This window comes from Mercurialis annua, linkage group LG4 (genome assembly GCF_937616625.2).
Source record: "Mercurialis annua linkage group LG4, ddMerAnnu1.2, whole genome shotgun sequence".
Taxonomy (NCBI): Eukaryota; Viridiplantae; Streptophyta; class Magnoliopsida; order Malpighiales; family Euphorbiaceae; genus Mercurialis; species Mercurialis annua.
In genome coordinates this window covers 41,210,618-41,280,710 of record NC_065573.1, presented here as the reverse complement: position 1 = coordinate 41,280,710, position 70,093 = coordinate 41,210,618, and the positions used below count along the sequence as shown (strand labels likewise).

The window sequence follows — 70,093 nt, the reverse complement described above, 5'->3', positions numbered from 1 at the left end:
AGGTGATATCTTATGATTATTGGTTTCAAAATTTTGTGTATGAAATTTCCAGGGTCACTGAACTCCTTTGTGTTACTATTTCAACTTAATAATTTATCGACACATTTTCCTCCGACTATGAATGCTTTTCAGATGTTTGAAATTTCACAAATTTCAGATTTATAGGTATACTCATCTGTACCACATCAATTGGCGTCAGCCAAAGTCATGTTGCTCTTAGCAGGCTTCATAAATGTAAGATGGCTCAGAATCAAAAATGCCCTTATTAGCACAAATTAAGTAGTTGGATTCATTAATTAGAAGAAACTAATAGCTCAATCTAAAAATTCAAATATATAGGTAACAAAAACATATTGCTCTATGTAAATAACTAGGGTGGGCAAAAAAACCGGCCAAACCGTAAAACCGAACCGAAACCATAAAACCGAACCGAAAAATATGGTTAACCGGTCCAAGAGTTTAGGTTTACGTTTTGATTTTTGATATTTATGGTTAATGGTTTAGGTTTTGGAATTTTAAAAACCGCGGTTAACCGGTTAACCGGCTTATAAATAATATATATTTTAATAAATTATATACATACATACATACATACATACATACATACATATGTTTTCAATTATTCAAATAAAATATACTTTTTAATCTACACATATAAAAATTCTAAACAAAAAAAATATTTAAAAAATATTTTATTTATCAATATATTTTATTTTAGGAGAATATATATATATATATTGAAAGATTTTTATTTTTTTAATAAAATATTTATATACCTAATTGAAATAGGAATAAATAAAATTTATATTTTAATAATTAAATAATTTGAAAATTAAATTTTAATTATTAGAATATAATCTATAAATTTTATATTTTTTTATATCTAATTTTTTTAATGGTTACATGGTTAAAAACCGCAAAACCGAAAAATCGAACCATTTTAAATGGTTAACCGATTTAATGGTTAACCATTTAAAATGTTAGATTTAGATTTTTAATTTTAAAAATCGAACTACTATGGACCAGTTTACATATTACCCTCGTGGACCGATTAACCGGTCCATGCCCACCCCTGCAAGTAACATGTCAAATCACAATTTGAAAATAGAAAACATCTAAAATGACACGGAAGTAGGATGTCCAAATAAACGTCTATTAATCCGAGGATACTGAAATTAAGTCCATTTTTTTCTTCATTTATTATGAAACGCTAGGGAGAAAAAAAACTGGAATGGACTAAACTTTGAGGACGGTGGCGAGAATCACTAGTATTAGAATAGATCATGTGAGTAAGACAGTATGCAATTAATACAATAAGTTTGGAAGACCTGTTCTCATTTTTTTTAATGAAAAACTAATTCTTACTAACATTTATGAGTTAGGCCCTATTCTCTCAGTATAGAAGAAATCAAGTGGATGAGAAAAATGTGAATTACTTTAGTGCAAGATAGAGTTTTTTATTCTTATTTTTGTTTCACCTTAAAAGAAACATTGGTGTGTCTAAATTGATTAGTATTGATGGAGTCTGCCTTCTGAACCGGTGAGTGAACCTGCAAAACAGGGTAGAAGCTAACCGGACGGTGGTTGTCCGATTAACTCTCCGATGCTAAAGTCAGTCTAGAGCTTTGAGCAGCGTTTTGAGTATATGAATGTAATTGTGATTCTAGGCATACCTCGTGCTCCTTTTATAGTAGTCGAATATACCTAGTAGAGTTGTATTAGGCAAGTGAATCCTACTTTATAGGGATTCGGCAATATCGTAGGGATTCTCCTGATTTGTCGTGATCTACCTTAATCTGATAAGAGTCCTATTTAGGAACGTCTTCCTAAATAGTCTTATCTTCCTAAAGTAGAGCTTATCCTTCCATATTTAGTGTTTGTGTCCGAATAGGACAATATTTCCATATTTAGTCGTTTACCCGAATCCCGGACTTGATGCGCTCTCGGCGGATCACGTGGGATTCGGTCCTTATGTCACCGAATCTAAAGAGATTCGGCATTTCCTTCATATCTTCGGATCTTCAGGGGGAGTCCGGTATCACCTGAGAGTGGATCTCCTGTAACTCGGCTCCATTATACTTACAATAGGATTCGGTATCCATCATTAGCCCCCCCGCAAGTGAGCTGAAGTAGTTTGGCATTTATGCCTTAGTGGATTTTAGCTCTTTTGGAGCTGAGTTTTCTTATACGGGCGAGTCGTTTTGTATTTCGGGCGAGTCGTTTCATATGTTTGTGGGTGACGTTTCTTCTTTAGTAAGATTCTGTGTTGCCACGTGTCGGCATTTAATGATTCAACGGTTAATGATTCAAAAACTTTTTGTATTTAATCTCTTTGCATTTCTTCTTTTCCCTCTTACTTACTTTTCGAATTTACTCTTATTTCTTGCAGCTATTTCCTTTTCGTTCTTTGTTTGATTATTTGATTCTTCGTGACTTGTTTCCTCCAGATTTTTCAGGTATGTTTTCTTTCGTCGTTTGGATGTTAATATGGCTTTCTTCTTTGTATATATTCTCCATGATTTATATTCTGGAAATTCCTTTTCTGTACTTGGTGTTCTTCGATGTGTTCTTCAACGTGTTCTTCAATATATTTTTTGTTTGATCCTTATTCTGTGTTTATGTTTGTGATTTCCTGTTCTAGGATGCCTCTTAGTCGAGTGGAAGATGCATGCGCTGCTATGGCTTTTACCCGATCAAAGCTTCGTAGGGATGAAGTCTTAGATATCTATTTTAAGTATAGCTTTCCTTTCGATTATAGGGTAATATTACCCGGTGCCGATATGGCTGCGTCCGATTCTCCAGGGTCTTCTTGTAGGGCGGTTCTCTTCGAAGAGCAATTTGCTGTTGGTCTTAGGTTTCCTTTAGATTCATTTTTAGTAGAAGTGTGTAGGGATTTAAAGGTTGCTCTGGGGCAACTTTACCCTGGTACGATTAAAGTAGTGCTCGCCTTTTCGGAGGCATGTAGGCTCCGGGGCTGTGCCCCTTCTCTCAAAGTGTTATATCATTTTGTAGACTTTAGGAAGTGTGATGGTTGCTTCGTTTTCGCCCTTGGCAGAGAAGGGCGATCTCGTATTTATCTTCCTTGCCTAACCAGTCGCTGGCGAAGGCGTTTCTTTATTGTTTACCATAAATTTGCTTTTCTTCATTTTTCGGATGGTTTTTCTTCTCATCAAGTTCGGAGCTGTCCGTCTCCTTTAAGTTTATCCGAGTCAAAACTTGCTTTTGATATATCTTCCTGTAGTATCGTATCGCGTCCCATTCTAGATGTCTTGGTCAATAGTCGTCTTCGGCGTCGATGGTTTCCTTTGGAGGATCCTCCTCGAGGCTTGGCGGATCTTTGCTACTCTTTTGTTCAAGGTATATTAATTTGCTTAAGTTCTTTTTAATGTTTCTTTTGTAGGATGTCTTCTTCTTCTGACGATTTCCTTTCCGGATTTCAAGTAGATTTGGACGTTCCGATGGGTGGTCCTGACGTTCCTATCGCCAACATTATTCCTGGCGACATTGACGTGGATGGGGCTCCTGTTGATATTCCAATAGCTCCCGCCGAGATAGCGTTGCCTGAGGTTATTGTTGTAGATGATGATGATGACTCGGCTGATCCAGTAGGTGACGAGGCGGTTCCGTCGCCACTTTCCCCCCTAGCATCATTTACCGTTTCTGGGGGAGTTGGGGGTGTGACTTCAGAGGGGTTGGTTGTTGTTGATTCGGAAGAGATTCCTCTGGGTCGAGACCCGGATTCTCCTTCTAGGAAGAGACGTCGAGTTGGCGATGGTTCTCCATCGAGGGAGAGTTTTCCTGGAGACTCTTCTTCTGCTCCAGATTTGGTGCAGTGGGTCGAAGGTCAGGATCCTGCCAGTTTGCTGAATCCTAGAGTGCTAGCGGAATATATCCGGACTTTGGCGATTCCTGATGATGTTACGTGGTTTTGTGGTAGGCCGGGTCAGGAGCTTTCCGATCTGGCTTGTTTTCATGGTTTCTCTGTAAGTGCTTTCTTTCTTGAATATAATATGTTTTTATAATATGTTTTTTGTATTCAGTTGTTTCCTTATTTGTTTGTTTCTGGTGTTTGTAGGCTCTTCAATCTGTTCTGGTATTGAACGACCGCCGACAGTGTGCCGAGGAGGAAGTTGAGCGTCTGTCTTCTCTTTTGGCGACTTCCGAGTCTGAAAGGGCCAAATTGAAGGCTTCTTTGGAAGAGCATGATTCCCTTCTGGCGCAGTTTAAGGCGCAGGATGCGATTAATGATCGCCAAGTTAAAGTGATCGAGAAGAAGACCGATGACTTGACTCAAGAGATTGAGGAGCTTATTCGAATCAATTCCCTTGTTGGTGGGGAGAGGGACAGTCTAAGATCGGAGGTTGAAAGTCTTCATATCCGTCTGTGTTGGCAAAATACTGCAAGCGTACAGTGTCAACTCGTAATACAGACTGTGAAGTCCGGATATCGTACCCACAAGGAAAGCTATTAAAGACAACCAATTAGGAGACTCGATTCGGATAGTTAGCAAGATAATTTGAATGATGTAATTAAACTAAATAGACTAAATAAACTAAAAACAATAATAATACTAAAATAGACTAAAACTTGAATTTAATAAGCTGAAATTGAACTAAGAAGAAACTATATGAGAAGGAAATCAGGGATTATTAACTATACTTATGTTATTCAATAAATTGGTTATGGATTTAGTTGTTTTAACTGCAGTTCAGGCTATTCTAGACCACCTATATCGCTCTCTCAAGTCGCTACAGGCAAAAACGCACACACAACAACTAATAGGTAAATCACTCACTCTCGTGTTATAATCAACCTAATTAATTAATCAAATGGCGGTTATTAAGCAAACCCTAAGAACACGTAATCATCAATTCACTCTCGCGTAATTAATTCCTACGTTGTTAATTGCTATAGTCTATCTCAATTTAGCTCTCTCGAGTCAAAACCAAAACACAAGGCAATAGTCTAGTTGATCAGATTAAACTAAGCATTAAGAACACAATTAACATGCAATTTGAACAATAATCCATAAACCCAATTCAATTAAATAAGCATAGTTCAGTTAATAATCCCCAATTAAGGGTTTAGCTACTCATTATCGCAGATAATTCAACAATAGAATCAATAGAATTCATAATGGAAAAGATAACAATGATATAGATCTCTCTAAAATAATCGTACCTTAGTCGCAATAGGTTCCACAATAATAATGAAGAATAATCCAGAAAATTCAATAAGGAAACGATGAACGAAACTCAAAATAAGCTAATCTAATGTTTAGGTCTAATACAATGATAAGCCAACCCTAATTATGATGTAAAAAGTGCTATATATACGTCCTCCGCCTCATCTACTGACTTCAGGTCGAGTTTTAATGAAAACCCAGAAGCGCCCTTGAATTTGGTGGAGATCGGTGACATGTCGGGGCATTTTTGTCCAATTTTCGTGAATTTCTGACGTCTCGTGCGCCCGCATACTTTTCTCGTGCGCCCGCATACATTTCTTGTGCGCCCGCATACAAAGTTTATGCGCCCGCATACACTGCTTCTGCTGCACACCATCAACTTCAAAATGTCATAACTCGATGTAGAAACGTCGGAATGAGTCGATTCTTGATTCTATGGAAAGCTTAGGATGTCTACTTTATTTCTTATGAAGAACACAAAGTAAATTGAAGTCTCTAAGTATTCCAAAATCTTCAATCAATGAACAGGGGTCAATTTCACAAGTAGAAACTTGTGCTGTCGGCGCCTATTTTCATCGGATCTTCGCACAACTTTCCTCTAAACTTCAATTATAATCCCAATGGCTTCCAAATGGCTTGATTATTATGAAGAACTTCCACATTATGCCTGAAATACTCAAACACAAAAATGAGTACAAAGAAGCTCAAAACCAACGTCAAATGCACAATATATGACATATAAAACACATAGAATATAGGAGTATTTCTACTCCTATCAGTCTGCTAGATACGAAAGCTTTTTACTCTGATTTGATAAGCGAGTATCGTCTTGCGATTGGAAGGAAGCTTCTAGAGCAGAATCCTGATATTGATCTTTCTGGGGTTAACGGGTTGGATCCCCAAGCCATCGCTCGTGATCTTCTCGTCAAGATGTCTAAAGACCGCGTCTAGTAGTTTATCTTTTGATTGTATTTGCTGATGTACTAATTTTGCTTTTTGTAATTCGCAATTTATGAATATATTTTCTTCGTGTTTCTTCGGAATGCGCTTTCGCCTTATATTAATTTTTATGTACTTGTCTTGCCTCGAGGGTTATTCTAAACCCTGTTCTTGGCGTTGCTTTTTATAGAGTTAATCTAAACTCTTTTATTTTTGTTTTTGTTTCGAGTTAATCTAAACTCTTTTTGGCGATTTGCCTTTTCTGAGTTAATTTAAACTCATTTTTTAGCCTTTTGTGGCGATTCGCCTAGTCCGGCGATTTTGCCTTGAGTTAATTTAAACTCATTTTCTTGGCTCTTAGCCTTTCTTGAATTTGATCTTTATTTTTTCTTCTTTCATCTTTGATTTAATCATTCATGGCTGTTCTTGATTTTCATTTCTTTATTGGTTCGTCTGGCTAATCAAATAGCAGCAAAATTGAACTTTTATTGATAATAAGATGGCATACAAAAAATTAAAGATAGATTTGACGCCATCTGGTAAGACGTAAAGTCGTCACCGATGATGGGTCGTTTTTCGTTCCTATTCTTCCTTCTTTTCGGTTTTGTTTTCTTGGAGATCCACCACTGACTCGTCATAGCACTTCTTGGCTATTCCTTGGTCTCCTCTCAGCGTCACTACTCCCTTTTCAGTTGGTACCTTCATTGCCAGCGCTCTGATGCTGGTTACTGCTGCCGAATCATGGAGGAAAGGTCTTCCTAGGATGGCATTATATGTCAATTCCATGTCCACTATGTTAAATAGTGACATGATTTTCTTGTTTATTCCTCTTTCTGGGCCGATTATTACTTCCAAGGTGACTGCTCCCAGCGGAGTGATGGAGGGTCCACCGAGTCCCGATAGCGGAATTGGGACTCGGCGTAGCCTTGACGCTGTTCCTCCCAACATTTTGTATGCTGCGTTTGTCATGAGGTTTACTGCGCTTCCTTCGTCGATAAGGATCCGCTCCATGTTCCAATTTTCAATGATAGTGGTCACTACCAAAGCATCGTTGTGGGGTGCTTTGACGTGTTCATAGTCTTCTACATCGAAGATCACTGGCGGCATGTGAGTTTCTCGTATGTTCATTACTTCCTTCCTCTGCTTCCTCCTGATCGTGGAGCTGCTATGTCCTCCACCGTTAATCATGTGTATGGTTCCCAGAATTTTGGATGGGCGCTCGTCTTCCTTTTCTTTCGGCTTGTCTTCTCTGTTTCTTTTTTCTCCCTTGTCACTGCTCTTCTCTTTTCGGGCCACAAATTTCCTCAGCTCGCCTGTGTCGATCATTCTTTCGATCTCGACCTTCAAGTCTCTGCAGCTATCCGTTTCATGTCCGTAATCATCGTGAAATTTGCAGTACTTTCTGGTATCTCTTATTTCTGCTTTCATTCTTGGTGGCCATACCACGTTTTTGACGTTTTCCTTGATCCACATGAGGACATTAGTTCGGCTGGTGTTTAGCAAAGTGAAGTTATTCTCGTCATCTCTGGGATCATATCTCGATTCATATCTTGTCTGGGGGGCGAATCGTCTACTCTCTTCGGGTCTTCCTCTCCTGTCATCAGGTTTGGACTTGGTTTTTTCTCTGGATCTCTCTTTTGATTCTTTTCCTTTTGCTTCCTTTCCGCGAATCGCCCTTCGCCCTTCGTCTAACTCGAAGTATTTTTGAGCTATACCCATTAAGTTCGAGAAAGTGTTGGGTTTGTTGACTAGCAGCTTGTCCACCAGCTTTCCGAATCGCGTCCCGTCTCGCAATGCTTCTGTCGCCATGTCGACGTTCAGGTTGTCTATCTTCATATCTTGCTTGTTGAATCGTTCGATGTAGCTTCGCAGGGTTTCTCCTTCTTCTTGGATACATGCTCTTAGGATACTGGTAGTGGTTTTAGCTGGGATGTTTGTGAGATATCTGTTGAGGAACTCTGTTGAAAGCGAAGCGAAGCTTTTGATCGAGCCTGGTTTTAATTTGTTATACCATCTCTGGGCTGTGCCCGTGAGTGTGGTAGGGAAAACCCTGCAGAGGATGGCGTCTGATACGCTGAGTAGCCCCATGGTCGCTGTGAACCTAGAGGTATGGTCTCGGGGGTCTCCTTCCCCATTAAAAATTGGCAAGGTCGGCAGCTTCATGCTGTGCGGGATGGTTTCCTCCATGATCTCGGGCGAGAGGGGTGATCCTTTCAACCTGAGGTCGTCTATATCCAATTCTTCAGATTTTAGTTTTTTGAGCGCTTTGGCGATCTTCTCTTCTAAATCTTCTTCCACCACATATGTGGCTTTGCTTTTTTGGGGTGTCTCTGACGATTCGCCCTCTCCTTCTTGGTGTTTTTTCTTAGTTTGCTCTTTCCCTGCATCTCTTTCTTGTCGCTTACTCCTTGGCGGGGCGTCTTCTTTTTCCTTCTCCCTTCTTTCGTCTCTTTTCGTATTCAGACCGCTTCGGGCGTCCTCCTGGTTGTGCTCATTTCTGGGTGTCTCCGGCGATTCCTCGTTAGATTTTTCTCTGTTCGGACTTTCCTCGTCGCTGGTTTTATTTTCTCGCTGGTTTCTTGCTTCGTTCCTTTCTTCGTTCCCTCTGGTTCGGGGTCCTTGCTTTTGTTGTTTTCTGCCCTTGTCTCTCGTCGGCCTGGGTTTGCATTTTCTGTTCTTTCTCTTCTTCTGGGAGCTGTAGGGCTGAAGTTTTCCCTTAGCATTTTCATAGTTTCTTCGTGCCTGTCGTTTGTTCTTTTGGCTTCGCTAGCCAATCTGTCAAGATTTGCCTGTACAGATTCTAGTATCTTTTTCAGCATTTCGCTGTGTGGATCTTGTGCTGCTGCATTTGGTGCTTGTTCTTCAGTGCTTAGGTTGAAAGCAATTGGGTTGCTTCCCCTTATCGGATTAGTTTGGTACTGAGGTGTTGAGAAGGAGGGTCCTCCGGTGTTGCTTTTTTCCCCGGAGTTGTGAAGCCCGTCTTCCGTCACGTTGATTATCTCCGGAGTGTTTTTTGGGTCCATTGGCTGTTTGTCTTTCAGGTTTACTCTTTCAGAAGTCATCTTCTTCAATGAGATTTGTATTCGAGTTCAGAAAAGCTCCTTCTTTTGAAGTTTAGTTAAGCTTTTCCCACAGACGGCGCCAATTGATGGAGTCTGCCTTCTGAACCGGTGAGTGAACCTACAAAACAGGGTAGAAGCTAACCGGACAGTGGTTGTCCGATTAACTCTCCGATGCTAAAGTCAGTTTAGAGCTTTGAGCAGCGTTTTGAGTATATGAATGTAATTGTGATTCTAGGCATACCTCGTGCTCCTTTTATAGTAGTCGAATATACCTAGTAGAGTTGTATTAGGCAAGTGAATCCTACTTTATAGGGATTCGGCAATATCGTAGGGATTCTCCTGATTTGTCGTGATCTACCTTAATCTGATAAGAGTCCTATTTAGGAACGTCTTCCTAAATAGTCTTATCTTCCTAAAGTAGAGCTTATCCTTCCATATTTAGTGTTTGTGTCCGAATAGGACAATATTTCCATATTTAGTCGTTTACCCGAATCCCGGACTTGATGCGCTCTCGGCGGATCACGTGGGATTCGGTCCTTATGTCACCGAATCTAAAGAGATTCGGCATTTCCTTCATATCTTCGGATCTTCAGGGGGAGTCCGGTATCACCTGAGAGTGGATCTTCTGTAACTCGGCTCCATTATACTTACAATAGGATTCGGTATCCATCAAGTATAAACGAATAATGAAATAGTAAAAGATTTTATATATATAGAGAGTAGTGTGTCGAGATGGATTGGTGGATCGTATTTGTACTATCATGTCACTTTACTATATTTATATGATAGACTACACGAACACAATTTTTGTAGTAATCGTATCAACACGAACACAACATGAAAATTGAACAGATTATATGCGTGTCAAATCAATAACCCGTTTGATTTTGTGTGTCATTTATCTACGTTATAACAACACGACCCATTTAATCCATTTATTATAAACTAGTTTCGCATTACGTGCTATGCACGTGGCTCGTAACGTAACTCGTCAATGAACATATTAGTAAATTTATTATAATTATATCAATTTTTTTATTTATAATTAATATTAAATTAGTTAAAAAAAAATTATAAAAGTAAATATAATATATTCGGTTATTAAATTTTTTCCATATTGAATTTATTCTTTTTTTGATTTTATAATAACCATAATTAACTTAATTTTATTAATAATATCTTTAAAAATAATAAGATAGAAATTTAAATAATAATATATTAATCAAATGCAGTATTTTAATTTTATAGCTGAATCAAACTAAAAGATAGGTATTTCTACTAATTTGGAGACAATTTAGTTATTTTTTAAATATTAAAAACTAAATTGGAGATAATTTAGCTACCTATTCTAATTAGAACTTTAATTACAATAATGATTAATTAAATAACTAATTAGTTAATGACTATAAAACCTTTATTTAGTACTAAACTGAGAAGGATTATTCAGCAAATTTGCTTGTCCCCCCGTCCGTACTTTTATATATAGTATAGATAGATAGATATGCTGAATATGGTCCATATCGACCCGTTTTATATATTTATTGTAATAGGTTGAGTATGCGTCATATAACATGTTTAATTCATTTATTTAAGTGAGTCGATTATAATTAATAATCTATACTATATTATAATCTTGAACTTCAAATTAGCATTAAACATATTTTGACAAGTGGATTAGCTACAATTTGCCAAGTGGCAATTTTTTATTTAAATATTTTAATTATTCCATTAATTAATATTAATATATAGAAGTTATAAAATATGAAAAATTAAAACTTATAGAATTTTAAAAGTTTAATGGTTATAAAGTGAAAAGTTTTATTAATATATAGAAGTTACAAAATATGAAAAGTTAAAACTTATAGAATTTTAAAAGTTTAATGGTTATAAATTGAAAAGTTTTGATCTATAATTAATTTAATAATTAATATAATATAAAGAATTTTGTAAAATTTAATCATAAAAAACTATAATCTTGAGCTTCAATTTAAAAATTAAGTATATCTTAAAAAGTGGATTGGCTATAAATTGCCAAGTGATAATTTTTTATTTAAAGTTTATTTATTATTTCATTAATTAGAAGTTATAAAATATTAAAAGTTAAAACTTATAGAATTCTAAAAGTCTAATAGTTATGAATTGAAAAATTTAAATGTCTAATTAATTTTTATAATTAATATTATATAAAGAATTTTGTAAAAATTAATTAACCACTATATTAAAAGACACACATATATCAAGAGTTTTCACATTGAATAGATGATAAGTAACCACTATATATATGTGTGTCTCTTACTCTTTGCTCACGTAATAGACCACGCCATAGATGAATTTTTCTTTCGGAAAGATGCGATTTGTTGACTACTATCATGATATGTGTTTCCGGTAATCCTCTATTGTTCAAATTTTTCATAAGTTTTTTTATTATATTAAGATCGTTAATATCTATACAAAATGGATATAACTTTTTTTTTATAGAATTTGATATATTATGGTGGTAAAAAGTTATGTCATTAATTCTCATATTTTTAATACCTTTTTTTTTGTATTTGTCATTTTTATAGAAATTGAATATATAGAGAGATCATGTGAATTGAGGCCAATATTCGTGTGTTAGATCTTAAAAAAAAAAGATAAAAATATGTCCATTTATAAATGTATGAATATAAATTGATCTTTAATTTTTTTATTAAGCATGATTAAATAATATATATGTGCATCATAATTTATAAAAGGTATAGGAATAATTAAATATTATATGAATGTAATTTTTGATGTCTTTATAAATAAAAAATTAATATGCTACCATTATTTCTAAAATAGTATAAAAATAAATTTTATATTAATTTATTAAATATTATTAGGATTATATATGACAATAATTTATCTTAAATATAAATATATTAAGAGTATACACTATGTTTCTGTTTGTAGTTGTACTACAATGATAGCTTATAGTATAGATTACTAGGAGTGTTCGATGTAATAGTTAAAATGTCAAAACCAACTAATATTATAAGAAAATACAAACACATCCAAATTAAAGAAATAAAGTCTGAATATTTAATTTTATCAAAATACAATTTTTTTAAAAAATATTAAAGATTAAACATAAAAATTAAATATAAAAATTATAATGTGTTATACATACCATTATTAATTTATAAAGAGCTTTTAAATTTTTTAGTAATAAGTTTTAAAAAACGTAACGACAAAGTTTATAGTTTTAATGTAATAATAATAATTATTAGTTATTTTATATGTATAATTTTTGTAGAATTTAATCAATAATTAATAGTAATATTATATCATATTAATAAATTAAATATTTAATTAGTATTAATAAGTTTAATAATTTAATTTGTTTTAAGTTATACAAATAATTTTTTTAAAACCAATCAATAAATTTTATTGTATAATTTTATTAAATTAATAAATAAATTAAGAATACATAAAAATAACTTTATTACAAAAAAAACTACAAAACATAATACTATAAAGATTAGAAATTTAATTATGAGATATGAAATAATTTTATATTATTATATGATAAAAATATGAAAAATATTAATTAATTATTAATTTATATTATAAATCTGAAAAGTTTTATTTAAACTTATAGTAATAAGTTATAAAATTTAAAGAGTTTTAATATATAATTGATATTTATATGTTACAAAACAAAATGTATTTTTTAAATTGAATTTAAATTTAAACCAATTAAAATTTAATTTATATAATTAAAAATAATCTATGGCTAGAAATTTGAAGAATTATATTATAAATAATATTTATAATTTAATAAATACGATTTTTAATGGTTAGTCACTAAAATTAACTAAATTATATATTAAAAACTATAAGAATTTAATTAATTTAAAATGTTAAATTATTTAATTTAATACAAATTTAAAATTCAGAGAAATTTATAAATAAAAAATAAATATTTTAAAAATTATAAAACTATTCGATCGCACCCGCGCAACGCGCGAGCATCGACCTAGTTACTTATAATGTGTTACGTCGAGTTGATACAATACATTCTAAGTCGTATTATACGTGAGTGATTGAATGAGTTCGAGTGTCAATTCGAACACGCTTCAAACCGTGTCATAAGCATATTGATCAATTTACGACACAAAAACATTTAACTTTAATTTTAATCCGTTATTTTTTCATGTTAGGCGAATCTTGTGGCGGGTCTATAACCATTTTTGACACCCTAATAAGAGTCATATAAAAGGGGAAAATGTGGGTTATTGACATAAATGGTACCAAACCTTTGGACTTTGTATCAAAATGGTACCAAATCTTTAATTTGTATCTTTTTGGTACCCAACTTTCTATCATTTGTTTCAGATTGGTTTTTCTTTACAAATTCACGTCATTTTTAATGACGTGGCGATCAGAAAAATAATTTTTTATTTATTTTTACCACATCAGATGCCATATCACATGACACATGCCATAATTTGGTGGATCGCCCTTCTCTTTCGCCTCTCCCAATCATTAAAAATGGCCGCAATTTGTTAAAAAAACTAATTTGAAACAAATAATGAAAAGTTGGGTATCAAAAAGATACAAATTAAAGGTTTGGTACCATTTTGATACAAGGTCCAAAGGTTTGGTACCATTTATGTCAATAACCCGGAAAATGTAGTGTAGGATGAAAAGTTTTAACAAGCTGGGGAAAATAGTTTCTTGGGCAGGAGGTTCAACCACCACCTACCTTTATTTTCTCCTTGGCCAACAAACGATGTTAAATGAAACAATCAATTCATTTACTATCTCCTATCTGCTATACTCTCTGCCTTCCTCTCTCCCTTTTCCATAAATTTTTAGAAGAAGCAATCCCACACGCATTCATCAATTACTCTCTTCTTTTTCATCAATTCGTAACATTTTTCAAGAAATTAAAGAGAAGAGAGTAATCTAATGCTGATCAGAATAATGGCATTCTGTTTGACATTGTCTTCATAATCATTTCCTTTCCACATATTTATACCTTCTCTCTCTAATAATCCAAACTGGTGTAATGGGTGTCATGGGAAAATCAAGAATGGCGTTAACATTAACAGGCAGAGCCGTGCATGAGGCCCTAAGCTTCATAGTATTTTCGTTTCTTGATGTTCTTGATTTCCTTCTTTGTTTTACGTACAAAGTGATAGATTTTTTCGTGGAAGCAGAGTGGAAACCTTGCTACTGTAACTCAGCAAAAGAAGCCCTTACTAGCAGCGGCAAGATCTTGGTGACGGAGAAAGGCGGATCCAAGATTGTTCGCGTCAGCTCTAGCAAGTTAGAACTAGAGGAGATCTCAGACACTCTCTATACGCGCCCTTCATTACTGTCCGAGGTTTCAAAGTTAACTGTTAATGAGCTAAAAAGGATCAAGGTAGAGAAAACAGTAGTTCAATCGTGTGGTGATGAAAAGGTCAAGAAACGAACGGTGAGATCTACATTCAGTGAGAGCTCAACCATTGTTGAAATGCTTCAGGAAAAGATGGGTGGCCAGCAGATTCTTCCGATTCCTAGATGGTCTGATTGTGATTGTACACTCTGTACTTGCTGGACCACTTCAACCAAAGAAACTCTCTTTGTTAAAGCTCAGGGTCCAAAAGGTAATTAATTAATTTCCGGATAGCTTGTTTATTAATTGCATTTTCTTGATAATGGATTAAATTTTGTCAGGTAAAGCAAAAGAAGATGTAATCTTCATCCATGGATTCATTTCATCATCAGCGTTTTGGACAGAGACTTTGTTTCCCAACTTTTCGAATTCTGCAAAATCAAGCTTCCGATTTTTGGCGGTTGATTTGTTGGGATTTGGAAGAAGTCCTAAGCCGACAGACTCTCTTTACACACTTAAAGAACACTTGGACATGATCGAAACCTCTGTTCTGGAAGCTTACAAGGTTAAATCTTTCCACATTGTAGCTCATTCTTTAGGCTGCATTTTGGCCTTGGCGCTAGCCGTTAAACATCCTGGATCAGTCAAGTCCCTCACTCTCCTTGCGCCTGTAAGTTTACTATTACCCTTAAATTCAACAAAAGTTGATTTCACCCACCAAACTTGCCACAAAATTATAAAATTCATAACTTGTCAATTTTAGCTTAAATTTATTCTTAAGGCCTAATTACTTAAAAACCCCTCACCTTTAAACTTTTTTTCAATTCCACCCCGACGTTGAAAATTTGTCAATTTTACCCACTTTTGAATTTTCTGTTTTCAATTGTACCCCAATATTTTAATTTTTGTTAATTTTTTTACTTAAATGATGAAATCATTCAATTAATTAAGTCTAAACATAAAATTAAATTCTTTTTTATTCAAAAAAGTACAAATAAGTTCTTTATTTTTAAAAACTAACTAAAAACCATAATCAAATTAACACTAATTTAAATTCTTAATTAATTTAACTAAATTTAAATAAATTCTAAAAATATACAATCAATATATGCGAGATATGGAGAATGTTTTAAACAAATTTCCAAATGCAAAAGATGTTAATTTAATTTTTCAGGGTACAATTGAAACTCAAAAATACAAAATAGGGTAAACTTGACAAATTTTCAACGTCAGGGTATGATTGAAAAGGGGCTAAAAGGTCGGGGTTTTTTAAGACATTAGGCCTATTCTTAATACTCAAAGGTGTAAATTTACTCAAAATTGACAAGTGGCAAAATCTTATGTAGAAAAACATAAATTTAATTTTTTTCTAATCTTTAATACCAAGTTGGAGAGGTGAAACGACAATTTGTTGGTGTCAAAATTCGAGGATTCATTACCCTAAAACTAATTAATTATTGATATTGATGTTTGGGCAAATGGCAGCCATATTATCCAGTGCCTAAGGGAGTACAAGCAACACAGTATGTCATGAGAAGGGTAGCTCCAAGGCGCGTGTGGCCACTTATTTCATTTGGCGCGTCCATTGCTTGCTGGTATGAGCACATTACCAGAACCGTTTGCCTGGTTATATGCAAGAATCATAGGTTGTGGGAATTTCTTGCCAAACTTATCACAAGAAATAGGTAAACTCGTCTGTTTAATTTTCTAATCTCATATATACTTTATTTCAGTTTATATATTTATAATAAATAAATGAAAAATTGAAATCCACCAATTACATATTACGAATATTAGCACATAAGATTTTAAAATAAAATGATCTAAAAATATTTAGATTAAATAGCATTATTCTTCAAATCATATCCTTTTTAACCTTTTTAGTGATTATTTCAAAACTACCTCAACCATAAATTTGTGCGGTTCCAATTTAGATGTTTTTTCCTCTTAAAAAATAAAGAGGGGACAAGTATTGCGTGTTTTCAGAATAAGGTTTTTTTTCTTCATATTGGACCTACTTACTGAGATTTTATCAGCAATTGATCAGAGAAATAAATTATGATTAATGTTAACCGAAATATAAAAATTATAAACTGTTCCTCCAAGTGAATTAGATTTGAAAGTTTAACTTGAAAATTTATTATTTGGAGCCTACAATAATGGTTTATAAAATAGTAGGGTATTAAGAATTCATCAAACAAGTGTGATGCCAAATTTTTATTTTATTTTTGAACAAAGTATGAGGCCGAATTTGAATGGTTCATCATAACACAATTGTCATACCTGTGATGGCATATGGTTTGTAGTACAGAAAAGGAAATAAAATGGACCCCTTTTCAATAAATAACGAATTATTTATAGATATAGTGCATCCACCTGGCTAAAATATACTCCTGTGCCATTAAGTAGGCCACCAAAACATTGAACTCGTTAAATTTCAATGGTTTGGTTCGAAAAATATTGATCCTCTTACTCCTGCATACACTTATCATAACAACAATTGATAACCCTTGGTTTAAGGGGAAAAGAGTTTAGTTAATTGAATAAAGTGCCAACTTCTCTATCTTTTTTGTTATGTATGTAATAAGGAATATCTAGTAAAATGACTTTCACTGAACAAATAAATAAAAATTTGCATGTTCTATAATGAGATTATTATAGAATGATAATAAATGGGTACCTCATTTGGTAAAGTTTAACACTAGCCATGTTACCTCATTTGGTAAAGTTTTCACGGATGAAAAAATAATTGCATGTTCTATAATGAGATTATTATAGAATGATAATAAATTGGTACCGTCACTTCGAAAGCAACTTGAAAGAAGTTGGTAGATGAAACGTTGACGGAGACAGATTTTAATGCTGAATGAAACTACTCCCGTTTCCTTTATTTTCATGTACTGTATTACTAATGCTTGGGCCCTCTGTTGCTCTCAATTTTTCAAAGACATAGTACTATATCTACCTATAATAATAGGCTGTTTGATTTTAAAAATTAAATAGCCGAATGACATATAATTAGACAAAAATATTCGCACTTTGAATTAAATTACGGCTCCAGCACTGCCTAGCTTCATCTTCTTGACATTAATGCTATTTTTTTTCTAAAATTAATCATGTATTTCAGAATCAGGACGTTCTTACTTGAAGGTTTCTTTTGCCACACGCATAACGCAGCATGGCATACACTGCATAATGTTATCTGCGGTACAGCCAGCAAGCTCGACGGCTACCTGGAAGCAGTTCGTGACCACCTGAAATGCGATGTTAATATTTTTCACGGCGAAAATGACGAGCTAATTCCACTTGAGTGCAGTTACAGTGTCCAAGAAAAAGTTCCTCGTGCTCGCGTTAAGGTGATAGAGAAAAAAGATCATATCACCATTGTTGTTGGTAGGCAGAAGGCTTTTGCTAGAGAATTGGAAGAAATTTGGAGCAAATCAAGTGACTAATTAGGACACTTTTTTAAGTATACGAACCCTAGTTTTAATTAATAATTAATTAAGTCATCGTATATACATATTTATATCCTACAAAATTGGATATAATTGAAAAGAAAAAAAATTAAAGTGACGGGTTTTGTGTACAACTTGGTCACTTTATGAAGTCTCGTGAGCTAGGCAATGCTAAAGAATGATGTTAATTAAATACCCGCCATTATTAGGGTATTATGAAATGTTTGTGGATATGATAAGAAATGAAAACAAAAAGAGACAAAATCCTAGCTTGCTATTACGTAAAATCTCTTGCTCGTGATTATTTTAATCCATTTCGAAATTGTGGAAAAAAAAATTGTATTATTGTATGTCTTCTTGAAGCCAATTCAATAAATTAAAGTCACGTTAATGCACTGCAATTTTAATTGTCGATTTCACAAAAGTAACATGACACCAAGTTTTAGTGCGACCATAGTATATGTGTACAAAAACTATTTGATTTTGAACTTCTTCCTCCACTAATTTCATAATCAAAAATTTATTTTATAATAAATAGTATATATAATGAAAGTCTGTTTATACTTCACTAATTGAACTATATAGTATAGTATATAAGACTAGGGGTGAGCAAAAACCGAACCAAATTGAAAAATCGGACCAAACCGAACCGAAAAAATTATTGGAGTGGTTAAAACGGTTAAATTGGAGTGATTTGGGGTATGATTTTGAAAAATACCGGTTTGTGGAGTTGATTTGGTTTCAGTCCTCGGTTGACCGAACCGAACCGAAAACCGATACTCAAAACGACGTCGTTTTGAGTATAGGTAAAACTCTCTAAAAACCCCCCAGCATTTCTAACCCTAACATCTACCCCCTTGATATAAAATCCTAAATTTCTTAACCTAACTCTCATTTCTCTCCCTCAGCCGCCTCTCTCATCCATCGCTCTTTTCTCTTTCTAAAACCTAAACCTAATTTCTCATCTCCACTCTCTTCAGTCTTCTGCTTCTCGATGGCGATTAAACCTAAACCTAATCTCTCAATCTACTAATTCTCATCCTCTCTATCAATTGAACCTCTTATAATCCATCAATCTGTACATTTATCCTCCTGATTATCGATTAAAACTCTCATCATCAATCAATATGGTTGTACTATCCTCTCTCGATTAAACCTCTCATCTTCCCTTGGGTTTTCATCTTTGTTCTTGGCTCACTGGTTGTCATCTGTGAACCTCTGGTTCCCAGAGGTTTTTGGTTCTTAAGACCTTTGAATCATGGTTGTATGTCTGTGTTTTGGTGCTCAGAGTTTTAATCGATGAAGGTTTAAGGTAAAACCATCAATTTTTTTCTATTTTCTGTTATTGATTTGAAAAAAAAGGTTCAGTGTTGTAACATGTTTCTTTCATTTCATGTTTGTTGACAGGGGGATCTGGATATTTGTCTGCTTAAGCCTTGATTCTAAGGCAAGGCTTTGGTGGAATCTCTTAACTTTGATTGTGGTTTGAGGTAGTTGGTTGCTTGACCTTTGATATTCAGCGATCTGTTACTTTTGTGGTCTTTAATGTGATTGTTGTTCTGTTTTGCATGGACAAATTGCTGGATTCTCTTAGGGTTAAAGCTTTGGTGGAAGCTTGTTTACTTTGATAGAGAGGTATTCTGTTTCATACTTGGACCTTTGGTGTTGTGATTTAGTTGCAGTTTGTTGGATGTTTGTGTATTTCTTAAGAAATTATTTGCTAAATTGTGCTTTCTTTTCTGTGTTGCATGAACATATGGTTGGATTCTATTAGGAAAAAAGCTTTGGTGGAAGCTTGGTTATTTGAGAGGTAATCTCTGTTCATGCGTGCCTTGTACCTTTAATGTTTCTGTAATTTAGTTGCAGTGGACTTATTTTTGATGTTTGGTTCTGTTTATCTTGCATGATTTTCTATAAAAAGAAAGCCATTGGTGGAAGCTTTGTCTGGCTTGATTATAAGGTAATATGTTTTTTTCCAAGTTGAATTCATCTTCCTCTTAAGTTTGTGTCTGTATTTTGAATAAAGTATTGTATTGATCCCTGTGTGTTTTTCTTTGTGTAGATGGACCCTGAAATGATTGATGTAGATGTACCAGCAGTAGAAGTAGCAGTTGATGGCCAATTCCCAGTTGGTTCAAATGCTGCTGCTTCACCTGGAAATGTGGAAGCAATTGTTGACCCTAATACTGATCCTATACCTACTGTGGAGGCAAATCCTAAAAAAAGGAAAGAGAGTCAACAAAGATCAGTTGTTTGGGAGCACTTTGACACAATCAAAGATGGAAAAGGTATCATTATGCAAGCGAAGTGTCGTTATTGTGCTCGCATATACAACTGTCATGCTAAAAAAATGGTACTTCTACTCTGAGATGTCATTTAATTAGATGCACTAAGCACCCACATAGTGTAGAAACTAGGCAAGCATTACTCTCTTTTCAACCTGTTGTTAATATGGAAGCTGCACCTGGTGCTAATCTGTTTTCTGTTGCTAATTGGAAATTTGATCAAGAAGTTGTTAGGCAAGTTGTTGCATACATGATTATAGTTGATGAGTTGCCTTTTAAATTTGTTGAGAAACAAGGGTTTAGAAGATTGATGAGTCTTGCTTGTCCTATGTTTAAAATTCCTTCTAGGTGGACTGTGAATAGAGATTGTTATGCCATGTTTGTTGAGGAAAAGTTGAAACTGAAACAATTTTTTAAAACTCACAGTCAAAGAGTTAGTCTAACAAGTGACTCATGGACATCTAATCAAAGATTGAACTATATGTGCATTACTGCTCATTTTATAGATAATGATTGGAAGTTGCATAAGAAAATTATCTCTTTTGTTACATGCTCGAGGCATAAGGGTGAATATTTGTCTAAGGCTATGGAGTCTTGTTTGCTAGATTGGGGGCTAAAAAATATATTTTCTGTTACCTTAGACAATGCTGAGAACAATAGTACTGCCATGGGGTTTTTTATGAGAAAAATGTTGACTTGGGGTAGTACAACTGTTAGGTGTAAGTATGCTCACATGAGATGCATTGCACACATTTTGAATCTTGTTGTGTCTGATGGTTTGAAAGAGTCTGGTGAATCTTTTCAGAAGGTAAGGGGAGCTGTTAGATATATAAAAAACTCACCTCTCAGACTTAGCAAATTTAATGAATGCAAAAAATCACTTGATTTTCATTGTAAGCGTTCCTTGTGTCTAGATGTTCCCACTAGATGGAATTCAACATATTTGATGTTAGAGACTGCTTGTATGTACCAGCATGTTTTTGAGGAATATGAAGATGTGGAAGCTTCTTTTAAAATTGATTTGGGTGATGAGGTGCCTAGTAAACTTGATTGGGATAAAGTTAGGCAATTATGTGTGTTGTTGCAATGTTTTTACAAAATGACATTGGCCATTTCTGGTTCTCTTTATGTGACCTCTAACAACCACTTGAATCAAATTTCTGATTTGTCAACCATTTTGCAAGATTGGATTAAGTCTGATGATTACTGTCTAAGTTCAATGGCCATTAAAATGAAAGACAAATTTGATAAGTACTGGGGTGATCCTAATGTTATGAACAAGTTGATTTTCTTTGGAAATTTTTAGACCCTCGTGATAGAGTTGTTTTCATGGAATATACTTTGAGTAATATGTATGGTAGTCATGTGGGCAAGTTTTTGTTTACTTGTGTCATGGAGGATCTGGTTGAACTCTTTAATGACTATGAAGTCCTCTACAAGAAAGAATTAGCTAATACTGGTGGGAATAGCCCATCACCAGAACTTGTTGGCCAATCCTCCCAAGCTAATTCTGTGTTGAAAGAAAGATATCTGCAGCAAATGTTAGAGACTGGTGGTGTAAGTGGAAGTAAAAAAACTGAATTAGACATTTATCTAAGTGAGGCAGTTGTTGCAAATGATCCTCACTTTGATATTTTGCGATGGTGGAAGTTGAATTCTGAGAGGTTTCCAGTCCTCTCTAGAATGGCCCGTGATATTCTTGCTGTACCAGTCTCTACAGTTGCTTCAGAATCAGCATTCAGCACTGGAGGAAGAGTGCTTGATGACTTCAGGAGTTGCTTGACTCCTAAAATAGTGGAGGCATTGGTCTGTACTCAGGACTGGCTTAGAGATCCATCAAAGCCAGTCTCTATTGAGGAGACACTTGAAGAGTTGGAGAAACATGAAGAAGGTAAATTTTTTAAGTAATTTTCATTCTTTCTTTCAATTCTTTCTATTGTAGTATTACTAACTGTTTGTATTTTTTTTTGCAGGTCTTCAGGATCCAGCTAATGCTCTTAATGAACAATAGTTTGTCTTGAAGTCCTTCTATTTATTTAGTGTTTGCTTGCTTTTACTATGCATTTAGTATTCACTAATTCAGTCCTATGGTTGGAAGCTTTTGCTGCTTCTGTAAAGTCCTATGCAGTATTTTGCTAAGCCTATGATTATGTGTTGCCATGCTAGACTGTTGCTGCTTGATATTGATAATGATAGATTGACATGAGATTAGGTTGAGTGTTTGATTTCTCTGTATTTTGTAAGGGCTATGATGATGCTTCCACTCTATATGACTTTGAATGCTTTAGGTTGTAACTGTTGAGGCACTTGTTTTTAATTGTTGCCACCTTTTATGACCTTTAGTGTTCTGTTTGATTTACTTCTAGATCTGAGCCCTTTTAAGCAATTAACATTGATGTGATCAAGCTTCACCTTCTGGTTTTTGATTCATTAATTGTTATGTTTCTGAATCATTCTTGTGTTAATCTATCATTAGTCATTATTATGTTTATTAAGGCTATGATGAAGCTTCCACCATTGAAGTCTTAAATACACTTGACCATTAACTGTGCGACATAAAATGTTGCCTTTTAAAAGAGTCTGAGTGTTTTTGACTTACAAATTTGAAGTCTGAGCCTTCTATTATCTTTTTCTTTAGTATATCATGAATTTTGTTATTACTCTTTACTTGTTTTGTTTTGTTATCTTTGTGTTTGCAGGAAATCTGGTATTTTGCAAACTGATTGATGTGGTGGAGGCATATTTTGGTGGAGGCATTTCCTGAAAGTGCAGTTACTGGCTCACTGGCAGTAAGTTACTGCAGTATGCATTGCATTTTAAATGCATACAGAGCCCCTTTTGTGCAGTTTTAAAGTCATGGAACTTTTATTTTGCTATTTGAAATTTTGATTCACTGCAGTAATTTTTTGAATGCCTTAATCAGTTTTTTTGTATAGCCTATTTGATTGTAGAGTTTAGTAATTGTGATTTGTAATTACTAATTTGGTTTGTAAATTTGCAAGTTAGGCTATTTTTTGGCAAATTATATGTAATATTATAAGTTAGGCTATTTTTTGGCAAATTATATGTAATATTATAAGTTAGGCTATTTTTTTGGCAAATTATAAAGACATGTAATATTTTATTAATTTTTATTTGATTATTGAAAAAATGTTTAATTTTATGTATATTAAATATTCGGTCACCGACCGAACCAAACCGCAATAAACCGAAATTTCGGTTCACCGAACCGAAATAACCGTAAACCACAATGATGAAATTTGGTTTAGGAATTTTAGAGGTGGTTTGATTTGGATTTGAATCTGTGGACACCGAACCGAACCGAACCGAGCTCACCCCTATATAAGACTGAACCTATTTTAAAATTTGTGTACTTTTTTTAATTTCATCTCTAGATGTTTTTTTTTTATATTTTCGAAAGTAATTTTATAAAGTCTTTCTGTTTTTTTTATTAAATTTCTGCACTTTTAAAAATAATTTTACTTGTTCATTCAAAATTCTGTGCTTTTACAATAAAAAAACTTTAAAAAATTATTCTCACAAATATAGGAATCAAATAAAAAAAATAAAAACACCTAAAAATAAAATAAAGAAAAAATAGAAGATATAAAGTTTTTAGGATAGGTTTTGCCTGTATGTGGATATGATGGTATTTTAATCGGGAAAGCCCCATTGGTAATGCCCTAGTTATCACGAAAACGGAAACGGAAAACGGAAACAACACGAAACAGACACTGAAAAACGATAAATTTTTAAAAAGAAAGAAACAAAACATGGGGGAAACGTGTAATAAATAAAAAATATAGGGATATATTTATAATATTAGAAATAATAAAATATTATATGTATTGAATTTTATTTATACATTTATATGCCAATTAATAAAATAAATCAAATATAGTTAAATCCAATAAAAATAAAAAAAATAAGTTTTGTTGTAGATAAAATAAACAATATAAATTGTGGATAATTGATTCAAAAAAGTCATTAATTGAGAACGTTTTAGATTTTTTTTATAACTTTATAAATTTTTTTATTTATAGAAACGGCCCGAAACGTTTTCTTATGAGTTTCCGAGAGTTTCTGAGAATTTTCGGTGTCCGAAACGTTTCCGAAACAGGACATGTAATTTGGTCGAAGTTTCCGTGCTTCTCAACTAATGCCTAACGGGATCCGAACTTCATTTCCGGTAGATATTTATATGAAAAGAAATAATCTGTATTTTCTTTAGTTTCCGTTTGATTATAATATTAAAGTTTATAGAATAGTTGAATTAGAGTGTAGGGACTAGGGAGCATCACACATGATTCTACATTTTAACAAATATCCTCAAGTTGAAATTTAAATTTAAATTAAGTTATAAAAAATACTAAAATTTAATATACATTTTAAATTAAAAATATAATTTATTATCTATTAAAGTTTATTTCCCTAACATATACTTTTGTTTTGTTATTAGTATTATTTAAAACATTGAATACAAAACTCTTTTTTACACAATAAATTCCACATGTAAGTTTGGACTTAAGTGGCAATATGTCCCTCAACTTGTAAACAATAGATAATTAACACATAAATTTACTTTATGAGCAAATCAGTACACGAATTTAGTGATTATAGACAATTTGCCCAATTGACAATTAGCCCCTTCAATTTGTAAGTTAACTGTTTCTTAAATTGGCAATTTGTCCCCTTAATTTGTAAGTTAATTAGTCAAAATGGGCTAATTGTCCATAATCACCAAATTCGTGCATTAATTTACCAATAAAATTAATTTATATGTTAATTGTCTATTATTTACAAGTTAAAGGAAAATTGTTGCTTAAATTTCTAAATTTGGCTATAGTGACTTCGAGCATATGACGTTTTTTTAGTCAAGCAACCAAAAAGCTTAATACTGATGTTGATTTATGGCCTAATTATTAAAATAATACCAACTTTTTTATATACTTTTCAATTTCAGTACCAACTTTTGAATTTAACTAAATTAATACTAAATTTAAATTAAATTTTCTAAAATAGCATTCCGGTGAAAATTTAAATAGAAAATAGATAATGTAGTACCATTTAAAAAAAAAAGTGGGTGAATTAATAAACAATTGATGACTCATTAACTGAACCCTATTATCCCTTTTCAACCTTTTCAAAAAAAAATATTATCCCTTTTCAACAGTTTGTTCTATCGTATCATTTCTTTTCATAATTAATATTTACTCTCAAAATATTATAATAAATCTTTTGGTTTATTTACATTGTTAATTTTTAATTTCAGTCGGTATTCTAAGAAGTAGGCCGGGTCGGTATGTTTAATCGATTTGTTTGCAAACCGAATCCAGTTTAGTTTGATTATTCTTTAAAAACAAAAATATGGTTCAACCAATTTGAATCATAAAAGAAATGGTCTGAACCAATAAAAAAATTTAACCGTATTGATAATTCATTTGTTTACTTTAAACTAAAAAAAACTCACATATATGGTATATAATTTTTTTTTGACTTAAATAGCAATTTGCCCCTTCAACTTGTAAGCAATGGGCAATTAACATATAAATAAATTTTGTTGGCAAATCAGTACACGAACTTGGTGATTATGGGCAATTAGCCCATTTCGAAAAATTTACTTACAAATTAGGAGGCAAATTGCTAATTTAAAGGACAATTAACTTACAAACTGAGGGAGCAAATTGTCAAAATAGGGCAAATTGCCCATAATCACCAAGTTCGTGTATTGATTTGCAAACAAAGTTAATTTATGTGTTAATTGCTCATTGCTTGCAAGTTGAGGGGGCATATTGACACTTAAGTCATTTTTTTTTTAGGATGAGAAGCTGAAGTGACCACTATTTTCAGTTAATTTTTTTGGTCTTTAATATATATATATATTTGGGCGGCTCATTCAGTGGCCAAAAATTCCTATTGGATGATTGTTTTGTAAGATCGTTATTTGATTTTGGTAGTGATGAGTTGTTATGGTATAACTCACTCATGGTGATGAGTTATCTTTATGTTGTAAACATTTTTATTTCATTTATTGAAGTTTAACCTATAAAAGAAAGATTCAGACTTCTGCGCGCGCTCTAAAAATTTGATATATTATATAAAATTATAAATATATTATCTTATGCAAATAACCGTAAAACCGCAAGAACACTTCTTTGATCACCGATTTAGTTTTTAAATTATTTATTTGAACAACTCACTCACCCAAATTATTTAAGGGAAGAAGCGGTGCTAAATTTTTATGAGATGTTATTTTTGAAAATATAACCAAAGTTTAGCTAGATAGGTAGCACGGACACGGACACAGACAAACGGGACACTTGGACATAGACACGTCGAAACGGTGTTATTTTAAGGTTTCCTATGTAAAAAATGAAGTTTCGTATCTGAAACGTCAGATGCCTGAAACGTTTCTGGAACGGGACACGTTGATTGAATGAAGTCTCCGTGCTAACTAGAAGTTTAGTGCTAATTTTGTGAAAGATGAAAGCTGATGCTAAAATTGAAAGATACTGAAAAGTTTAGAAACTTTGTGGTAACTAATCCTTAATTTATTTATTTTCGTAATTGTTAGTGATATGCACTAGATCAATCATGTTTGACCATGTTTTGACTTTATCATTTTGTTATTTATTGATTGGCAATTTTTATCATTTTATATTAATGATTAAAATACTTGAATGGTTAATTCTTTCTAAGGTCATCAAGTATGTGACTTGATAGTAGAACCCTTAGGTTTAATAAAAGAATTATATACCATCTATCCCTAGTCTTAATACAACATTGAGACTAGTATGATGTTGACTGATGATTATGTTTTACTAATCATGTATATGAGATATTAAGTCAAATCATAGGTGCTATTTGAGAAATAAGGCACTGGATGACCCACTGTGAGAATACTACATAGATCACTGTCATAAGTAATTCTCATTACAGTTCTATTAGTATAATCTTTTGACCTTGAAATCATCATGGATTTCTACATAGCTATTTCATATTTTGATACAGTCTTACATTATCTTTAACAGGATAATGGAATAGATTGTCATTGGATATGAAAGTAACTATGTGAGAAATGTGAGTGACTGAGAAGGAATTTGTCCCTCATTTATTTGAGTAAGATATCTATGGGCCCCTTGAAGAAGATAGACTGAAGGAAATGCATGGCCATGCTAATTGATAAGCAGTTATCATTTTCAGTCTACTTAGAGTCAAGAAACTAATGATTGAATATTATAAGGATGACAGGACTATGCCTTATTTTCAATCTGGATATCGAGTGACAAAGGGATTAAAATATTATTGTAAATGATTAAATCGGATTGTCGATATTCATTTAACTTGGGTAGTCATAATGTCTTGCTAGAGGCCACTTATGACTTGTGGGCTGAAATAGGGATTTCGGGCCTACTGCCAACGTTATATGAACCTACAGGGTCGCACACTAAAAATAGACCCAAAACAGTTATGGGTTGTACAAGCCCAATATGATTAAGTGATTAATTATATATATATATATATATATAATTCGTAATATATATATATATATATATATATATTAATAAATATATATTAATTCGAAATTAAGGATAAGCGTTTTTCTTAATTTATTATTTTTAAAGATAATAAATAATTAATATATATGAATGATTATCAAAAAGGAGTTTTTGATAAACATAAACTTGTAAGAATTGCAATGAGATTGAAATTTGAATTTGTCTCAAACCCTAGTGTTACTGTATCACTATAAATACACATTAAGCAATTGGTTTGAGAATCACGAAATTCATTATTCACTAAATCACTAAAATTCGAAATTGCTTGTGAAGCAATAGTGCTAGCACACAAGCACTAGTTTTGGCTAAGGTCTGTTCGTGTGGATACTCGTAGAGGACACGTTCTTTTGGAGGCGTCTCTGATCCGAGGCCAGGTATCACCAAAGTGAACCACCTCCTTCCTTCCTACATTGTTGTTGAAATCGACATACAAGTAAGTAATTATTCTGTTAATTCGAATTACATGGATCTTGGTTTGGGTTTTTAGATAAATTTTTGAAATTCCGCTGCGTTATGAACCTTTAAAACCTAACAGTAATGTGAAATTTTAACTTTAGCAAGTTTGGAAGCTTTTATGTTCTTTGATGCATGGAATTTATGGAAGGCAAGGAATAAAAGAATTTTTCAGAATGAGGCGACGGATATTTACTCTTTGATCTTTTTGAGTGTTTGCAAAGCTGTAGAGTTCTACAAAATTCAACACCTTGTTTTTTGCCCTTTTGCCTACCACTGATTTGTGGTTGTGCTAATATACCTATCATTTATCCACACAAAAAAAAAGATAATATTTACAATATGATATTTATACAATTCCAGCCATTTTTTAGTGTGCAATTGATTATTTGTTTTATATTTACGTAATTTGAAGATTTATGATTGATTTTAACATTTTATATATGTTGTTCATTAAAATTAAATTACATGCGGCTGTGACACCCGATAGCATTGCTAATATTTTGTCGATGAGTTTGGATAATTTATCTTAGGATCAAATATATGTATTGGTTAATTACATTTACCCCTACTCCTCTACAAAAATAAGGAATTGAAGTGCTGTTGGCTAACTTTGAAAAGAAAAACTAATCATGTATGGTTATTGTCTACAAGTATTGTATTAATGAGTTTGGTGGGGAGAAACAACCTAACAATTGCTAGCTGTAATGAGAAGAATTCAGCAATATGATAGCATATTGTTCAATAATTTATCATGTTTGAAACTATATGTTATATTGAAAATGTTTATAAAAGTGATTATTTGTTGAGTTTGTAAAATTTATGGCCTTTTTATATATATTATTTGATTTTTCAAATTATGTAAAACCATTAAATTTAGACTACTATATGTACAGTGTTATCGGTATCGGATAATCATCAATTTTATTCAATCCTCTTCTATTTCTATTTAAATTTCTTTACAATTGATTTTATATTATAAAAAATATATAACTAACATATTAATACTATTTTTGAATTTTGTTAGATAAAAATGTATATAATTTATTTATTTATTTTGCTTCAAGAGTTTACTAGTTCAAAATTAATTTTAGAAACTTAATTATTATTTTTATGATAGTTAAAGAACTAAATTGATTCTTTTATCAAAAATCAACCTTCTAGTTAAAGAACTAAAATGATTCTTTTATCAAAAATCAACCTTCTTCTTTGCTTAGAAAAAAATTATATCTCTTCTTTCGTTAATGGAGGGACAAAACTTCCTAGTTAGGCTGCCCTCCTATGAATATTTTCCGACCTAGACTTATTTTTGCGATGACTTGGATGAATGTTAATGGTGGAATGAAGGTTTTGTTATTGTTCACACTTAAAGTATCAAATAGAAAATGATAATAAAATATAAGGATTCATAAGTGAAATATTCTCACATCGCACGTAAATATCAAATTGAGAAACAATTCAATTTGGTCATCAAAATGTTCAACGGTGTCTGCTTGAGTCCTTAAAATTTATAATTTAACAAAATCTATATATATTTATAAATTTAGTTATATGTACTATAAAAATAGTAGAATTACAGTAACAGTATACGAATAATTTATCAAAATATATCAAAATAAAATTAATAATATACTAAAAGAATATTAAAATAAAGATACAATATTTTATGAGTATTTATATAAATTCATAAAATATTATAAAACAAAAACACAACAAAATTTAATTAAAGGAATATTAAGATTTTTTTTTTTAATAATTGGGGAAGGGGGATCGATTGTGGGAGGAATCGATCCCACGACCCAACAGATTATTGCCCAATGATTATAACATTTGAGTTATAACTCCTTGGTATCAATATACTATTAGTATACTCTCAATTAAGATATAATCGAGAGTATACTAATAGTATATAATATTATATAAATTTAAAAATATAACTAATTTGTAACCTATTATATAAATTAAAATTATTTTAAAATTGGTCTAATTTTACAACAATAATTTAAAAAATACTAAAATTAAACAAAGAGCATATTGAAAATATACACAATATGTCAAATTTTATTGACGGTGTATCAAACTATGCTTAAGTTATATCAATAGTAAGCATACCATATTTTTAATAATATTTTTGTACTTTTTAATATTCTTTTATATTTGTAAATTGATGTTTTGTTTTGAAAGAAGTTGATGTTATATTATGTAATAAAAAAAACCTTGTTTTTATGATAATTTTTTTAAAAATCAGTATTTATATATATATAAGAAAATTATTTATTAAGGTTCTTGTAGTTGTAGGTTTGCAGCAGACTCGATCGAACAAAAGCTTTTATATTTGGGTTTTAAGCTTGCATGATAGCTACTTTTTTGAGAAAATTAGGATAAATACTCCATTTTTACAAATAATTTGATTTCCTACCTCAATAAAGAAAAGATAAAGAAAATAGAGAAAATTAGGAAAAATACTCTCTTTTTATAAATATTTACAGATTATACCTCAGTTATTAAAAGATTCTGAAATTACTCTCTATTTTATGGACATATATGTCTTTACCTACATGGGCGGTTTTTTTTATTTTAATGACCCAGCCCATTTATGTTTATACTCCCAGTTTTCAAATATTTATGTTTTTACTCCGTGAGCAGTTATCACTCTTCCCTCTCTTTTCTTTCATTCTCTTTCATTCTCTTTCAGTCCTCGCTTTATTGCCGTTTCTTCGTCTTCCATTTTCTTCTTTTCTTCATCGATTTTGATTATTCGTTTCTGGTTCTCATTGATATATCTGTGTTTTCTGAATCTTATCAGTGCGTTTGGTGAGTAATGTTTACATTTTTCAATTAATTTGTCTGTAATCGTTTTTTAGGTTTTTTATGCATTTTTTTTTGATATTTTATTTAAACTTTTCAATTGTTTGTTCATATTTGTTGATTTTCTCTTTGTATTGTGTTGATTATAACTGATTTGTGTTTTATTTTCAGTTAATTTGACATCATGAGTGATTCCGATTTGAATAAAACAGTAACTCAAATCATTAGACAAATGAAAAGGCCTGTCACTGTTGATAATGAAGTGGATAATGTCGCTAATTCTCCTGTAACTGTTGATAATGAAGTGGAGAATGTCGTTAATTCTCCTGTCACTGTTGATAATGAAGTGGAGAATGTCGCTAATTCTCCAGTTCGAAAAAGTTTAAGAATCAAAATGTTACATGCAGTTGAAGTTCCTGTTTGTAAGACTGAGAAAAAATCAAGAATGAAGAGGAGAGCAGTTAAAAAATCTGTATGTGGTAAAAGGAAAGCAGAACCTGTTGTGGTTAAAAGAGACATTAAGATGAGAAGGCTTGGAAGTGATAATCTGAATAAAAATGATTCTATTCAGGTATAAAATTGTATATAAGTTGTGATACTTTTATGATAATGTTGTTTATAGTAGTTGATAATATGATGATATTATAATATTTTGTTTTGTTAGTCGATTGTAGTAATATAATTTTTTATGATAATTGTATGATAATGTAAAAATAATACGTTTTTTTGATTTTTGATTGATAATCAGATTTGTTATGTTAATATAATTTTGTATGATAATGATATGATAATACATGTTATACTCTAATTACAGTTTTTTATTTTGTTATATAAGTTGATGATACTGTTATGATAATATGTGTTTTCTGGTATAGTTTTCTGATTTATAAAAATGATAATCTAATTATAATTGTATGATAATGTAAATATAATATGATAATTGTATGATAATGTAAAAATAATACGTTTTTTTGATTTTTGATTGATAATCAGATTTGTTATGTTAATATAATTTTGTATGATAATGATATGATAATACATGTTCTACTCTAATTACAGTTTTTTATTTTGTTATATAAGTTGATGATACTGTTATGATAATATGTGTTTTCTGGTATAGTTTTCTGATTTATAAAAATGATAATCTAATTATAATTGTATGATAATGTAAATATACTATGATAAATGTATGATAATGTGATCATTATATAACTGTATTGTTATGATTATACTATGATAATGTAACTGACCTGTGTATATATTATTTGTTTATTGTAGAACTTTGATCTTTTAATTGCTCCGAATCTCCGGTTTGTTGGGAAAGTTGGCAAGGCTTGTTCTTTTGATGTGATAAAAAATATTAAATCGAAGCTTAGTTCTGATCAGCTGTCTACATTTAAGAGCAGTAGGTTTGGTTTGTATTTGGATATTGGAAAAGATGTATTGAGTCTTAGGCTTATACATTCCATACTGCTAAGGGAAGTCCATCATCCAAATATTGATGAGCTGTGGTTTTACTATGGTGGGCAAAACTTGCGTTTCAGTTTGTATGAGTTTGGATTGGTGAGCGGTCTTGTGTGCGGTGGGGACGAGTCCAGGTTTTCTGACTATTTCACTGGTGGAACTTTTTTTGATAAATTTTTTAATGATGATAATAAGATTAGTCGTTCTGTTATTGAATCGAAATTTAAAGATGCGGTGTGGGAGAATGATGATGATGCTGTAAAGTTCGCGAAGCTGTATTTTGTTCAGTGTTTTCTGTTGGGTAGCCTTGATAATACATTGATCGACAGCCGATTTATTCATCTACTGGACTGCCCTGATTTTGATGATTTTCCATGGGGAAAATATTCTTTTGATTTATTTGTTCAGTCTACCAAGAACAAGCTTTGGACCTTGTTGCAGGCATCAAAACAAGCTACATTTTATCGATTGTATGGCTTTCCCTATGCCATTCAATTTTGGTTCTATGAAACTCTGACTACTGTGCCTGCTTTTTTGTGTTCGTTGAATAATGCTGCTGCGTATCCTCGGTTTATGCGTTGGAGTCCGAAGGATATGAGAAAGATTCAAAACTTTGATTTCAAAGTTTTTGATGATCCAAATGAAAAGGTATAAATATCTTGTTTTATTATAATTTTGATTAATTTTGTGTACTGTTAGTTAGTGATTTTTTATTGTATATTGTAGGTTATATCAAGTTCAAACATTAAAGCCACTGCTTATGAATTAAGTGAAAATATTGTGTCTGGACTGAATGATCAAGATTATGTCTTTAAAGAAGAGGAAGCTGCTGCTGCTGTTAATACTGAGGGTGATGGTACTTTTGAAGTGGCGAAGTCTGCTTGCTTGAAGTTTGTTAATGAATTGAAAGATTTGGTCTTTGATAGTGGTATTGAGTATTCTGATATGGAGTTAGGTGTCAGAAAACAGATTTATGATTGCATAGAGAGCTTTGAAACTAATCAATTAGCTGACATTTTCAATGATAAATCTGTAAAGGTACGTGCTTATGCGTTGTTTTAAATGATAAATTTATGATAATATTATGTTTTCATTTTAAATATAACTTTAACAAGTTTTGTCATTTTATGTGTAGTCTGATAATGTTGATAATGAGGTTCACTCTTCTGATCGTCATGAAGAAGACAACTCTTCCGATGAAGAGACTGAAAGTTGCAATTATGCTGAAGAAAAGATTAGAAATACTAAATCTGTCGATGATGAGAGGGAAGATGCTGAGTCTGCTGAGGATGTGACTACATTGGCTGAGGATGTGACTACATTGGCTGAGGAAGAGGTTAAAAATGATAAACCTGCTGAAGATGTGACTAAAATGGCTGAGGAAGAGAGTAAAAATGAGAAGTCTGCTGAGGACAAGTTTGAAAAGGATGATTCTGTTGAGTATCCTATTAGAAATGAGAAAGATTATGGTGATGAGAGTAACATTGATACTTCTTCTGATGAATACAGCGAACATGAAAGTGAGAATGTGCAGAAAGTTTATTATTCAGAGAGTGGAAAGGTAAATTTTATGTTTTTTTCATTATTTTATCAGTATATTATCATTATAATAGTTGATAATAACATGATAATATCTGATAATTACATGATAATATCATGATAATATAATGATAATGTCTTTGTAGTGTTAATAAGTTTATCATAATATGATTATGATAATACCATGATAATATGATGATAATGTTTGTTTGATTAATTTTTTTTTGTTTTGTTTCTGATTACAGACTATTGTTAAATCCAATGCTTATTATGTTTCTGATTTTGAGATTGCATTATATTATCATGATAATATCATGATAATAACATGATAATATCATGATAATATCATGATAATGTCATGATAATATAATAATAATGACTTATAGTGTTAAAAAGTTTTATGATAATATGATTATGATAATACCATGATAATATGATAATAATGTTTGTTTGATTAATATTTTTATTGTTTTGTCTCTGATTACAGACTATTGTTAAATACAATGCTGAGCATGTTGCTGATGATCAAGCCAACACTGATCATGTTGCTGTACTAGAGAGCAGAATTGTAAATTTTTTATTTTAATCTTGTGTTTTTAATATTCGTTTTAGTGTTATTGTTATTATTATGATGCTGCTGTTTGTTTGACGTTGCAATAAAATTTCTGTTTAATAGATTGATGCTGAGGGTAATGATCAGATCAAACCTGCTGCTGATGATAAATTGAATGAAGAGCACGTTTCTGCATTAGAGAGTGCGAAGGTAATATTTTCTATGGACATATAATGTGATGATAATATGATGATAATATGATAATATATTATCATACAAGAGTATTTTAGATGATAAATGTATGATAATATAATGTGTTGATAATATGATGATAATATTATTATATTTGTTCAATATTTTTGATAAATTATGTCTGTGTACAGATTGATTCTGAGGTTAATGATGTAGTCACACCTGTTTCTGGCGATGTTGTGTCTATTCCTACGTGTAGTAGAGGTGTGAGGAAGGTTTATGGAAAACAACCTGGATTTGAATTGTTTGTGGAACAAGATGGTTATTTTGATGAAGTTGGTGATCAATCCGGCTTTGATTTAGTTGGTAGAGGAATTGAAGTGGGATTAAAAGATTCTTGTACTGAGGTATAATCATGTTATATAAATTTCTGATAATGTTTATTATGACTGTTTTATTTGATATAATAATATGCTGATAATATGATGATAATATGATGATAATTATATTTTTGTGATTTTACAGAATGTCAATAAGGATGCTTCTGAAGTTGATACTCCTAAACCAACTATGTTAGATCAATTGGTGCAAGATGAAGTTGACAAGCTTGCTGATGTTTGTAGCGATGAGTTTTTGCTAACTCCAGTTGATGCTAATTCTGAAAAGGTTGATTTGGCTGTTCCTTCTAATAAGATTCATTTAGAGAAGGTAAATGAATCTGATGAGATAGTTGATCTTGCTGCTGCGGAGTCAGATGTATCAAATATTGTTGCTTCGTTGTCTGTTTATATTCCAACTGAGGTATTTATAAAATGAACTTAGTTTTGTTAGTTTGTTTTTGTTTTTGTTAAGTTGTGTTTTTACTGTGTGTTCTGTTATTTTATGTAGGAAAAGTTGAATGAATCGGCTGTTTTAGCTGTAAAGCCTGTTTCACCTAAAATTGCAGATAAAAATGACGACACAGTTCCTGTTGGAAAAAGTAGACCAAAAGTAATATATTTTATTTTATTACAACTATTTAATTATGGCATTCTTTTTATTTATTTTATTTATAATTTATTACTGTTTTATTGTAACAGCTTGTTTTTAAAAGGAAAGCAGTTCAGGTTGATGTACCGGCTAAATTTGCATTGATTGAGCGAATAAGGAATTTAGACTCGGCAGATAAAGTTAAATCAATGGGGATCACTTTTACAAATCATTGTCCTTTGTTGATGGAAAGTGTTCATGATATGTGCAACCAATTTTGGCTTTCTGAGTTTAATGACTGGATTGAAACTAACACGTATAGGAGAAAACATCCAACGTAAGTTTTTTTGTTATCATGTTTTTGATTTGTTTAATTGCTTTAAATACTAACTTTGTATTTTCCAGCAATGAAATTTACTATCCAAGAGAAAAGATATTACGCCCAGGATTTAGGCTTGGTGGAGAGGAAATTACTGTAAAAGATTTCTTCCATATTTTGAATACACCTGGTGGTTATTTGGAATCGAGTGTAAGTAACATTTATTCAACTTATTATTATTTGTATATATTTGATAACTACATGATATTTTTATGATTGGGTTATGATAAGGTTATGATACTAAATATTTTTTGTGATTTTTATTGTTAATATACTTCTGTTTTATGATAAGTTTATGATAATATTACTTATAGGTTTATGATAATATCATGTTAAGAAATATGTACTGTTATTTAGTTTTATGGTATTGTTATAATTATCTTTATATTCAATTTGTTTGTTTGTTTTTCTGTTTCAGCATATTGATTGTCTGTTTACGTACCTGCGAAAGAAGTGTATTTTTCTGAACAACAGCTATAGTGTTTGTGGAAATTGGTTTGATCAGTATGTGCAGAATGGATATCGACTCTACCTCGAGAATCAAAATGTCACTGATCTGCCTCAGTTTGATGCAATATATAATTTTATAGTTGGAGAGGATGGACTTTATAAGAGGGCATGGGGCGATCTGAAGTTCATACTTTTTTCAGTTCATCTTAAAATTGATGGCGAATTTAAAGATCATTTTATTCTTGCCAAGCTGAGTTTTGATGAAAGATGCTTCTATGTGTATAATTCTTCTAGGAATCTGCTATATGATGAGCCTGTACGCGAAGCTATGACTGCATATTCAACGTTACTGCCATTAATTTTGAACTATGTTGGATTTTACGATCGTACTGATATCAACTTCAACTCAGTTTATTATGTTGGCAAGAAAACAACTGATCCATTTGCTGTAGCTTTTATGGATGACCTTCCTGTTCAAGAAAATTCGTAAGATTCTTTGATTTTTAAGTTCTGTTTTGTTTTTTATTTATTAAGTTTAATTAGATACTTATATTGTGTTTTAAAATACATGCAGAGATTGTGGTGTGTATGCTACTGCTTTTGCCGAATATTTGATTGAAGGGAAGCGTATTCCGAAGGCTCTTCGTATTAAACAAATACGTAACAGATATGCAGTTAATCTTTTCATGTATGGTAGGTGGAAGAACAAGAGTGGTTATGTATCTGATTGAATTGTAATTTTTGTTTTTGTTGTACATTTGTTGATTTGTTTTTACAGTTTTAGTAATGTTTGACAATTTTTTTTTTGTAAATACTATTAAGGAAGGATTTGATTTTATTATGATATGATAAGTGTATGATAATTATATTTCTCTTATATGACTACTTTCATGATAGTTATATGATAATATGAAGTACAGCATATATTATAATTAGTATATTTGAACCTGTAATTATTGTTTTTACAGATTACTATATGCTAAGGATGTGATACAAGAGATTTGAATGAAGTGAAGAGTATTCAGGATTGTCTTCATATTGAATATTTTTTTAATGTTAATCTTTCATGTATGTTAGCAAAACAAGATAGTTTGTTTATTATAATGATTTTTGAATGTTGCTGATGCTATTATGTCAATTAATTTCTTGTTTAAATTTCTGATATATAATTATGGAAGTATAGCTAAAATGATAACTAAATGAAAAGTGTATGATAATAATTTATGATAAGTGTATGATAATCAGTATGACAATCAAATGAAAAGTTTATGATAATCATGTGAGAATTATATGATATTAACATGAGTAAGTGTATGATAAGTTCATGATATTGACATGATAAGTGTATGATAAGTTCATGATAAGGATATGCTAACATATTTTTAAAAAGTATATTATAATATGATAAGCATATGATAACATATGATAAGCATATGATAACATATTTTTAAAACTTTTGACAGATTATTATTCCAAATTCATGATAAGTGTATGATAATTAAATGACAAGTATATGATAATCAGAATATTCATCATTTATTATTATGATAATTTTAAGATTTTCTTACAGATTACTACTCCAAACAATTTTACAAATGAAAAGTGTATGATAATAATTTTTGAATTGTTAAAATTTTATTAAATGACAAAATGAAATGGAATATTTCAATTACATAATAGCAGTTCAAATCTTTCAAATCTTTACATAATAGCAGTTCTATTTATTTTTTGGCATATTCCTACAAGTTTTACGATTATGTCCATAAGCTTGACACCTTGTACACCTGTTCTGTGTCTGATGTTCTACTACTCCTTTTATTCTTCTCTTCTTTGGCCTTCCTGCTTTAATTCTGCCAACAGGAGGTAAGACAATATAATTTTCTACTTCAGTAGGTATATCCCATGTGTCTTCTTTATTTACAGGGTATACAACTTCTTCATATGTAGCAAGCATCTTTTCATTTGTGAAGTAATTTGAGCAGTATTCATGTGGGTCTTGATGCTTGTCATAGCATACAGCAGAAGCATGCCTACAAGGAAGCATATCTACTTGAAATTTGTTGCATGTGCAAGTTCTATCCTTCATGTTAACAGTAAAAGTACTTCCCAAGTCAATCACACTGAATATGTATTCATCTGAAGTTCCATCAACCTGATGACCAGAAGATAAAATTCAACATATGATAAATCAATGATAATGTTATGATAGTCAGATGATAAGTTTATGATAGTCAGATGATAAGCTTTGGATAGTCAGATGATAAGCTTTGGATAGTCAGATGATAATGTTTATGATATTATGATATTAAGATGATAACGAAGAATTTAAGCTAATTTATGATTTACCTTGAGTTCCATTGATTCTAAGTATTTTTCCCTGAGAATAGTTTCATATTTAGTTGACAACTTTGTGAAAGTTCCTTTAGCAAGATTTTTGTTTTTGCAGCTCCATCTTTGAACCAAGTTCCTTAAGTATTCCATAAGCATTGTAACTGGTAATTCTCTTGCTCTGTTAACTGCTGCATTAAATGACTCTGCTGTATTAGATGTCAAAATATTGTACCTTTTGTTCACAGAATGTGATACTGCCCACTTTTTCAATCCAACCCCAATGAGATATTCTGTAAGTTTTGGACTGATATTGTGTAGTTCGTCCATATGTATTTTGAACTCTGTTTTTGTATAAGATCTTGCAGCTGCCATGAAGAGATCTTTAATTTTCTTGTGCTGTTTCTTGAATTTGTATTTCACATTATTCAGTAAATGAAAAATGCAAATGTCATGTTGAACTTCTCCTTCAAAAACACTCTCTATTGCTTTTTTTATGCTGTCGTGTCTGTCTGAAATTATACACATTTCCTCTCTTACACCAAACACAGATTTGATGTTAGTGAAAAACCAATTCCATGATGCATCATTTTCTGAATCAGTAACTGCAAATGCAAGGGGGAATATTTTTCCTGCAATATATAATATGATATTAAATTAATATATGTAATAAAATAAGATAATGATAATGCTATTCCAATATTATGATAATGATATGATAATATTATGATAATGATAATGCTATGATAAGTAGATGATAATTGTGTGATAATGTAAATATACCGTGATAATATTATGATAATCCTATCTAATTCTATTATCATCAGAAGATTATAGGATGAAATAATTATGATAATGTAATGATAAAGTCATGAATAATTTGATTATAAGTATTATTTGCTTACCAGCTGCGTCATGCGTTGAAGCTGAAAAAAGAGTACCTCCATATGGTCCTTTCAAAAAGGTTCCATCCACAATCATAATAGGAATACAGTGATTCCATCCACTAATTGATGCCTTCAGTGACATGAAAGCATAGAGAAATGAATTATTCTCATCTTTTTTCAACATTACAACTGAACCTGGATTTGTTTGCTGTATCATGTAAAAGTATCTTGGTAGTTGAGCAAATGAATTTTCTGGTTTTCCTCTTAGAAGCTCCATTGCTATTTCTCTACATTTCCAAGCCTTCCAGTAATCCAACTTAATGCGATAATCATTTCTCATATCTCTGATTATGTCATTAGGTGTATAAATTGTCTTGACATCCAACAAATTTGGTTTTATGATTTTTGCTATTGTTCTTGAGCTGACATATTTGTTTTCCCCCATTCTAACCTCCAATGAACATGTATGACTATTACTGAATGTTCGCACCTGAAACATTTTGGTATGTCCAATTCTTGATGCATAAAATTTCCATTCACAATAATCATCGATGCATTTTAACCGGTACTGTCTTGTGCAGGATTTTACAACCTGTATCATTTATGATATGTGTATGATAATTAGTGACATGATAATAGAAAAGATAAACAGATCATTGTATTTAAAAAAAAAAGATTAAAATAAAAGGATATAATATAATGTTACCTTGTATTGAAAATGGTCTGCTAATCCGTACAGACTCATATCTGTTATTAGTGTCTCTTTGTCTATGAATATCCCTCCTTCTTCTATTTTCTGATTTACTTGTATGTTTGGAGCAATATCTTCTTCAAAATCATGTTCTGGAAGATTTTCTTGAAGGTCGCATAGGAGGTTTGCATATTCAATCATATCCATAGTTGTGTTAGATATTTCTTTTGATCCATATGATTGATCATAGAGCAGTGATGTATTGTCTTCATAAACAAAACTTGAACTGTTTTCTTTGTTTGCAGCTGATGATGACGATGACTCCATTAACTGCCTAGATTCTATTTTATTAATAACAACACAAATTGGATATTTTGTGAAATTATTTTCATTCTTCTTTAACTCTAAATAGAATCTGAGACTTCCTTCGTCTTCAATTTTCATTGGAGGATAATTGTCACGTATCAGAAATTTTATATCTAACTGTACTGCACTATCTTGTAGAAGCAAACGTTGATATACTATTTCATAAAAATCTTTGAATGTGCAGTCCATTTCCAATAAAAGTCCTGTTATTTGAAAGTCAATAAATCTGCCTTCATCATTCCATTGTCCATTATGTTGCATTAAGACTTGAATATTTTCCATTTTCTGCATGTTATAAAAAATATGATTAGCTTATGATAAATATATGATAATAATATGATAATCATACTTTTTTTTATCATCAAGCTAAAGCAGTTATCACCAAGGTAATCTATCAGCAGATTATCAGCAAATTATCATCATATTATCATCATAATATTTTAACACATTCTTTTATGATAAATATTTTAACACATTCTTTTATTATTACATATAATTACATGATAACATCTAACTTTAATTCTCAGGCATTTATCATCAAGGTATCAGCACATTATCATCATATTATCATAAATACATTCAGATAGGAGCTTTTTTGAGCACATTATCATCATGTTATCACAAATACATTCAGATAGAAGTATTATTACATATAATTACATGATAACATCTAACTTTAATTCTCAGGCAGTTATCATCAAGGTATCAGCACATTATCATATTATTATCATAAATACATTCAGATAGGAGCTTTTTGAGCACATTATCATCATGTTATCACAAATACATACAGATAGAAGTATTATTACATATAATTACATGATAACATCTAACTTTAATTCTCAGGCAGTTATCATCAAGGTATGAGCACAATATCATCATATTATCATAAATACATTCAGATAGGAGTTTTTTGAGCACATTATCATCATGTTATCACAAATACATTCAGATAGAAGTATTATTACATATAATTACATGATAACATCTAACTTTAATTCTCAGGCAGTTATCATCAAGGTATCAGCACATTATCATCATATTATGAAAAATACATTCAGATACAAGTTTTATTACATATACTTGCATGATAACATCAAACTTTACTTCTCAGCCAGTTATCGTCAAAGTATCAATACATTATCATAATAATCATAATACGTATATTATAATGATAACAGCTTATTTATTTTTTGAAAATTAAAAAAAAATAGGTAAAAACAGTTATTTACCTTGAGATCGCGAATTTGAGATTGTGAACTTGAAATCGAGAACTTGAAATTGAGAGCTTGAAATCGCGAACTTGAAATCGCGAACTTGAAATCGAGAGCTTGAAGACGAGTTTGAAGACGAGCTTTCAGAGAGAGAAATTTGAAGAGAGAGAAAAAGAAGTCTCGTTGTTGTGAGTGAATTTGTCAGCTGGGAGAAAGGTAATCATTATATAGGAGGAGTAAATTCCTAAATAAAAAGATGCGGAGAGTAAAAAGTCAAAAGTAATATATTTTTGAGGTAATTTCAATATCTTTTCCGCGTTGAGGTATTTTATCATATTATTTTCTTATTTTAGGTAAATTCCTAATTTTCTCAAGAAAATACCTCACTCTTTTATTGTTTTTATTTTTTTACTCTAAGAGCATCTCCATTGCATGTTGTATCTTTTATGCTATTTTTAGCACAAAATAAGATAAAATGCTACATATAGCACATATTACTGAAATTTACTCCATTGCAAAATGCTAAACTAAATGCTAAATTTATAGTTTTATAAGTGATTATCATTATTGATGGCAAATCTGTAAATAATTTAGATATAATAAAATTTAGCATATGCTAAACTTTCTAACAAATTTGGCACAAAGTTTAGCATATGCTAAATTTAGCACATAAAATAGAAGTGCAGTGGAGATGTTTTTTTTATACTAAATGCGAAATTATAGCATTGTGAGGTATTTTGGCACTAGAGTGGAGATGCTCTAAGACATGTTTATATTATAATTATACCTAATTTTATTATTATTTTACTCTTAACCATATTTTTTATACTCTAAGTGACAACAGCTGTCACTTTTTTCTTTTTTTTTCTCTCTCTCTTTCTTCTTCTTCTTCTTCTTCTTCTTCTTCTTTTCTGTTTGTTTTTTCACGCCATTTTTCTTCTTCTTCTTCTTCTTCTTCTTCACTATTCCGCCATTAGTCCGCCACTGCTTCGCCATCATTCTATTGTCGCTTTATCGTTCTTTTCATATTTGATTTTAGTGATTTTTGCTTAATTCGTGGTAATTAATACGATTTATATTAATTTTCATATATAAATAAATTATTCTTTGATTTTTTTTAATTTTATATCTAAAAATCAGCATGAAGAATGATTTATGATGAAAAAAACGATTTTCTGCACAAAAAAAATAATTTTTTGCAAAAAAAACTGCATCTGATTATCATATGAGTATCACTGCATTATCATCATATTATCATAACATTGCTGAAAAAATATTTTTCTTATAAATAACAGCCTCTGATTATTATATGAGTATCACTTCATTATCATGTCGTTACATAACACTCTAGTGAGATAATGTTATGATAACTATATGATAATGAAGTATGATAAATTTATGATAACATATGTAAAAAAAATATAGAAGGATTTCATGATAATAGAATGATAATGTTATGATAACTAAATTAGTTTTTGATTATCATGTTAGTATCACTATGATACCGAGATAATAATATTTATGATACCTATATGATAATATTATGATAATATCCATGATAATGTATGATAAAATAGTGTCTGATTATCATGTGAGTATCACTATATTATCATGTCGTTATCATAACACTGGAGTATGATAACTAGATGATAATGAAGTATGATAAGGTTATGATAATTGGATGATAACGTACGTGAAAATATAATTACAAAAAGATTCATGCTATACCAGTGATAACCAAATGATAATTAAATAAGAAAGTTATGATAATAGTATAATAATATGATACCTATATGGAAACAAATTACATAAAAATTAGGATAACGAGATGATAATGTGAAGATAATAGTATGATAAGGTTCTTATTGATAATAAGATAATAATAATAATAATATGATGTTGTCTAATATTATCCAGCAATATCATCACATTATCATATAATAATCTTCTACATACGATACTGATAATGGCATGATAATAAGATGACAATACAATATGATACACAGATAATTACATGATAAGGTGAAACTGTGATAATCATATGATAAGGTGATACAGTGATAATCATATGATAATGTGATACTGTGATTTTATCTTAAATTTTAATTATTATATTTAGTTTGTATAATTTTTTGAATATGCTATCAATATAATAAAATATTTAAATAGTAGCATATATTTTTAAATTAAAATTTTTTTTGATAATACTAAAATAAATGAAAAGAAAATGTTTTATTTATTGGTAATTTATAATATGTATATTTATTAATTTAAAGAATGAAGAGATAAAAAGAAATAAAAAAACTAGATATTGAATAAATAAAAGAAAGTTCAAATTGTTAACAATTTGTAGTGAGCACATGCAGAATGCGCGGAGAGAGAAAGAGAAAGAAAGAGAGAGAGAGAGAGAAAGAGAGAGTGTGTGTGTGTCAGTTAATGGAGTGTTGTGTCAGTTTCTATAGTTAGAGTATAATTACAAATAATTAATCACGGAGAGTAAAAAAACAAAAAGCCTAACATTTTGATGTATTTTTGATATCTTTTCCGTGTTGAGGTACTTTTTCCTATTATTTTCTTATTTTAGGTAAATACCTAATATTCTCTACTTTTTTGTCTTGTGGGCTCCTCAACATGTTTGGATCAATGGGCTTCCAATCAACCATTTTAGAACGCGGATGAACTATAATGTTATTGTTTTCCAATTAGACTAATTATGGTTTATATTTGAGATTGTAAATATAATTTTTTTAATTATATATATCTATATATATCATAGTTTATATTTCAGATTGTTGCATGTAATTTTTTTTATGTTTATCGTTATTTGGATATTTATTTTTCATGATTCATTCGTCTTTTAATTATTATTTTTAACTAAATCAGAGTTTTCTTTGAAACCATTGATTTTTTTTAATTTTTTTAATTAAATTAAATTTATTTTATTTTTTTACATATATTTTAAATATTTTTTTTTTCTTACTCCATTTACTATTTAAAACTTAAAATTAACTGAAAAAAAAAATTAAAACTTCAAGGATGAAGTATCTTAACAAAAAAGTTAAGGATGAAACTGAACTTGTTTTTTAAATTAAGTTTTTTGACTTCATTACTTAGTTGATTAACACTAATACTGAACGGAAAATGTAGGATACTATCGTTTATTTTTCGAATAAAAAAGATGAAAGTAAATTATAATATATATGGAAAACTTTCAGGTAATTTGCTCTTTCTTTTTGAGTATTTTGTTAAAATATTATAGTCTTAACCAAAGTTATGTAGTTTTGTTAAAGAAAAAAAACTTAAATGAACAAATAAGTAATGTTGTTATTATGTTTTATACTTTAATCAATAATGATCGAATGTTTTATGTCGTGGACGGAACTAGACATATAGCCTGAAGGGGCCTCCGTCCCTGCTTTTTTTTAAGTTAATAAATATTTTTCAATTTTTTTAGAAAAGTATAATGTTTTCATACATTTAACCTCCTGAAAAACAAATTATATGATTATGTTTTTTTATTTCACGAAAGCTAATTCCGCGCCTGTTTCTGACCTTCCAAAAGAAAAAGGTTGTGGCTGTATAATCGGGGACAAGCATGAGTAGATGCTCCGTTGTAATGACACGAAATGATTAATAATGACCATTTTCACAATTCAGACCATCTCATAATTACCAATTGAACAAGAATCTTTTTTCATCAATTCTTGAAAATTAAGACCACAAATCTATTCTCATAAATTCTTAATTCAAGAACAACAACTACCCCTACTACTTGATATGGGCCCACGTTCCTCTACTAGGAACACCTTCATGGACCACAAAAAACTGATAATATCCCGGAGGTGCTATTGCGGCGGTTGCCGGTGCATTAACAGTAACCACATAGTTATCGCCGCCCCCATTTTGTGCACCATCACCTTCCAAAGCCAAAACCAACAACCTTTGATTCATCGCAAAAGAATGTGTAGTGAAAGATGGTGAAACCATTGCCACAAATATGTTTGCAGGATTTTCTTGATTCTTTAACTGAAACTCCATTGTAAATTTCTGCTTGTAAACAAGATCGACGGCTGGCTTTATGGCAGTGATGTTTGGCCTCGGAATATCTGAGCTTATGTATGGAGGATAAAATGCTTCAAGACTCAGCTCAGTCGGATAGATTGCAGTGAAGTTGTAGTTTCTATTTGGATTGCTTCCGCCGACCAAGACACGCCCATCTGATAGCAAATGTGCAGCTGAATGGTATAAACGAGGGATCGGAGAAGCACTCATTATCTCAAATCTGCTGCTTGTGTTGCTATTTTTGGGTCTGTACAGAACTGGATTTAAAACTGGCTCTCTCGCTGAATTCCAGCCAGCACTTCCTTTAGCTGCACCATTTATAATCAGCACTTCACCTGTCGGCAACATTATCATGTCACCCATTATTCTACTGAGCGGCATTTCCTCCATTTCCCAGCTAGGATTTTCACTGGTTATTACTAACCTGCCGCAGGTTTTTGTTGCTTCCACGTAAATTCCTGAATCCGCTTTTTGATTTGAATCTGGCAATGTTCCACCACAAATTAAAACTTCTGCATCTGGAATGATGCTGTAATTCCTATCTAGTATCACCGGAAGCAGAACCGAGGACCCAGTGCTTGGGTAGTTGCGCGAAATGTTTCCAGGCATGACAGGATAGTCTCTGACCACCTTGTTGTGCACATAGTCTAGCAGAATTGCTCTATCATTAGCGAAAATGAAGAGATTTCCGTCAGGAGAGAGGTGCAAGAAAGGGTATAGATTGTTTGGAATAAGCGGAGAATATCTAGTTTCTTTCAGAAATGGAAGTTTGTATAACTCTTGATCAGAACTCGACATTTTCGGGATGAATTCGTAATTAAACTGATATCGACCCCCGACGACAATGAACTTCCCGTCCGGTAAAATTTGATTGGAAGCGTACCATCTTGGTGAAAGAAGTCCTTTCGGATCCTCTTTCCAATCACAATTGTCACACGGCTCAAGCGTCCTGACAACTCGTTCTCCAAGCCTATAGCCACCGCTCTGGACAAGCACGCCGTCTTCTGACAATCCGCCGGAAGAGCACCATGTATCAGTAAGTACAGTAAGCGGCCGAATATTTCGGTTGAAAGGATCAAACTCCACAGAATGAACAAAGCAATCAGTGTTTTGAAATTCAGCAGTGCATTTTGCTTGAGGCAGAGAAAGATTGGAGGGGCCAAAATTAGTTCTGTCAAAGGTGATGATCTTGTCATTAGGCAGCAACTGCATGTGCATTGCTGAAATCCCAATGCTTTTCTTCAAAAGTTTCCATCTTCCTGGGTATGTTTGGGCATCAAGTGATGAAAACAAGAGTGAAATGACTGCCAACAGTAGCAATGACTGTAGTTCTGTTTTCATGGCTACTTTGGTATGAGAGTACATGTGGTGAGAGTGAATTGTCCATTACTACTTATATCTCATCTGCTTCAAATCAATACTACCAAGCAGCATTAAAAGCTTCTGCTTTTGATTACTGACCTGAAATGTAGTAATTTTTCTATTTGTAAGTGGGTAAATTTAGACGAATTAGATTCATAATTATCCACAAGTATATTGAAATTGATAAGTATATAATGAATATAGTCTATAACTTTCACTTTTTTAATCAGTTATATTCAAGAAATAAATAAAAAATTGGAGAGTCTGTTATTCAATATGCACGATCAATATAAATAATAAACCAAACTGATAAATATTTTAGTACATGATATATATATGGGTAAATGGCCGAAATCTTTTATAAATGATGACTAGACAGTTAGAGAGAGTAAAATGAAAAGATTTAAATGGTCATTGGTTGCAGAATTTTGTTTGATGGTGCAAAATTTGGAGTTGAAATTAGAAAAATGTAAATGCATGAGGTACAATTCAGAAACGGGACCCAATAGACTGATAGAGTAATAGCAGTAAGTGCTTGTACAGCCATGATTTGTTGCCTCCATCAAGATTGCATTTATGTATTTTGTTGTTCCACTTCTCTAATAAAATATCAACTTATTTAGAACCTCACATCGCATGTATTATGTTTATAGCTTATTTGAGATCGATAATATGATACATTAATGCGTTATTCTGACGCCATAATTCCTATTATGCAATTTACCCATTTTATTATTGATTCCATAAAACATTGATCACAGTCTAGTATTCTCTTTTCCTTTCATCCTTTCATAAATAATATTTCATCAGTCCCAATAGAGTTATCTCCTTTAAAAAAAAAAAATTTATTTCAAAACTCTTATCTACTTTTAAAAAGTAACAACTTTTACACTCAATTTTCCTATATTACCGCTATTTAAAATCCATTAATAAGTAAATTGCAAGTGAACCACATATCAAATATGGGTATGACAAAAAAAATAAAAAAATTACAAAATTCATAAACAATGATTATTTTTTTTAAACTGTGTGATAAAAGTAAAGTTGACAACTCTATTTGGACGGAGGAAATACTATATGCATAACTATTTACCTTTATTTTTTTTAATGTTTCATATTTTAATATGTAAGATGTGATAGAATTAAATATCATTATCCGTCACAATTTAGATATTCTTTTATGAATAGAATTATATAGAAAATCTAAAGGCCTAGTTACTAAAAAATACTTAAATTTTTTGATATTTTTTTGCCAAATGTTGTAAAAAGGCGAAATCTTTCACATAAGTTTCACAAAAGTCCCGACCTTTCAATTTTGTCGATTTTGGCCAAAAACTGATTATTTGGTTTCACATAATTATATTTCTATCTAGGGGGTGTTTAGTTTAACTTTTCGATAGAATTTTCAATTTTTTCTTTTTAAAAAGCGTCATTTTAGCGTTTGTTGAGAAAATTTGAAAAAAATTTGGTAGCTTTTTCAGCCTTCAACATTTGTTGTTGAAAAAGCTCCAATTTGGAATTTTTTTGCCAACGATGGATAGTTGTTTCAGTATTATTAATTATTTAGATAAAACTAGCCCTACTTAAATATATTATTTTATTCTATATAAAATCATTTAAACTACTTTTAAATTATCTAATTATTTATAAACCATATAAAAGTAGCTTATTTATATAATAGCATTTATAATTAAATAGTTTTTTAAATATTTTATATAAAATAATTTTAAATTAAATGTTGTTTTTAAAAAATAATTTAATGATTTTTATTAAATATAATATAATTTATGTATAATATAAAAAATAAAAAATATTATTATCCTTTAAAGTCTTACAACATATCAACAACAACAGCTAATTTGATTTCACCAAAGATCTATTATCTATCAGCTAACAGTTATCAAATTATCAAGCTATCAGCTAATAACTATCACAACTAGTTATCAGTTATAAGAAGCAGATGAACAACATGGAGATGTAAATTATGATATATAATTTTATAATACTCCATAATTAATAAGTAACAAATTAATAATATATTATCCTAAATTTTATTTTATAAATTAAACAGTCACAAAAATAAAAATAAAGAAATTCAAGGCAAAGACAGAGGCCAGTTTAATAAATATCAATCACAAAAACTGTCGGTTGGTCCAATCAATTGGAATTGTCCTAGTAAGCGGCATCGTTTTGCTTGAACGAAAAAAAGATAGCCCCTTTTAGATTTTTGTGGAAAGATTAAGCAGCTAAAGAGATAAGTTTAACAGACACATAGAGCAACGTTGATCTTCTTCTCCAATTAGTGAATCTTCCGATTTGTTCTTAAAAGTTTTTTTATTATTGTTAAGAAGGGACGAACGCTTATAGAAGGAATTTATGATAATTTAAAAATGAAATAAATACTTTTGATGTAAAAAAATGTCAATTATGGTCAATGTGATCCAAACCTCCGAACAATAGCAGTGCCCATCTTCACAACACATTTTCTCACGAACCGCATTGAATGGGGGAATAGGCAGGCTAGTAGTCCCCCTGTACAAATTTTACTTACATAAATATAGGTCAAGCTAATTATTCTCCCCCTTTTATTTGAATAGTTATACAACGCAACTGTTGCGCCACGTCATTCGTGCAACAAACCAATGAGGCGTTAGCCATGTGCAAATGTTTAATAATAAAAAAATAAGCAATAAGTAAAGATTCTCTATCGCAAATGATTATTGGCTTGTTGTAAAAATGACGTGGCACATCCGTTGTGTGGGATAAAGACTCCTTTTATTTTTGTAATTACCCCCTAGCTCCTCCAAATTTGTCGGCCGATTCGTCGTTAAAATTTATAATACATAATTTTTTTTGAGAATGTTGTGTTTTCTCATTTTCGTATCCGAAACTCTCGAAATTTATAGGAAGCGGCTCATGGCCGTTCACAATAAATAACAAAAAAACACCCATTTTTTTTAAAAAAAAAAATTAAAGACTTACCAACACTTTTTTAATCTTTTTTATTGGATTATATTATATTTTTAATATAATTGTGAAGGCTTTAAAATATAAATTTCAATCCTAACTATGAAATTTATAGATACGTTATTATATCTTATGAATTTAAATTTAAACATAGAGTAATATATTTGCATAGAAATAAAATTGATAAATAAAATTTAATATAGTAAAATATAAAAATCGCTACTAAAAAAACGAATTTCCGGCTGAATTTTTCGGGGAACAAAAAACTCATCGCTAATTGTTTATTTGGTGCCATTTGGAAACGGAGAAGACATCACCATTTACTAATAGATTACCAAGAATTTAATATGCTAATGAAGCACTAATTCAATGCTAAAATTTATATATCGTTTTAGCGTAGGTTGCACTAAAATGATCGTCATATTAATCTTGCCACCAACATCTTTTGCATTCCAAACAAATTTCACTATAAATTTTTTTCTTATATGTCAGTTGTATTGTGCTGGAGTCTGGAGATATCCATTTGATACAGCTGAAGGCTTTCGCGGAACTAAAATATGGATGACAGGGAATGGAAATTGTACATAATGAGGTCTTAATATACCTCAAAACTATGTCAAAAATAATGTACCTCAAATTAACAATATAATTGCTCTTGCAATTACAAATTGGGTCTATAGAGAATTGGGTTCATACCGGCTCTGGAATATATCTGTAAATGGGCCGGCTAGAGTACTGGGTTCAGATCGTATTTGCCCATAGTGGATATTTTCACATAAAAATTTAAATTCGGTACAGTTCGGTTCGAGCTTAATTTCGATCCTTATAATCAATTGTTACCTGATATGAGCGATATTGTTTTAGCCTTTGATAAAAAAAAAAGTGATTCTATATTAAATATTAATTGATCATATAAACACATGTGATTTAAATTCTAATTTATTATTTGAGCTCAGCCCAAACGGGCTGGATTTGAACGGGCCGGATGAGTATCTGTCTCGAAATAATTATATATATTCTTGATCAAGTTAACTTTTGACACTTCGTTTTAGGATTGACTATATGAAATTTTTGATTAATAATATTTTATATAAAAACTATTACCCTTTAAGAGTTTCCATTTATGATAAGATATAGAGTCTTTTGGGATTACTATATATAATTAGGTCATATATATATATATATATATATATATATATATATATATATATATATATATATATATATATATATATATATATATATATATTTGTGCCCCTAAAAATATATAATTAGGTCAAATATATTTTTGTTTTTTATAATATTTATATATAGTTATATTCTAATTTTAGTATTCTTGTAATAAACATGGAGTATTTATTTTATCATTTGTGTGAACTATGTTATATTTAATAATATTTAAATAATGAATTATTTAATTTGGATATATATTTTTTAAATAAATTTTATTGTATATGACAAATAATTCTTATTAATTAAACAATAAAAATATTACTCTAAATTATATTTTTATCACTACAAGAAATTTGACTTATTATGATGAAAAAAATTATCACGGTATAATTAAAATTTGTCACAACTCCCATATTGTGACCAATTATTTTTATCACTGAGTTCGTCAAAACAACCTTGTCTCAATAACATTATTATGATAAAAAACGTATTTGTCACTATAATTTTTTAATGATGATGAATATCTTTTGTCATATTAGATATAAATTATGACGGTCAATTATATCACAATAATAAAATTTTTGTCATATTTAATATTGCTGTGTCATAATATATACCTATTTTTTGTGACAAAAAATATTTTTTTGACGGACAAAATTTCTCACAATTGTAATAGTTAGTCAGTTTTGATAAATTTATTTTGTCATAAATATTACTCTAATTTTTATGATGCAACTTATTAGTCACAAACTTTTATTTGATAATATATATAATCACAAATTTTTATTCTGATAAAATTTATTGTCATAATTTATCTAGTGATAAAAATTATGCGAATCTATTATCACAAAAATTTGATATTATTCCATTTTTTCAATAATTAATTAATATTTAGTTTCATCATAAGCAAAAAATACAAGACACTAAACATTGATATTCATTTATAATCAATGCTTAGCTACATGAATCAATAAAAGCAAAATTCACATTGATCTTGTTCTTCCGTTCACATAAACTAAAACACTTGGTGTACTTTCATCAGTTGTACAAAATAATATAGTGTACTTTCATCTTTGTTATATGTCCATTCTCCATTCATAATGTACTTGGCCAACTCTTTTTGGAAGATCTTCTGTAAATTGATTACCCTGTAAGAGAATATCTTAATTAAAATATGAAACATTTAAACTCCAAGTGTAGGAAAACCAAAAGACCATTGATTTTAAAGAATAAACCAATAAACATATATAGCATTAGACAAAGTAAATAATCAAAAGAATGTAAGAATTACAAAGAAAGAAAATAATTATGTACTTGTGCAGCATAAAGAGGATGGTTAAAACTAAAATTGGGTCCATAACCACATAACACATTTCAATTCACTCCATATTTCCTACCATCTTTTCAAAATATAAAAAACCTATACCAATTTTCTTAGAGTGGTTAGTGGAGGAGAGGGATAGTGAAAGGCTACATTTTTAGAGGGTCATGAGACTGGCCATGCAAGAAATTGATTTGCTGGACTTGGAAATTAAGGTGGCAGAAGGATTGTAATGGCTATATTTATTGGATTATCGTAAAGCAGTGATAGTTATTTTTGTGGAGTGGTTAGTGGAGGAGAGGGATAGTGGAAGACTACATGCTTAGAATAGAAGGATTAAGATTAATAGACGTGGGTAGTTGTTGGATTAGCCATATTTATTTGCTTACCATTATTAATATTTTATTTAACAATAAAAATTACTTTAAAAAATAGATATACAGAACACATGTCATTAGTATATATTATGTATTGTACCACTAACAGAATTATTCTAATATGATTTAATTTTAACACAAACAAAAAATTATTATATGATTTATGTTTTTATTTTAATCAATACATTTTGTATCATAACATAATTTCATATTGTGATAAAAAAAATTATCATCAAAAATACTTTTATAAATATTTAGTGACAAATACTTCATTATAAAAAAATGATTTTTTTATAGTGATAAAAATATTTGATGAAATATAAATTCATCACAATATCGTTTATTTTTTCTTTATTTGCAACCAAAAAAATTTTGTCACAATAAAAATCGGGTATTACGATAAAAATTATTTTATCATAAAAATTATTTTGTGATAAAATAACTTTTACGGCAAATACTTCGTCACAAAAAAATAATTTTTTTTATAGTGATAAAAATATTTTGACAAAATATAAATTTATCACAACATTGTTTATTTTTACATGTGTTGCTACAAAATAAATATTTGTCACAATAAAACCACATATTATGACAAATTTTATTTTATCATTAAATATTTTATCACAATATAATGAATTTCTTGTAGTGTATTGCAAAAAATATAATGTTAAACTTTTTTTTTGATGAATATATAATGTTAAACTTGTGGATTTTTTAATCAAATCTAATCAATTTATCCTTTTTATACTTGGGTAAGTACTATGTAATTTATAATATATTTATATAAATATTTATTGATGTCAAAGTTGTTGATTTTTGATTCTATATTATTAATGAATTTCAAAATTTTAAATAATTTTTGTAATGAAAACATTAATTTATTAATATAAAAATACAATAAAATAGTAAAATTATTATAGAAATTATAATTAAGATGGGATTAAAGATCATGTATAAATACTTACATTAATTTGTCAAAATAAAATTTTATCATTTGTTTTGTTTTCCTAAAGTTTATGGAGCTAATCAACCTTTTGTCCAGGCAAGTAGATCTAACTTATAGTGGAAGTGCATGGCATGTAAAGAAAGTATCAAGTTTAAACGTTAAATTGATTTCCACCTAATTAAGTCTGAGTATGCAAGTGATCAAAAAGCGTAAAGTTCGGGAGCATAAATATACATTTGGAAAATTTAACATAAACGCATTTTATTAGTTTACACTTTACATATTGAAAGATATCCTTTCAAAATAAAATTGCATATGAACCAAGTTTCTGATTAGTTTATTATTTGAAGCAATTTAGTAATTTTAAATTTAGTTTCGTAAGACGATCTGCGAACGCAGCAGGCAGTAGCGCATTGTTTAGCGCAAGCTTCTGGTTCTATGTTAGGTCAGCAGGATTGGTTCGCTAACTATCCGGCTTTTCTTACAAATGTAATCGCTTCCGATTTGGCATAATGAGAATTTAGTTTTCCCTAAAAAAAAACCTTATTCCGTTTTTTTCATAACAAGGTCGGTATGATTTGATTTTTCATATTTGTGACTTTACATTATAAAAATGATCTATTAAATATGTTCCATGAATTAAAGTAATGCTAATTAATATGTAGTGCTAAAGTCTCTTTTCATGAGTTGCATGACATAATTCACAAGCAAATGATATGACAGTGCTAGCAAACTAACTATAAACCATTAAAGAATATGCCATTAATCGAGTTTGTGGAGTCTAGATATGTATTGCACTATATATGTGTACAGTCATCGATACTTAATTAACAGGAAATTATATATATTTTTTATAAATAATTGGGGTTGTTCCATAAATGTTAATGGTCCATGAAGGTATCAAATTACATGCAATGCAGCCAAAAATAAACTTCTTCTATTCACAGTAATTAAGTATTTGATTTGGCATCATTTCTCAATTCATTTGCTGTTTAACTTTCTTGTTTTGTCTGTCTCATCTGGCCACTTCTCTATTGACTTGCCTGAGTTGTATTTTCTTGGCTTTGGTAAGATAACAGATGCTCTTTTACCAAAAATAACAAAAGGTAAAATTATTATACATTAGTATATAACTTCGGCGTATATATGTATGAAGCCGTTTAAAATTTAAAGTTAGAGTCTATCTCCCACAAGAAACCTACACTATCCAAGTGAGAATTAGTCTAAATGTAAAAGGTTTAAAAGTTCGTCTCATAATTAAGACTCATTCAAAAAAATTCATGAATTATACCAAAAAAAATACAACTTCAACCTTTTGACATACCTAAGAAAATAGCATGTTAAAACAATTATATCCAAATTTCTATTAGAATTTTTGTTCTCTAGTTCGTCTAATCAGGTAAATTTACATAAATAATTTAGGCCTAATCACTCAAAAACCCCTCACCTTTAAACTTTTTTTCAATTCCACCCCGACGTTGAAAATTTATCGATTTTACCCACTTTTGAATTTTCCGTTTTCAATTGTACCCCAATATTTTAATTTTTGTTAATTTTTTTACTTAAATGATGAAATCATTCAATTAATTAAGTTTAAACATGAAATTAAATTCTTTTTTATTCAAAAAAGTACAAATAAGTCCTTTATTTTTAAAAAACTAACTAAAAACCATAATCAAATTAACACTAATTTAAATTCTTAATTAATTTAAATAAATTTTAAAAATATACAATCAATATATGCGAGACATGGAGAATGTTTTAAACAAATTTCCAACCGCAAAAGACGTTAATTTAATTTTTCAGGGTACAATTGAAACACAAAAATGCAAAATAGGGTAAAATTGACAAATTTTCAACGTCAGGGTATGATTGAAAAGGGGCTAAAAGGTCGGGGTTTTGTAAGACATTAGGCCAATAATTTATATCGAATTTGACATGTTATAGATATAATTCTCTCAATTTATGAAATTAACGAACTTTTAATATAATTTTTTAGAATTTATTAATAGAATATGTTTTTTTTACCAAATTAATAAAAAATGTTTTAAAATTATAGATATGTAAAAGAAAATTCTATAAAAAAATCATATCAAGCTAAGTTTTGCTGTAGATTTACGTCTCTTTGCTTTTTATAGAGAAAAAATTATATTATTGTTCAAGTTAGCTACAGAAATCATGTATCCTATTCTCAGCTGGTCTAGCTCATATTCTTATCACTAACAGCCTGGATAAGTTGGATATGTGTAAGCATATTTATGGACCATATATGGTTAATTAATACAATTTATACTATGCCAATCTTCGTCTATACATTTATAGAGTTTAAGATGCTTTTGCTATTATATTTGTATTGCACCACATAGATGACAACATTTCTAATGCATAAGCATTAAACCTATGATAATGACCTGATTCCTGATTAAATTTCATAATCAACAACACTGTTTGCATTGCCTGTATATCAAGCCCCAAAATTAATCCTGCACCTTCATTACAGTTGTATTAGTAGGTTTTTCTAGCTAATTATACATACATGCATACACTCATAGATTAGGTCAATAATTCAAGTTTTTTTTTTTGAGAAAAAAAAAAAAATTGGTCGATCATTCAAGAAACTGAAGTTGCAGAGCTCGAAAGTTGTATTGTATTTGTATGAATTTTTTTTATCTCTCATTCTTGGCCTCTGGTTGATGCGTGTATGCTAAGCCTTGAGTAGACAGAGGAACCTTGAGTTGCTTGAATCAAGGAATACGTCTGAGGAAGTTGTTTTTGCTGAAAATGGATGACAATAGTAAAGAAATTGTACTGAGAATTGAGAAAGTTAGGGTTTAGGGTTATTCCAAGTGAAAAGAATAGTGTTAGATGCTGGAGTGGTAAAGGTGATGGGGTTCCACCACTTAAGCTGACACAATAGTGTACTGTAGAATTGTAATATTGCTAGTGCTTCAAATACACATACATGAATAGAGTGCTTGTAATTACATAAGCATAGTCTGAGCATTAATGTAACGTAGCCAAAGGAAACGGGAGAGGAATCCCTGGCGTACGACGATGGTGATGCTGACTAAACTGCGAAATAGTAAATAAATAAGAAAGGAAGAGAGAGTGAGAGCATTAAAGGCATTCAGTGTTTCATTTGGTTCAGGCAAAGGCAATACATCACACTGATGGATTAAGCCCTTTCTTCTCCATCAACTTTCATCACCTTTCTCCTCTCTTTCTCATTCACCTTTTCAATCAAAACTTCTTTTCCTTTCTGTATTCTGTCGGTGGTTACTAACTATTTACCGAATGATTATCATTGTTTTATTTGTTAGATCTGGATAATTGAGCTTTTATTATTACATACATCAACGGAGGTTACACACATGTTCTCTTAATATAAAAATGAAAGTTTGATTATCGAAAGGCTTATTTATTCACTAACTGTATGAAAATTGAACCCGTATTCTCTATGTTCCTTCGTTGAAGTCGAGAAAATACTGCTTCCTGGCTAAAGAAAGCAACAGCTTCATCTGATAAACCAAACCCAGCTTTTTTTTCGTTCCCATTCTCTACCTTAAGTTCTCATAATCAAACAACGATTTCATAACGAAATGCACATTTTCAAACTTTCCTTTCACATGATAAGTAGTCCAAGAAAGGTTTGTAAAAGCCATCAGTCGAGTGGGTTACAAGCGTTCTTTATTTTTGTGCATTTAGAGAATCAAAATATTTCAAAGAATTGGTTAACTTAATTTCCTACTATAAAATACTGATGAACTTTTGAAAGATTTCTAACTCTTTAATTAGTTTACCTTTTTTCAAGCGGTGAAAACTAGACCGAAGCACACAATACCCTTCACAAAAGCCAATCTTGGTATCAGTCAAATCAGTGAACACAAGCTAACTCAGTAAGGCAACACAAGTCATTAGCTTGAGCATAGAAAATATGAACATAAATTTAGAGCCCTAAACTAAATAATTAAAACATATTAATTTGGTTTTTAGTATAGCTCCAAAAAACTGTGTTGAATGATGAGCACATGATGATCACTTGAAGCCGTGCAAAGACACAAAAATGAGTTGACTAAAGAGTAACGATGCAAACTTTAGCATAAAAGTGGTAAAATTTTAAAAGAAAAAAGCAGCAAGAAAACAAAAAACATGTAAAGAGAAGATTATGCAGCTCCACTACCACTCATAACAAATCAAAAGTAGCACAGAAAGATGAACACAAACAAAATTTGGTTAAGTTCAAAAGGAAACAAGTGAATAAACAAACATTTATTTTCAGCTAAAGTAAAATGCGAATCCATCGTTTCTAAAAGAGAAAGAATGTGCTAGCTTTTTAATTGGTGATAACTGTATGTTGAATCTTGATAAACCCTAGAGATAGTTGGTTGGTGGTAGGACTCTTGATGAACATTAAAGAAAAGAAAAAAGAAGGTAATTAGAGTGTAGATTAAGAAGTTGCAGAAACGGACAGAGAAGATTCTTGAAGGCATGATGATTCATGAATAAATAAGAACTAGTCCAATGATGAATCTGAAAGAGTTAGATAGACTGACAGAGAAAGAAAAACAAATCCCCCCTGATCCATGAAATTTAGGGATAAAAAAAATAAAAGTGTAATGATGATTTTCTTTTCTCTCCTTCAGTCAGAAAAACTTAAAAAAAAGTCAAAATCTTTCATCATTACACCAATCTGCTCATGCACAACGACCTCAATTTTTGCAAAGACCAAAAACCCCATGTCTGAAATAACATAGACATATTATTCGACCATCAATTGAAAATAAAAGCTCTTAAACAAAACTTACAAAAGAATACTCACCTTTCTTAGGATCAAGAAATGAAGATAATCATAAGATATAACTAGTTAATGACCAGTTGGCTGATCATAGGGAAGCTAACAATTGGGGGGAATGAAGCCTGGTCCGACGTCACTAAGAACACGATCATTTTGATCCATCTTAAAAGCAAAAGATAAGAAAAACTCATAGATCTAATATTAGTGACCTCGAGCCAGACAACATTCCCCTCAAAAGATGAACAGCTCCGAGCCAAAATTAAACCAAAGTGATTTTGCAGAAGGAGAAGGAGAAGGAGGTGGTGGTGATGGAGAAGAATGAGAAGGGATAAAAAGGGGTAAGAGGTGAAAAAGGACAAAGAAGGCAATAAAAGAAGGAGACCCTACTTAGCTCTGAGTGAGAGCCTTTCCTTGGCTTTGGGTTACACAACAAAATGACCATTTCACTCTTATCTACACATCTCTTCTCTACCATGCAATATTTATAGAATTCACCCTCTTACCTTTCTTTCTTCTTTACACCTTCAAATCTATTTTTCATGTCTCTTAATCATCATGACCTAATCATACCATCATCATATATTATATATTTTCTTTACTAATTTGGCAAAACTCCGTATCAAATATAGATGGAATTTGAAAAACAAACCTAATGTAATTAATAGGGTTAAATTTTCTTTTGGTTACTGAACTATAAGCTTTTTACATTTTGATTACCATCGTTTTATTTGTCACATGTTGGTACATGCCAAAATCTATTTTTTTTAGAATATGAGGTTACTATCACAATTTTGATTAATAATTGCTTACGTGGTAACAGAATATTGGATGCCGCATATTTTATGTTGGTCATGTAAGCAATAATTCGTATGAATTTACTGAGTTGTATTTTATTGTTGAAAAAATGAAAGTTGAACTACCAAAAAAATGGTAGTAATTAGTAAAAAATATATAATTTGGTAACCACAACTTTTTTATATCCTAATTAATACATTTTGAATTTTCTTTTGTGTTGACAATATTTAATTTTTTATTCAAACAATCAACAAATATTTAAAATGAGATTCATAATTTTAGGAAAAAAAAAAGAAATGTTGTATATTGACGTGACGCGTGTGTTACATTAAATAATTTATCATATTTGTGCAACAAATATTCAATTCTATTTAATGCGCGTGCTATGCACATTCGAGCAATTTGTTTTCAAGTTTAACAAACTCATGTCACTATTTAGCTTAGTAGTTCATTAATCCATCACATTCAATTAATGATTGTGATCATAAAATTGTTTTTATTAGTGTATGACAATTAATGGTGATGAAAATGAGAAAAACACACGCAAGCAAAAGATGACTCATAGGAATTAGTTGAGCTAATCCACCATAGCATTAATATTCTTGCAAGTTAAATCTTGGAATGGACTGAGGCTGTGAATATTGCAAGAAATGCCATAAAATGTGATGGTGTGAATTTTGGTAAACTAAAGATTAAAGAACATGAAAAGGGTAAGCCTCGTTGTGTGCAAATTATATTAGAGACCAACACAGAGACACAGACAGACGCAAAAGGTCACTGGTCAGTTCACTGTTTGAAATTCAGCTGCTATCACCTCCACCCTACAACTTATGGCCCTCCTCATTAGGCCCCACATTTTTAGGGCACATATCCCCTACCTACATGCATCCTTCATGTCAATGAAATAACTCAATAATTAACAAATTATTATTAAGTTGAAAAATTAAATTCATAAGGATTTGGTATGAATGGGGTTGTAATAGCCAGAATGTGACCTCTCACATGTTAAAAGCAGCAACACAATAAATATTGGCACATGCTTCTTCCCTTGCTTAGCTCATCATCAATTTCAATCTTCAGTTTACTTCCCTTCATCCTTCTTCTTTTTTCTTTCTTTTCAATTCTTAGACCTACCTTATTAATTATTCTGTTACAGCATGCTTTGGGAATAGTAGCACTTAACCGTCTTCCGTCGCTAATTTTTTGCCGTTTCAAGCGTGTAATCACCGGCGGTTTTGTCGATAAATCGGTTGTTAATTTTTTGCGCTAATCTAACACCTTATTTGCCGATGAAATATGTCGGAATTCCATTGAAAATTACTAAAATTGGTATCTTAATGTTGTGCTCATTAAAATAATTATATATTTGTAGAAATTTTACGGTGCAAATTTAGAAATCGAGCAGTTTTCAGAGATTTGAAAACAACCATCATTTTTGTAAATGAGAATCTTAATGGGAAATAATTCTGAAGTTACTTAAACGATCCAAAGTAATTCTAATGGAAGGGATATATAGAGTTTTCTGTACTATTTTCTTGATTTTGAATACCGCATTAGTACAATAAAATGGCAATTGACACATAGGATTCTGATATTATCATAGGATTCTTTTCTATGATTGGAATGCCACAATTTTAGTTGCTATCTGATTCTTCTATAATTATCAAAATTTCTTTTCTCAATTAGATGTGTGGCAATTAGTTTGATATCTTTTTATGAGATGGAATCATATCCGATGATATAATAATTAAGTAAACTTGTAATTCATAATGCAAATTGAATCTTGTGAAACTTTTATTAATTTTATCTTGTTTGCATTTTTAAAATATCAAACATTTTTTAAAAGGTTAAACCTTTTCTAAAGTCCTTATACTATTAATTTTTATTTCACTTAGTCTTTAATAAAAAATTTACATCTAAATAGTCTATTAACTATTTATTTTGAACAATCGCAGTCCTTTTAGACATAGAAGGACGTTATTTCATGTTAACTAAAACGACGTCGTGAGTTCGATTCCTCCCACAAGCGCTCCCCCTTCCCTAATTATAAAAAAAAAAGTTAAAAGTTTATTTAAATGTAAGATATTTGTTAAGAATTAAATGAAATAAAAACTAACAATATAAAACGATGGGTTAGCTTTTATAAAGCTTGAAAAAAAAAATTTCCTTATTTGAACTGATTTATTCACCAACCAACGTGAACTGGTAGCATAATGAGAAATGGATGAATAATTTGGAAGAAATTTCCTTCTTTTTTATTTTGATTTTCTCTTATAATTATCTCGTTGGACGGAGTCGCAGATGTGGATGTCTGCAGTGTTGACCTAGTAATCAATTTGTTTGCAAATTTCAAGTTCAAGAATTTTGTTAGAATTGACCAAATTGTTTTGATTAAAAAAGTGTATCACACAGGGATCAATTGTTAGTCTGATTCTTTAATAGAAATAAAAATAGAAATAAATAAATCAAAAAAAGTGGTATGTTGCTGCCATTTCGAAATGATTCAAGGAAAAGATAAAGGATCCCGGAACAAGTAAATAGCGTTTTCAATCGTTTTTTGACCCAAATCAGCTCACCAGATTAAAGCAATTATTAACCTTTTGGAAGCCCTAAAAACATGGCAATTGACCTAATCCCTCAACCACACACCAAACTTTACCTGCATCCGTTCTTTCCCGATTCCCACAACATGTAATTTCTCCTCTTTTTTCTGCAAAAACAGAATATAATTTTTCAAAAGAGAAAAATAATTCCTGATGTTACCTCTCCAAATATCACATATATACTTAATTACTCTGTTTGATCGATTTAGAAATTTACACCTCTGAGTGGCTAAGTGAAAATTGGAGTGTCATTTTTCCTATTCCTTTTACTAAAAAACATTGCCACGTTAGAGTTTTGTGGCGAAAAAAGTCAGATAACTTAACGGGTATGGGTATGTGTCTGTTAATTCTGATGTTTTTTATTTAAGGGAAGAAACATGATGGTTCAAATTGAAATCGAAAAAATGTAAAAAGGCAAAATGATATTTTAGGTAAAAATTAGGTCCATTTTTAACTTTATCCCAATTAAAATTGCTATTTGTCCTCTAAGTTTTAAAAATTCGCTATTTTTTTAATGCACATGTTAAATAAGGTTCAATCATCCAAAAATATCGTACATTTTTAACTTTCATGATTAAATTCTAAACTTTTAAAACCGTTAATGTACTCCCATTTGTAATTTTTAATTTCAATTGTATCCATTTTTAAAAAATTAAACTTTTTCCAATTTGGTTGTGCAATAAAATATTCCATAATTGGTAGCTAGTTTTGATAATATGATATGAGAAACCCACCCTAGCTTCCCCACACACTGAAAGAAAAGGGAAGGAAGAAAGTGGTGGAAAAGAAAAGAAAAGAAAATGAAAAGGAGTGGTTGAAAAGTGTAAAAGGTAAGAAGGCTGTTTTGGGGGAAGCTTTACTGCTAACACAACAAACTCCCAGGAAATGCTATAATTAAGACAAGAAGATTCTGTATGAGCTAAACTACGTACAAAATGCAACCAAAACTCTTCTTATAGTATTTCATTCTAAGACCAACACCAAGACGTCTATGCCCCGACATGTTGATTCTCGAGCACCAGCACCAGCACCAGATGTCCTGTTCAAACTTTGTTAATTACCACACCTTTTAATACTAATTATTAACCTGCCTACCATCACCAAAACACCTGCATTCCAATAACTCACTCTACTTCTCATGTTTATTATAATAATCCTCTCCAAAAAAATAATAAAGTAGGACGACATTCAAAATGTTTTAGGACCTTCAACAAGAAGATTAGTGTTTGACGTGTAAAATCTACTAATTTAACCGTTTAAATAAAAGATATTGATGTTATTTTCTGTAAAAGAACTCAGTATGCTTCAAATTTATGCATTGTAGTTGGATTGAAAACTGATAAATAGATTACTCTAACTAGTAAATAAACTATTGAACAAATCCTACAGTTTAACTTGTATCATTTTAGAAAATAATTGAACTACACTTGCCTTCAATTTTTAATTGAACTGGCTAATAATGTTAAAAACTACTACTAATTTCATCAGTGTTAAGCTCGATGGTTTTACACAATAGGGTGTAACTCATTCTCTTACATTCATTGTAAATATGACAAACTTTCATCTACACGGATAAATTTGACAATGCTCAAATTCAAAATCTCTATAATATTTTTAGTAAAAATATTAATCGGATCATTTTCTAATAAATGTTTAACTTGATAATTAATAATGTGAAAATTTCATTATTAACTAGAAAATATATTAGATTAGTCTAGTCAAATCGAATTGAGTTGAATTCATCCACTAAGATTGCCTTTAACTTCTCTCTTAGTAAAATAGTAGTTGGAACATAAATGGGCTTCTTATAAGTCTTTAGTGAAATCCATTGGGCTGCAGAAAAACAAGTTCTATCTTATGTTTGTCCACTGAATTTCAATAGTGGGCTACAAGTTTAGAGCTTTAAGATACAGTAACCATTACAATTCCTGGAAAAGAAATACATGAACCTACTTGATTTCAGTTCAGCCCAAAAGTCTACTCGTTTCTTTGAAGAAGTAAACAAAGACCAGAAAAATCAGATGACAAAAAAAAGACTCAGAAGGGGGATAGAAACTTCGAGGTGAGGCAAAAGCCTCACAGCCTCCGATGACTTGAATGGCAATTGCCCCTCTCAACTTACAATTTATGGTCAACTAACAAATTTTAATTTTATGGTCAATTTAGTCTTAAATTCGGTCTTTTTATTATAAGTATATCATTTTAACACCTGATTTGGCACGTGTTGCTCACTTCCGATAATAATTATTATGTTAAAATGGGGCAAATTGATAAAATAACATCCAAGTTTAAAAATAAATTTATCGTAAAATTAAAATATATGCTAATTGATTATCGCTTACAAGTTGAATGGCCAAATTATCATTTAAATTGTATCGCAATTCGCAAGCTTATGAACATAAACTCTAGAGAGGCTCATTCTTCAATTTCCCTATCCAAATTTTTTGTATTTTATTTCAAAAACTTATAGCTTTTTTCAAAAGAAAAATGAAAAGGAAATTTCATTTTCTAATTGACCTATCTGAAGATGGGAGAATAACAAAGCAGAGCAAAGAATGATGTTCATTTTTCATGTTAGCTTTTCAAACAATAACAGTAAATTCCTAAAATGGACGAGAATGCCCCAAGTTGGGGGAGGTAATCCAACTAATCATAATTCAATAAGTAGATTAATAACAAAGTTAAAGTTTCAAATACCTAGTAATTGCTTGGAGTTATAATAGTGCCTTCAATAAGAGTGAACCAGGATGCAGCTTAAACAAATCTTCAAATTTTTAAGATCAACATTCAGAATTCATTCTTGATTAAAATTCGAGAGTATGGTTCATAAAATCAGACGCTGAAGTTATCAGCTTACAATTATGAAAAAAAGGTTCATATAACATGGCTGTCCTCGGTAATTGAGTGTTTCATTTCTTTTTCCTACGAGCAATATGTAAATTCTGTGCTAGGAGGAAGAGTAATTAAGAATGACTCAGGTGGTGAAAGTGCAGACATCGAATCTTCAAGAATCAGTAATTGTGTCTATTCTACGGGAGTTGATCACCATTTGTCCAACACAAAGAACCTTGATTTCGAATATTAGCCTCACGTGTCCAAAACAACCCAAATTACTGACTCATAAATCCATAATCTTGGTGCCACGTTTGTAGAGAAACCAAAATCAAAAAACTTTCCTAAGCAAAAAAGATAAAGTTTCTGGGTCCCTTTCTTTCACACTACATAGGTGTGGGATGAAATCATTGGCTCTTTTAAGGACACCTTTTCTCGACTTTGTCTTGACGCAATTCTGATCCAGTGTTGCCACTTTCAAAAGAAATAAATACACGTACTAACGTGTCCTATCTCCAATTCGTTCCATCAACGTCGGATTTGATGGGAATTGGTCTGAACATAATAAGAAATATCATTAATTTGCTTTTTAGCTATAGCCATAACCTGGAAGCACTAATCTAGCTCCAGTTACCCCAAGTACAGCGAGGGCACCATCACTGTTAAAGGACACACAACTAACCCGCTCATTTTAGGCTCAAATTTTTTTAGGATTCTTAACCCTCAAATTAGCATTCGCACTCTCACCAAATGACATTACTATTACAAAAGGACTCGATGATAAGTTGATAAGAAATCATACCACACCAATGATGAGGCTAAAAAAATTTATACAAGTTATAAAGAAGGGGTTTCGTTTTGTGAAAATAAGACAAAACAAGTGTCCGAGTTGAGAGACAAGGCATACTCCTCTGCCACGCACATGAGATTATTAGCCCCAGAAATTATTTAGGCCCACCTTAAATGATACACAAACTATTTGCCTAACTATTTATTCGCAGCACCTACAGAATTTTAGCAAGACGAGATCGCCCAACGTAGCAACAATGGAGATAAATGGTTTATTCTCAGGAATGGATCTAGGAGGGCAATTTACATCAGGTACTCAAAAGAATGCAAATAGGAGAAGATTTAGTGATGAGCAAATCAAATTCCTAGAATATATGTTCGAGTCAGGATCAAGACCAGAGGCGCTGATAAAGCATCAGCTGGCGAATGAGCTTGGACTCCATCCTCGCCAGGTTTCCATATGGTTCCAGAACAGGAGAGCTAGATTAAAAAATAAGCTGGTTGAGAAAGAGTACAACAAGCTGAAAGCAAGTCATGATGCTCTAGCTTCCAGCTTTGAGTCCTTGAAAAAAGAAAATCAGTCGTTGGAAATCCAGGTATAGGCATCGTCCAATACTAATTTATAAGCATTTGTATGTATACAAAATGACCTTTTATGTTTTAAGTACGTTCTTTCTAATACTTATACAAGTTTTCTACTTTTGACAGCTTCAGAAGCTGAAGACTGTGCATGCAAAACAACAAGAAAACAGAAAATGTAGGTTGGACAAAATTCAAAGCAGCAGCAATCAGAGAGTTGAGAATAGGGAAACCAACTATAAGTCAAAGGATGAGCCCAGCCATCATAACAGCTTAGAGAGCATGCTTTCAAGTACTCATGACAGCAGAAGTACTGAGAAGGCAGAGGAGGAAACTAATGTTTTCAACCTGGCTGAAGGCGCAGATGGTTCATTGACATCATCGGACTGGAGTAGTCTTGACTCCAATGGTTTTCTTGATGATTCGGGCTGTAGTAGACAGTGGTGGGAGTTTTTATCTTGATTTATACATGTATTTACCCAAAAGAACGAAAAAATTGAGCTCATGAATACATCAAATATCCATACCTAAGAGCTAGAGTTCAGTGTTCACCGACATTAATGCTTCTTAGATCTGTGCAAGTTATCTTTACAATATAGTTTGATCCAGTCATGAAATGTTCCATCTTCATAAACCGTCTACTTTATGATGTAGGACAACTTGGAGTTAATTTATAGTAAGAGTTTAATTTGTCAAGCTAGAAATAGAGGGAAAATGAAAAATCTTCTAAGGAACAACTGGAGTCCAAGGCAATGGCACCTATAGTATGGGGGAATTGGGTTATACAAACTTACAGTGCTATACTTAATTAATCTCTTCTGCAAGTCTATAGAGTAGTTAAAACTAGGATTTTCTAGAATAAAATTCAAAACAACTTTTAGCATCCTAATCATAACAGAATTCCGTAAAACTTCCTACATAATAATCTAAGACTAAAAATTCTTAATTTCAAAACTACAAAATAAATCAAGTGTAGACCCTCATCATTCGTTAATAACTTTAACTTAAATTCAATTGTTCGCTAAATAAAGATATTGCTCTAACTAAAGCGTGAAATTACTATCAGATAGACAAAAAAAAATCGCGTGTAACCTAATTTTGATTATTTCAGATGATCAACAAAACTACGCAAAAATTCGTGAAATTAAAATCAAATAGACATGAAAGCAAGACAAGCTTAGAATAAAAGTGAGTTTACTAATTGGCACCTGATTTTGTCAGCTTCAGCACTGGATCTTCTATCACTGCTGCCGCGGTTGTACTATTTTTTGTATTCCGCCATTAATCCATACTTGTGCAAATTTTGAACCGAAAATATCAAATTTGCCGTCAAAAATTTCACTTCCAAGTTTTGGAGATTAAATTGCAGTTCCCTTGTTGCGATATTTATACTTTCTGGACATCACCAAAGTTGGATTGAGCCTTCTTTGGCCAAGCCAGGCCAGCTCAGCTTCGATGCTTAAAAGGCCTTGAGGCCCATTTCAAATGTAAACTTACCCGACCGTGGCTCTTATTGCTTTTCAAAAAAGTAATTAATTAATTTAGGGAAAATTATAAAATGATATAATATCGGTCAAAAATATTAAATAATTTTTTTTATTTGTTCAATTCATATTTTTACTTCAACTCACAAAATTTCACTACATATTCTATCGGAAATAATTTTTTAGATATTTGATATGTATTTACGATTTATTTTTATAGATCGAAATAAAAGTGAAAAAATACTTTTTAAAGTAAAAATAAAAGTTTAAATTTAAAGTATATTTTATAAATGAAATAGTTTTTTGGATAATACTTAAAAATATATTATTTAATTAATATAACAAAAACAGAAAATACTTTATTCAGCTATGTGACATGCCCAATATGAATTAAAAAGATAAATTTGATACTTAGTTAAGGGACTGTTAGTGAATTCATATATGCATAACTAGTGGTGTACAAAAAAAAATATGAACCGGATTGTAAAATAAAGCCAATTCGAATTGAAAATAGGCAATTGATTTATTTATTTTAATTATTTTTATAATTGGGTTGATTTGTTTTTTTTTAAGAACATAAAAAATTGAAAAATCCAAATTACATTTACATAATTTAATTTTTGTAAGAAAAATATTATTTTTTAAGAATATTTTTACTTTTTAATGTTTTCAAATCATTAAAACTAATGATTTATTATCATATAATTTGAATATGATTTTAAAAATTAATATCTATAAATCTTTTACTTTTTATTTAAAAAAAAATAAAAAAGAAAAGGTGCTATTATATTTTGGTTAAAGTGAAGATCGAACTAAATAAAATCAAATTATACTTTTAAATTCGGTTTAACTTATGCTTTTTTATTTAAAACTGATTGTTTTTTTATATTAAGGCCTGTTTGGTTCAGTTGTTTTTTATAGCTGATAGCTGTTAGCTGTTGGCTGGTAGCTGGTAGCTGATAGACCATACATGTTTGGTGAGATTTGATTAGTTGTTGCTGTATATATATAAAATGACCATAAAGGGCATAATTTTTTATTTTTATCTATTAATTCATAAATACATTATATTATATAATATTCATTAAAAAAATTATAAGAAAGAACATTTAATTTATATTTATTTAGATTTTTTTTTGATAAATTTATAATTTATTTTAAAAAACATTTAAGTTATGTTTTGTTAATATAAATAAATAATATTAGATAATTTAAAAATAATTAAAGTATTTAAAAGTAATTTAAATAACTATATATATATATATATATATATATATATATATTAAAAACAATATATCCTAATAGGGTAGTTTTGTCTAAATAATTAATATTATTGAAAAAGCTATCAGTTGTTGGTAAAAAGCTCCAACTAATTGAGTTTTTCAAAAACCAGTTGTTGGAGGTTCAAAAAATTCCAAAAATCTTTTAGAAAATTCTCACCAAATATTTTAGTAGAGCTTTTTAAAAAAGTAAAAGCTAAAAACTCCACCAAAAAGCTGAACCAAACACCCACTTAATATGGAACCGAGTCTAATGCACAAGTATAATGGAATGATTCCACTTTAGGTGATATCAAATTGAAGACACCTTTGACAACAAAAAAATGAAGACACATCACAAGTTGCAAGCTTATAGCTTTATAGCTTTACATGAGTCATAATCAAGTTGCACTAGCAGTACAAAATTATCATAAAGCAAAGTGTAACCTTTAGTGGATTGTTCATTTGCATCACAAAAACAAATCTTTGTTTTATTTTATAGATTTTGGAAGAATGGCCAGCTGCACAAGTGTTAATCTCTCAAGTCTCTATCTTAATTACCTAATTAATTACTATAAGCTTATATCTACCTGAGGTTTTGCTGACTTAATCTAAGGAGAAATT

General features: G+C 30.7%; 6 protein-coding genes and 1 long non-coding RNA gene across 7 annotated transcripts; 4 read left to right on the top strand and 3 right to left on the bottom strand.

The window, feature by feature from the left end:
- The first annotated feature begins 13,854 nt into the window (after nucleotides 1–13,854).
- Nucleotides 13,855–18,275, top strand: LOC126679001 (probable lysophospholipase BODYGUARD 1). Its single transcript, XM_050373939.2, has 4 exons — nucleotides 13,855–14,804; nucleotides 14,875–15,203; nucleotides 16,019–16,218; nucleotides 17,661–18,275. The coding sequence occupies exons 1-4, from the start codon at nucleotides 14,222–14,224 to the stop codon at nucleotides 17,983–17,985; spliced, it is 1,437 nt and encodes a 478-aa protein (XP_050229896.1). The 5' UTR covers nucleotides 13,855–14,221; the 3' UTR covers nucleotides 17,986–18,275.
- Nucleotides 18,276–19,115: 840 nt separating this feature from the next.
- On the top strand, nucleotides 19,116–22,284 carry LOC130015438 (zinc finger BED domain-containing protein RICESLEEPER 2-like). The gene is made up of 10 exons (XM_056105562.1): nucleotides 19,116–19,121; nucleotides 19,218–19,300; nucleotides 19,396–19,471; nucleotides 19,665–19,669; nucleotides 19,763–19,798; nucleotides 19,849–19,948; nucleotides 20,051–20,341; nucleotides 20,383–21,532; nucleotides 21,580–22,164; nucleotides 22,247–22,284. Exons 1-10 carry the CDS (start codon nucleotides 19,116–19,118, stop codon nucleotides 22,282–22,284), a joined length of 2,370 nt encoding a protein of 789 aa, XP_055961537.1.
- An 8,513-nt stretch (nucleotides 22,285–30,797) lies between these two features.
- On the top strand, nucleotides 30,798–37,483 carry LOC126676811 (uncharacterized). The gene is made up of 13 exons (XM_050371103.2): nucleotides 30,798–31,664; nucleotides 32,372–33,205; nucleotides 33,284–33,595; nucleotides 33,693–34,118; nucleotides 34,584–34,664; nucleotides 34,773–34,859; nucleotides 35,033–35,248; nucleotides 35,367–35,642; nucleotides 35,730–35,831; nucleotides 35,921–36,147; nucleotides 36,216–36,339; nucleotides 36,608–37,125; nucleotides 37,214–37,483. Exons 1-13 carry the CDS (start codon nucleotides 31,278–31,280, stop codon nucleotides 37,368–37,370), a joined length of 3,747 nt encoding a protein of 1,248 aa, XP_050227060.1. The 5' UTR covers nucleotides 30,798–31,277; the 3' UTR covers nucleotides 37,371–37,483.
- An 873-nt stretch (nucleotides 37,484–38,356) lies between these two features.
- Nucleotides 38,357–41,193, bottom strand: LOC126678713 (uncharacterized). The gene is made up of 4 exons (XM_050373607.2): nucleotides 40,561–41,193; nucleotides 39,873–40,446; nucleotides 38,986–39,599; nucleotides 38,357–38,791 (listed from the first exon to the last, which is right to left on the bottom strand). Exons 1-4 carry the CDS (start codon nucleotides 41,191–41,193, stop codon nucleotides 38,357–38,359), a joined length of 2,256 nt encoding a protein of 751 aa, XP_050229564.1.
- A 4,542-nt stretch (nucleotides 41,194–45,735) lies between these two features.
- LOC126676315 (aldehyde oxidase GLOX1-like) lies at nucleotides 45,736–47,633 on the bottom strand. The gene has a single exon (XM_050370493.2). The coding sequence runs from the start codon at nucleotides 47,550–47,552 to the stop codon at nucleotides 45,894–45,896; it is 1,659 nt and encodes a 552-aa protein (XP_050226450.1). The 5' UTR covers nucleotides 47,553–47,633; the 3' UTR covers nucleotides 45,736–45,893.
- An 8,943-nt stretch (nucleotides 47,634–56,576) lies between these two features.
- On the bottom strand, nucleotides 56,577–59,656 carry LOC126679355 (uncharacterized). Its single transcript, XR_007640849.1, has 2 exons — nucleotides 59,153–59,656; nucleotides 56,577–59,073 (listed from the first exon to the last, which is right to left on the bottom strand). It is a non-coding gene; the product is annotated as an uncharacterized LOC126679355 (long non-coding RNA).
- Nucleotides 59,657–65,979: 6,323 nt separating this feature from the next.
- On the top strand, nucleotides 65,980–67,343 carry LOC126676484 (homeobox-leucine zipper protein ATHB-7-like). Its single transcript, XM_050370704.2, has 2 exons — nucleotides 65,980–66,743; nucleotides 66,856–67,343. The coding sequence occupies exons 1-2, from the start codon at nucleotides 66,405–66,407 to the stop codon at nucleotides 67,186–67,188; spliced, it is 672 nt and encodes a 223-aa protein (XP_050226661.1). The 5' UTR covers nucleotides 65,980–66,404; the 3' UTR covers nucleotides 67,189–67,343.
- The last annotated feature ends 2,750 nt before the right edge of the window (nucleotides 67,344–70,093 follow it).

What these genes read in the sequence shown, in the direction of transcription:
- LOC126679001 (XM_050373939.2), top strand. Translation starts at nt 14,222, where the DNA reads ATGGGTGTCATGGGAAAATCAAGAATGGCGTTAACATTAACAGGCAGA. An exon ending in CCCTCACTCTCCTTGCGCCT is followed by an intron (nt 15,204 to 16,018) that starts GTAAGTTTACTA and finishes GGCAAATGGCAG; the next exon opens with CCATATTATCCAGTGCCTAA. An exon ending in AAACTTATCACAAGAAATAG is followed by an intron (nt 16,219 to 17,660) that starts GTAAACTCGTCT and finishes CATGTATTTCAG; the next exon opens with AATCAGGACGTTCTTACTTG.
- LOC130015438 (XM_056105562.1), top strand. An exon ending in TTAATCGATGAAGGTTTAAG is followed by an intron (nt 19,301 to 19,395) that starts GTAAAACCATCA and finishes GTTTGTTGACAG; the next exon opens with GGGGATCTGGATATTTGTCT. An exon ending in GTTGGAGAAACATGAAGAAG is followed by an intron (nt 22,165 to 22,246) that starts GTAAATTTTTTA and finishes TTTTTTTTGCAG; the next exon opens with GTCTTCAGGATCCAGCTAAT.
- LOC126676811 (XM_050371103.2), top strand. Translation starts at nt 31,278, where the DNA reads ATGAGTGATTCCGATTTGAATAAAACAGTAACTCAAATCATTAGACAA. An exon ending in CTGTTTATATTCCAACTGAG is followed by an intron (nt 35,643 to 35,729) that starts GTATTTATAAAA and finishes TATTTTATGTAG; the next exon opens with GAAAAGTTGAATGAATCGGC. An exon ending in GTGGTTATTTGGAATCGAGT is followed by an intron (nt 36,340 to 36,607) that starts GTAAGTAACATT and finishes TTTCTGTTTCAG; the next exon opens with CATATTGATTGTCTGTTTAC.
- LOC126678713 (XM_050373607.2), bottom strand. Translation starts at nt 41,193, where the DNA reads ATGGAAAATATTCAAGTCTTAATGCAACATAATGGACAATGGAATGAT. An exon ending in CAGACCATTTTCAATACAAG is followed by an intron (nt 40,447 to 40,560) that starts GTAACATTATAT and finishes TAAATGATACAG; the next exon opens with GTTGTAAAATCCTGCACAAG. An exon ending in TAGAATCAATGGAACTCAAG is followed by an intron (nt 38,792 to 38,985) that starts GTAAATCATAAA and finishes TCTGGTCATCAG; the next exon opens with GTTGATGGAACTTCAGATGA.
- LOC126676315 (XM_050370493.2), bottom strand. Translation starts at nt 47,552, where the DNA reads ATGTACTCTCATACCAAAGTAGCCATGAAAACAGAACTACAGTCATTG.
- LOC126676484 (XM_050370704.2), top strand. Translation starts at nt 66,405, where the DNA reads ATGGAGATAAATGGTTTATTCTCAGGAATGGATCTAGGAGGGCAATTT. An exon ending in ATCAGTCGTTGGAAATCCAG is followed by an intron (nt 66,744 to 66,855) that starts GTATAGGCATCG and finishes TACTTTTGACAG; the next exon opens with CTTCAGAAGCTGAAGACTGT.